General features: G+C 35.9%; 6 protein-coding genes across 7 annotated transcripts in view; 4 read left to right on the forward strand and 2 right to left on the reverse strand.

Moving 5' to 3' along the window:
• LOC113056465 (uncharacterized) overlaps positions 1-8,124 on the reverse strand; it is a 9,923-nt gene extending 1,799 nt beyond the window's left edge. The window contains exons 1-4 of the mRNA XM_026223268.1: positions 8,040-8,124; positions 7,744-7,816; positions 4,729-5,118; positions 4,574-4,645 (exon numbers count right to left, since the gene is read on the reverse strand). Coding sequence (XP_026079053.1) covers positions 4,574-4,645; positions 4,729-5,118; positions 7,744-7,792 — 511 coding nt within the window. The 5' untranslated portion in view covers positions 7,793-7,816; positions 8,040-8,124. The remainder of the gene's footprint in view (positions 1-4,573; positions 4,646-4,728; positions 5,119-7,743; positions 7,817-8,039) is intronic.
• Positions 8,125-12,240: 4,116 nt separating this feature from the next.
• On the reverse strand, positions 12,241-17,741 carry LOC113056466 (uromodulin-like). The gene is made up of 15 exons (XM_026223269.1): positions 17,693-17,741; positions 17,572-17,598; positions 17,134-17,538; positions 16,362-16,754; positions 16,177-16,248; positions 15,617-16,006; positions 15,094-15,495; positions 14,970-15,020; positions 14,380-14,484; positions 14,072-14,256; positions 13,650-13,807; positions 13,032-13,277; positions 12,788-12,950; positions 12,511-12,613; positions 12,241-12,418 (listed from the first exon to the last, which is right to left on the reverse strand). Exons 1-15 carry the CDS (start codon positions 17,739-17,741, stop codon positions 12,315-12,317), a joined length of 2,853 nt encoding a protein of 950 aa, XP_026079054.1. The 3' UTR covers positions 12,241-12,314.
• A 1,838-nt stretch (positions 17,742-19,579) lies between these two features.
• On the forward strand, positions 19,580-29,373 carry LOC113055784 (protein HID1-like). 2 transcript variants are annotated; one of them, XM_026222148.1, is made up of 19 exons: positions 19,580-19,729; positions 20,395-20,544; positions 21,113-21,283; positions 21,811-21,924; positions 22,345-22,451; positions 23,191-23,304; positions 23,404-23,656; positions 24,236-24,292; positions 24,448-24,588; positions 24,752-24,842; positions 24,948-25,099; positions 25,452-25,530; positions 25,613-25,777; positions 26,343-26,585; positions 27,414-27,562; positions 27,649-27,723; positions 27,844-27,935; positions 28,384-28,542; positions 28,744-29,373. In XM_026222148.1, exons 1-19 carry the CDS (start codon positions 19,664-19,666, stop codon positions 28,805-28,807), a joined length of 2,442 nt encoding a protein of 813 aa, XP_026077933.1. In that variant the 5' UTR covers positions 19,580-19,663; the 3' UTR covers positions 28,808-29,373. The 2 variants fall into 2 exon arrangements, with proteins under 2 accessions (XP_026077933.1, XP_026077932.1); XM_026222147.1 differs by having other exon boundaries at positions 27,646-27,723; positions 28,744-29,372.
• A 940-nt stretch (positions 29,374-30,313) lies between these two features.
• Positions 30,314-36,700, forward strand: LOC113055799 (Usher syndrome type-1G protein-like). The gene is made up of 4 exons (XM_026222162.1): positions 30,314-30,566; positions 33,570-34,020; positions 34,523-35,089; positions 36,096-36,700. Exons 1-4 carry the CDS (start codon positions 30,403-30,405, stop codon positions 36,378-36,380), a joined length of 1,467 nt encoding a protein of 488 aa, XP_026077947.1. The 5' UTR covers positions 30,314-30,402; the 3' UTR covers positions 36,381-36,700.
• A 3,095-nt stretch (positions 36,701-39,795) lies between these two features.
• Positions 39,796-48,360, forward strand: LOC113055823 (fatty acid desaturase 6-like). Its single transcript, XM_026222193.1, has 6 exons — positions 39,796-40,189; positions 42,657-42,823; positions 43,990-44,170; positions 44,323-44,507; positions 45,996-46,175; positions 47,434-48,360. The coding sequence occupies exons 1-6, from the start codon at positions 39,970-39,972 to the stop codon at positions 47,581-47,583; spliced, it is 1,083 nt and encodes a 360-aa protein (XP_026077978.1). The 5' UTR covers positions 39,796-39,969; the 3' UTR covers positions 47,584-48,360.
• Positions 48,361-61,586: 13,226 nt separating this feature from the next.
• LOC113055834 (fatty acid desaturase 6-like) lies at positions 61,587-70,191 on the forward strand. The gene is made up of 6 exons (XM_026222203.1): positions 61,587-61,821; positions 64,279-64,445; positions 65,810-65,990; positions 66,143-66,327; positions 67,832-68,011; positions 69,253-70,191. Exons 1-6 carry the CDS (start codon positions 61,602-61,604, stop codon positions 69,400-69,402), a joined length of 1,083 nt encoding a protein of 360 aa, XP_026077988.1. The 5' UTR covers positions 61,587-61,601; the 3' UTR covers positions 69,403-70,191.
• Positions 70,192-71,862: the final 1,671 nt, after the last annotated feature.

The following is a 71,862-nucleotide window of genomic DNA, read 5'->3' on the forward strand; positions in this document are numbered from 1 at the left end:
AAGAGATTGTTAAATCATTTACAACATAACTGTGTGATAGTGAAGCTAAAAGTTCTTGCAATTGTGCTATCATACCTTGATTGCAAGATCTGTTGAAGCTTGAGTCAGCCCCCCCACCCCCCATAGTAGTGTACTGTATGTTAGACCACTTATGTAACCTTTAGAAAGAAAAGGCCTTTAATTTATAAACAATGTTAGAGCATTTATTGTCATTTATTTATTTATTTTTTTACATACTTTTCTCCTGGTTCTTGGTTTAGTTAAGGAGTTACGGAAGTTTTTGAATTGTCTTTTGTTTCTTTTATTCCTAATGGGGCATTTAGTTTCATGGTTAAGGTAGCTTACTTTGCTTCCGGGTTTGCTACCGTTCGGACGTTCTAGCTTACTGCTCTGCGCTTTGCTTCTTATTTCTGTACTTTTCTCTGATTTTTCTAAGATTTTTACTTCAGCAGATCAGCACAGTGCTCAAACAACAGATTTTTGGCACAAACTCTAAAACTAAAACATTGGGACTGGAATAATACTACAAAAAGAAGACTTTGTCTCCCACAGATAACAGCTTACGTTCCTGTGATGGGATAACAACTGCCTACATTCAAACAGAAGAGAGAGAAAATGCCTCCTGTTGGATCTACTTGTTGCATGAACTGCTGCAAACTTCTACAAAGGATTGTGATTCTTGAAACAAAGTTACTTTCTGGACTTCCAAAACAGACGGAACACTCAGCAGACCGTCGTCATGAACCCCCTCGGCATACAGCCGGTGAGTCCCATGAATATTCAGAATCTCAAAAGTTTATACCAAGTGTAGAGGAACAAGCCAAACTGATCGCCACACTAATCGATGGCACAAACAGGGAGCGAGACCCAAAGGAACACGTGATATCAGATTGTCAAGAGTTTCTCATATTGCTGCCATAGCTTCCTCTACCCCAGATTCGACTATGACAAGGCTTGTAAATACTGGTATTCTACCACCCCCTTTACATCTGGAGAACAGATCTGAAGCATTAATAAATGTGGGTGAGGAATCCCCAAATGTGATTAAACATGGACCGGATCAGCCAGCAGCTAACACCGCTATTAACAGGCGCTCAAGGTTGAGCAGACAGCGGCATTCAGCTCAGAGCGCAGCCGAGCCCAGGACTCTGATAGTGGGTGACTCTGTTATCAGAAATATCCATAGCAGGACTACAACAACATGCTGCCTTCCTCAAGCAACGTTCTCTGATGTGAACAAGGAACGTCAGAACATTCTGATGAAGCACAGGACTGCAAATCGAATCATCATCCATGTGGGGAAGAATGATATTCGGAAAGAGCAGTCAGAACTCCTTAAGAAGGACTTCATTGAACTCTTTGAAACACTTCAAAAACTCAAAGTTCAGTCATTCATCAGTGGACCACTCCCAGCAAGGGGAACAAATATGTTTTCATGGTTGCTTGGGCTTAACACATGGCTACAAAAATCTTGTAATACAAAAGGAGTAAATTTCATCGACAACTTCAATCTTTTCTGGGGCCAAAGACAATTGTTTAAACCGGATGGCCTCCACCCAAACAAACTTGGTGCAAGAGTGTTTAAGGACAATATCTACTTCTCACTTCGTCATCCTTCAGCAGAGTGTGTCAATCCATTCAGCACACACACACCGGGTCCGAGTCATCATGTGGTTGACATATCCCACAAGGACACTGATAACACCATGCAGCCAAAACAATCACTGCTGATAGACACTATCCCTGCTGAGCCCTGCCCACAGAGCTCCTCACAGACTGACTTTGATGTATCAAAACAGCTACAAGATTCACCACCCAATGACGACTTTCTGGAAAACAGCCAGGGAAGCCAGGACAACACATCACAGCAACCGGAAACACCAGAGACACAGCCCACCTCACCAGACACATTATCCCTCTCTCCAGCATCTCCACTTCTGTGCTTCTTACAGAAAATAGAGGAATTGGTGTATGCTGGGACTAAACTCTCCCTCTCATTTGCTGCTAGCCCACAGATATCAACAAAAAAAACAGCGGGCCCCCCAACCACCAAAGCCTGTGGGCCTTGTTCCTATGAGAGCTCTCCGACCGCTGCCACAACGCCAGGGCCCAAACCCTCTATCTGCTGAAGGTGAACCAAAAACAACTGATAGCAGCTCTCAGTGATATGTGTCGGGTCCCCGCTATAATAGCAGCAACATTCACAAATGCTTACAGAACAAGCGGGAACCCAGTTTGCCTGTAGCTTTCTCTATTTCAGTTTATCATGTGATAGAAAGTCTAAGGCCTTCTCAAGCTGAAGGGGCAAACTCATCTAATCTGTTGCCTATTATGAATCATACTAACATTGATGTAAAGACACCAAGCACTGCCATCAAGTTAGCACTTTTAAACATTCGCTCACTAAAAAATAAATCATTTCTAATCAACGACTTTATAACCTCAAACAATCTGGATTTTATGTTTCTAAATGAAACATGGCTAGAAGACAGCTGCAGTGCAACAATCCTAAATGAAGCAGCCCCTCCTAACTTCACTTAAATGAGTGTTTGCAGGACTGTTAGGAGAGGTGGGGGTGTAGCTGCTCTATTTAAAGATGTCTATCAATGCAAGCAAGTGCTTGTCTTTCGAATATCTAGGGATTGTGCTGAAAGGTGTCCCATGCATTCTGTTTATTATTATTTACAAGCCTCCAAAATACTCTCCAGCCTTTGTTGAAGAGGTCACAGAAATGTTATCAATAATTTCCTCAGAGTTTGACTGTTTTGCAATTGCAGGGGATTTTAATATTCACATAGATAATGCAGAAAACAAAACTACAAAAGAAATGATAACGGTTCTAAACACTTTTGACCTGATTCAGCATGTGCATGGACCCATACACAAAGGGGGAAGTGGTGGCCTAATGGTTAGAGAGTCAGACTCCAATCAAAGGGTTGTGAGTTCGAGTCCCGGGCCGGCAGGAATTGTAGGTGGGGGCATGTACAGTTCTCTCTCCACCTTCAATACCACGACTTAGGTGCCCTTGAGCAAGGCATTGAACCCCCAACTGCTCCCCGGGCGCCGCAGCATAAATGGCTGCCCACTCAATTGTTACTAAGGACATAGCACTATCTGATCCCTTCTGTATTTTCTTTGATATATTGATCTCTGCTACCACAAAATATCGGTGCTGGTATTGCTAGATCTCAGTGCTTGCGTTTGACACTGTCGATCATAACATACTACTAGAGAGACTGGAAAACTGGGTCGGGCTTTCTGGGATGGTACTCAAATGGTTCAGATCATACTTAGAAGGGAGAGGGTATTATGTGAGTATAGGAGAGCATAAGTCTAAGTGGACATCCATGACATGCGGAGTCCCACAAGGCTCAATTTTTGCACCCTTCTTGTTTAGCCTGTATATGATTCCACTAAGTCAAATAATAAGAAAGAAAAAAAATTGCCTACCACAGCTATGCTTATGATACCCAGATTTACCTAGCCTTATCTCCAAATGACTACAGCCCCATTGACTCCCTCTGCCAATGCATTGATGAAATTAATAGTTGGATGTGCCAAAACTATCTTCAGTTAAATAAGGAAAAAACTGAAGTCATTGCATTTGGAAACAAAGATGAAGTGTTCAAGGTGAATGTATACCCTGACTCTAGGGGTCAAACAACTAAAAATCAAGTCAGGAATCTTGGTGTGATTCTGGAGACAGACCTTAGTTTCAGTAGTCATATCAAAGCAGTAACTAAATCAGCATACTATCATTTAAAAAACATTGCAAGAATTAGATGTTTTGTTTTCAGTCAAGACTTGGAGAAAGTTGTTCATGCCTTTATCACCAGCAGGGTGGACTATTGTAATGGGCTCCTCACTGGCTTTCCCAAAAAGACCATTAGACAGCTGCAGCTCATCCAGAACGCTGCTGCCAGGATTTTGACTAGAACCAGAAAATCTGAGCATATCACACCAGTCCTCAGGTCCTTGGCTTCCAGTTACATTTAGGATTGATTTTAAAGTAATTTTACTCGTAAATAAGTCACTAAATGACCTAGGACCAAAATATATTGCAGATATGTTCACTTTTATTTTTGTTATTATTTTTCTTCGTGATTATTTTACTTTCTTTTATGTAAAGCACTTTGAATTACCATTGTGTACGAAATGTGCTATATAAATAAACTTGCTTTGCCTTGCCTTGCTTATTATTTTGGCCTGGCCCAGCCCTGAAATAATTTCTGTGTTCTTATTCATTTTATTATGTGCTAGCAAAGCTTGTTTCCTCTAACCTCACAATAAAAACAAGAACCTGAGGAAGTTCTTTTGAAAGCACTTGTTTGATTATGTATCACCCCTGAACACTAGACCCGAGGGTCATAACAGTATATGGTTGAATTAAGGGATCAGGAATATGGTTATGCAGAATAAGGCATTTATATGTGCTTTATAAGTACTAGTAAACCGCCAATATGCTAGTAAAATCGAACCTAATTAGAAACTAGTTAATGGAGAATAGTGTTCCCTAATCTCAAGTGTTACCATAAATGCATTTAAATATGTGAAACATAAATATATAGCTTACTCGATGTGATGCTGGATCCAGTGACTGTATGTGGACTCACATTAGAAGCCACCTGTGAAATAGTGCTGACATCTACAAAGAAGGACATTCAAGACAGGACTGAGATAATTTTAAATGGTTTAAAAGACTTTAGAATGTGGTAAAAAGGTAGGTACCTGTGCAGTATCCTGAACACCCGATTTGTGGTTTCTGAAGTTCATAGACATAGTAATTTCCAGGACACGCTTTCACTCTGATGGGGTTTGTCTTGTAATTACAGCAGCCAGCCCAGTAAGACCCTCCACAGACCTCTCTGGTCACCACTCCATCTTCTATCTGAGGATGAGGACCATTGAGCCACAGACTGATGTATGTGTTACAGCTGTATGAATTAACACAGGTCTCTGGCATCTGGATGTTCATTCCATAGTAGAAAAGCCGGTACCAGCCATTCCAGGAGAAAGAGTTATCGCAAATGTAATCTCCACTTTCACTGGTGGCTCTCCAGGGACGATCCAGAGACTCATAGTTGTAGCAGGGATCACTGCTGAAGCTTTGGAAAGCAACTGTCATGGTATTTGTAAAAGTACTGTTAAAATACTGCATTTACTGTACATTAAAGGCAATTTAGAGTATTACATTGTGAAAAAAAAATGATACATTTAACCTAGAAAAGAAGTAGTTATGTACAGTAAATGGGTGTTTAGACTAACACACATAAATCCTAACATTTAAACAACAAAAACAGTTTTGATTCATTTTTAGGTGGAGTACAGGTAAATCTAGAGCTATTCATTAGGAAAGGAGTAATTTAGTGGTTATGTATTATCATTAATAACATGCAAAAAACACATCATGTACAGCAGAAATGTGCTGTTATTTGTTCATCTAGAGTTGTGAAATTTGAGGAACTGTGTTACAACTAACATGAGATCTACAGTAGAGGAGTGCTATGATATTGGGAGAATTACAAAGAACCTACAGAATGTTTAATGGACTGCACTGAATCTAACGGGTTAATCCATGTTTAAATTAAATAATAAATTAAAATTCATGTTAAATTATAAAATAATCAGACAATGATCTCTTGATACATAAAAAAAAAAAAAGTCTCAAAATTTTTACGAGGAAAAGAGTTAAAATTTCACCTGCACAATATGTAGGTCCAGGGGTTGATATGATGGGCTTGACAAATTCATAGACATAATAATCTCCTGGACAGGCTTTGACTTGGATGGAGGTGGATGTGTAGGCTCCACACTGATTGGAATACCCCCACCACCACCCCCACATATAAGTTCCCAAAACTTCACGGGTCACCACTCCATCCTCAACTCTTGGATGAGAGCCGTTGAGATACAGTCCAGTTTCACCACCACATCCCACGTAACTCACACACCACTCAGACATCTGAGCACTTTCTCCATTCAGATACAGCCGATACCAGCCACTCCATTCTACAAGAGTGTCATCATGTCCATAGTACTGATATGCGTCTTGTCGTGTGTCTCTCCAGTATTCATCAAGTATGTTATAATCATAGCAGGGATCAGAGCTGGAAGTTGTAGATTCTGAGAGAATAATGACATAAAAAAGGACAAGCCTGTGATGATAAATACTCTCTATTTATGTGGCAAACAGTTGTGTCTTTATGACCTGATAAGATATTGGGATACTACACTAGGGAGGGGTTATATAAACTGACTGAACTTGTATCTTCAGTTTAAAACATTCTCTCACTAATTTAAAAAGATTTACTAACTAGATCTCATTTCATTTATAGGAGTTATATTCACTTCCATCAGCTCGAATGGCATGCGGCTCATAAATTCTCAAAATATATATTTATTTTGAATAGGCTGTATGGTATATCTGTATTGTAAATATGGTATTATATAGTATTATAGTACCACTTGTTTGCATTTGTACAGGAAACATTTATTTTCTAGAAGTACTGAAGCACTGAGGCTTTTAATAAAATCTGAAAATGTTTATTGACACCATAAAGTGAAAATAATGTATGTATGTAATCTAAGTTGTATGCATGCAGTATGTAACCATGTACAATTTCCTTAAAAATGTGATATAGTTGTCATGTCTATTTTATCTCGTTCTCATTGGTTTTCAGTTCCTGCTGTTCCAGCTCTGTCCAGCAGGTGAAGTCTAGTGTTAGTGTTCTGCTGTCAACCACGGATCATCTCACCTGTTGCTCCACCCACTTCACCTGTTCATCATCTCATTATCTACATGCATATTTACCTGCTTTCTTCAGTATTGATCAGCCACATCTTTCCAACCTTATTAGTTTGTTTATAATTCAATGTGATTTCTTGTCTGATTTTGACTTCAAGGCATTTCTATAAATATGTCTTTAGCAAACCTGACATTTGAGTCTGCATCTGAGTCTTCCTGATATATAGTGCTTTAATACAGTGAAATACACTGGAAGACCATTTCATAAATTAACACATATTAATTGATACTGTATAAATTGTCAGTTACTAAAGAATCTCATAGTTGTGAAATGTAAAGTTGGAATTATGAGAAATAAGGTCACAATTGTGAGAAATAAAATTTTCTTATAAGTCAAACCTGACTAAACATAATATTTTTGTACTGTTTTCTAAAACACATTATATAGTAAATGAATAAATAATAAAATGTTTTTTCCTATAAGTGATTATTTAAAAAATGTTGTCCCAAAAAGCCTGACAGTTATGTACTATTTATGATTATTATTGTAATTATGACAACTGTTTATAATTGGTGGTCTTATTAAACTAAATGCATCATAAAATAGACTGACCACAGCATTTGAAATGCATGTTACAATTGACAAAAATTCTAAACCATTTTTATTTGGTCTATTTAACACAAAATTACAAAAATAATGAAAGCTTTTCTAAGAGTAAGAGGAAAAAAACTGATATAAAACACAATAAAAAATGTTAAAATATGAGATTTCATATCAATAGGTAATCTGGTTTAATTATTCCTTTTATAAAAAGCAAAATATGGAAAAATAAGTGATTAAGTAAAGAATTATTGTACCTGTAGTTTGTCCATTGATTATTTCACCTGTTGAATACACAATAATTAATACATAATTAAACAAGCACATTAATATTAGGGAAAAACTCAGTTCACCTACTAATTATTCTCAAGCAGATGACAGATGATAAAACTCTCACCATTAATCAGCAGCAGTAGTGACACACACACAGAGATCAGAAACCTCATTGTGACGAATGGCAGATCCTGCACCTGCACACACATTTACAACAAATACACGTATATTCTTATATTCTTATATTAATTATATAGTATAAGAATATTATATTCTTTTAGATTTAATATTTTTTTAAAGTAATTTTTACTAAAAGGTAATTAACTATTATAAAGAAATAACTAAATAAACAAACATATTTTTTTAAGTAGCTCCCTAGTCTTTAGAGCCCAATGCGATGACATTTAGAGAAATATGTACCTGAGGTCAAATGCTGCTGCAGAGCAAACTCAGAGAGATTCTCTCTTCAGCAGCCGATGATGATCTCCAGCTCTCACGATCTCATCAGTGCCTTTATTAATACAAGTGGGTGGACCTTTACTGGAACCAAGAGCAATTTCTTAACAATGTCTTAAACCAGTTTTTCATGTGACATGGAGATATTTGTTATTTGAACGGATTGTTTCCTTGTGTCCACCTGCATTCACAAACACATTCTTTCACTCTGTGCTTGAATTAATCTAAATGTAGATGGAATGATGGCAAGTCAGTTTGATTGCATTTTCTTTCTTGTTTTTTCCAAAGCTGCTTTACAAAAAGAGTAATATAAAATCACCAATGAGTGAGCTAAAGGTGACTGAAAAGATGAATGGCACTTAATTTAATAATGTTATAATTCTGATTGTGAATAAAGTTTAACCGTATAAATGATGGTTACTATTATATATATTATATAATATATTTTATTAATTAAAAACCACTGGAAGGATGCAGGCAGTGGCTTTAAGATGGAGATCTTTAGAGGAGCAAAATTTTAACACAAAGAGTTACATAATTTTTAAAGCAACTAAAAACTCAAACATAAACCCAAAAATTAACTAATGTCTTAAAAACAGCTGGGAAACAACATGCTAAGTAGCAGGATAACATTAGACAAATTAATGGTTATTTAATATTTGGATAAAGGGAAAAACTGAGAATAAGCATCAAATATGCATGAAATCTGATTTATAAAGATAACGTAAAATAAACAGAATTAGGCAAAACAGGCAAATGTTGGCACTTCCCCAAAGCATAAAAATAAAAATAAATCAATCGTTTAATTTAAAGTAAAATCAAGTCTGCAGAATAAAGTCTAATCTTGGATAATTGAGGGAAGTGAACACTATATTCAGGTGCAGAATTACACTCTTTAGGAATCTACTACATTAATCAACTGCACATTTTAGCATATCATTCAAAAACCCACGTCTCATAAACCATGTGATGCACAATAATGTGTCTCCTTAGAAAAGAGGTACAGACTAATGAATTAAAAAAATATATTAGTGATGTTAAATTAAATGATCAATGTGCCACTGTTAATTTAACTTTCTAATTTTACCTTTTTTTCAAATGTGCAATGCTTGTAAGCTGCGAGCTTCAATTTTTTTGTAATTAAAAAATAAAAATAAAATTAAATACATTTACAGCATTTATGAACATACTTTTACTGTTATGATTGCTTTCTTGAGACGATACACTAATACATTTTAAACAAATTAAGTAAATCATTGCATAATTTCTTATGAAGCAGCGTAATATAATACATTTAATACAATACTGTTATTTATTAAAAGCAGTAAAATTAATGTTCATTAGTTACTGCATTAGGTATCATTAATTGCAATATAAATGAAAGGAATCTTGCAAGTGTGCAGGATTTAAAAAATGACAGCCGCATTGTACTAAATATGCTGCAGCAATAAGCTTTTTTTTTTGTTTGTTTCCTCATTTCTTCAGTCAAACTGTATAGCTTATTGTTCTTCTTTTACATTGTAGGACATATAGAAAACCATCAGACAATAACGATGCAATCTCTCTTTATCAAGTCACTGAACTTCAGCTGTCAATCACTGAAAGTGGAATTGTTTTTCCAGAAAATTTTGTGACAAGTTGATCAAGATTCCTCAAGAAGTACTTTCAGTACGTGACTGTCACCACTGCAAGAACAGTGTTTTGTTTTTGGTTTGTTTTTTATTCTGCATTATCTGTGATAAATTCTAGTAATTTCAGTTACTGAATATTATTAGTGGCCAAATATTTATTAATATATAAATACTCCCATAAAAAACAGAAGATTATTAGAAGCTGATCATACCTGTTGGTTCTGACTGAAGCACAAATCTCATAGAGACACACGCTACAGAGGATGCATTTCCACTAAACAAACAATACTTTCTTAGTGAACTGAAATGAAGACAATTTTATCCACATGTTCATTATAAGTATGGTGTTGGTAAATGAATGCCAAATGAAATAATTTTTGGCTAAAGTGCATCTGAAAAATTAACTGTTATATCATATTACCATGTTTTTCCAAAAACCTAACAACTTAGTTGTTAGTTAGTATACTGTACCACAGCTGGTCAAAGAATCTCCCGCATGACCAGCAGGTTAATCCTCAGAAACCAACAGTAACACAATCACTACTTGTATGTGTTAAAACTACATACAACAGCAGCTCATACCTCATGCTTAAGTTCATATGTATCATGATGACATGTTTGGCAGGAACATATTTAGAGTTTAAGTTACACAGCCTGGTCATTGATGATTGACAGATCTGCTGATTACTTATGATCAAATTTAACAATCTTATAAATAAAGACTTGAATTGTACTTGTTTGTTGCATATTCCAAATATGTATATTAAAAGAAACAAAAGACAAATGCATTTAGGACCTGAATGTTGCAGAAATGCAGTCAACAATATGTAAATTGAAATATAAACAGATTTTTTTGCTGTATTCTAATAAAACTATCAGGGATGCATTTGAAGGGGCTTTATAAGATGCTGGAATATTAAAGAAGAGTGTCAGAGGACTGTACAGATATGAACTAACCTAGATATTTGTGTCACACTGAATGCACTCTGCCCTAACAACTCCTAAATTTCACTTTCTCTTCACCTTCTTTACAAACTAGAACACTAAATGAAACCTTTAAATCTAGCTAGCGACTGATCCTCACCTAATCTCACCTTTAGAAAAAGAATAATTCAACCAGCGCTGCAACATTCTTCAAAAGCTTTAGAAAGGAGCGTTTAATAGCAAGACTCTTCTCATACAAACTATTATTGAATCACTATGGAAAATAAGCAAAACGGCTGCAAACATAGCAGCACAAAGATAACATCCTGGTCATTAATCTGTATCTTACTTTTACTGAGGAAACTCTTACAAAAGGAAAACTCATTTTGATTTAATCTTCAAATGTATTTATTGTTTCTTCTCATTTATATTTTGAGTTATCCAGACTGCATGATCATGTCCCTATTGTTTATGTCCCATTATAAATGGCAGAATAAAATAGCAAACATAATGTAAGGAAATAAATCCAAATATTCTATCATCACAATATTGTATAATTCAGTTTGGTCCTTTTGACAAGCATTTTTTTTTTTTTTTTTTTTATTACTTAGTTACAGAAAATAAATGGCCCTATAAATGTTTTTGCATGATTTTCAATAATCAAAAATCTGATTGTATTTGTTATTAGCACATCCCCTCAAGTACAATAGAATGATATAAGTTTTAATAATTATTTTATTAAGTCACGTTAACACATTTATGATATAAAAAACTATGTAGAAACCCACAATAGTGTATCATCATCATCAAGATGCATTTTTGAAAATCGGTTTTGACCACAGTCTCGGAGCAATTCCCAAAACACACTCACAGCCAATCAGCAGTAAGGATTGTGTCTAGTAATGATAGGGAGAAGAGAGAGTGCTCAGGATGGATATTAGCAGATTGACTATAGATAGAGAGAGATGAAAGATAAAAAAGAGGAACAAAACATTAAAAAGAAGAATTACAATCAGGCAAGAGATGTGGGCCACGTAAATATTGGAGCAGGTCTCCAGCGGTGGAGAAACTCAAGTGAAAGTGAAAGTGACATGACACACAGCCAAGTTTGGTAACCCAAATTCAGAATTAATGCTTAGCATTTATCCTATCCAAAGTGCACACACACACACACACACACACACACACAAACACACACACACACACACACACTGGAGCAGTGGGCAGCCTTTCTTTGCTGCGGCACCCGGCGAGCAGTTGGGGGATCGGTGCCTTTTAAGGACACTTCAGTCATGGTATTGAAGGTGGAGAGAGCGCTGTACATTCACTGCCCCCACCCACAATTCCTCCTGGTACAATGCTCGAACCTGCAACCATAGGACCTTGTCTTCTTGATAAGTGTATTACGTTGATTTTGCTTTTTAACACAACTTTTCTGTGTTGGCTTTTGCTTGAATATGCTGTGGCCGTAGGCATAGCAGATTCTGCCATTGTCACTGACAGTGTTGTGAACATTCGTGTGGGGCAGAGTTATCAAAATAGGGGCGAGATCCTTTTGGGGTATGAGCATGTTTGTTTTGGTGCTTTCAAATATCAACATCATTTGGCAAAAATCTCTTGCTGCATCTTTATTATGGAACTAGACAATATACTTGTAAAATGTAAAACATTTTCTGGAAATAAACTAAAAAAGGGTCAGGAATCTCATCAGAGGAACAAGTAACAGCATCAGAGAAGCACACAGACGAGAAGCCTCCGATACGTTCACTTGCTCTGGGATCCATTTTTCTGTGAACAGGAAATATAATGCAATGAAATGTTTTTATGAAATAAATTATTAACCTTTATTTACAAATAATTAAGATAAATGAAATGTTCACCTGCGTTCCCTTCAGACAACATCAGAGGACCCAGGGATATGGAAGCACTGTCATGGAAGTCCAGAGACCTGCGCTCTCTCCACTGATGTTCAGAGTTACAGTCCTAAAAGAGAAAAAAGAAGAACAACCACAGAAAACATAAACAGTAGTGCACAAAGTGTCCAGCAGAGGGCGGCCAAAACAAGTAGTTTTAACAACTCTTTAACCTCAGCACCATAAACATTAAAGGTGAAGATTGTCTGATGCTATATAGTGTTTGATCCACTTTTAAACTCACCGTTGAGCAGCGATTGCTTGACAGAAGGCACAGGTGAACAGCGCAGTGCAGGTAAAGTTTAGTGGAGTTTGCAGTGAAGATGAACATCCTGAAGGAGAAACGGCTGGATGTCGAGACGCCGTTCTGCAGCAGCTCCACTGTGTCATCATTTGGATTGGGACACCTGAGAATATTAACAATGACAATCAACAAATCAAATCCAAATCAAAGTTTCACAGGTTATCCTGAAACAGCACAGCTTTACTCTGTGAGGATGAGATCCCAGCGGAGACTGTAATCAGGATCATTCACAGGTGTAGCCCAACACGTGTCCATCACCAGAGCAAACTGACGACTGTCAACCCCCTCGACACGCACTTCCACATTCATCTTCTGGTCCAGCTCTGCATCCACTCTACCAGTGAAGGGCCGAGTAAACTCATCATCCTCATATGGAATCATCCGAACCTGATATCTGCCTTCTCCAGCGGGAAGAGTCTTGTGCACAATGCTGGTGAAATGTTCAAGATTCATTAAAAAACAAAACAGGATTTCCACTCAATCTATATTTAGAAATTTTTAGAATATTATCGATTCGATTGCACAGACACAGAGATTATGCACAGAGAACTGAACTGTCTTTAAAAGAAAATTGACTGTTTACCATTGCCATCATTTTAGAACTGCTTTACAACAGAATTACATTGTTACTGACACACTATTTTCATGTTTAACACTGTGAAGCTGCTTTCATAATATGCATTGTACAAAGTGCTGTATAAACAACAGTGAAGACCATAGCATACAGTACATATTTCCTTAGAAAAAATATTTACACATTTTTCTACTGTGCATTATTTTTTCTTGCTTAAAAGAGTCCCACCTCTCCAGTGGATTGATTTCCACATTCATGGAAAGTGTTTGTGTTTGAGGATAAGCACAGCTGAAAGAAAGCTTGAGGATTTTCTCTCTGCTGATGAGACCTTCTGACCTCGGTGTCCCCAGAATATAGTTACTGTAGATGAAGTGGGTGCCGTTGGCCTGTGGGCAACAGAAATAGTATTTAAACATGTCAATCTGTTTATTTTACTCCTCGACCACTATCTAAAGTGTTTGTTGATTAGAGCTTTGCCTAAAAATTTCTTTACATGCAAAATTTTACAGCAAGAGCAGCATTAGTAAATCAACATTAAGTCACAGGTATGATAAAAAGGATGTTCTTTCAGAGTTTTTTTTTTTTTTTTTTTATCAAACGTTCAAAGAGATAATAGTACATTTAACAGGCATGTTCATAATATATCCTACCAGAAGATTTGTGCCACAGATATGTTCATCATTATCAAAATGGAATTCCACTCTGCCATTCCGGACTGTTCCTCTGCAGCTGGGATCATTGAGGTGTAAGACGTCAGCTGGAAAACCAGCCTCAAAGAGCTGACAGCGAGACACAGACATGGAGCCAGAGCTGCTTTCACAGCTTTCTGAGAAGTCTGAGAGAAAAAAATCATCCAAAACATTGTTGGAATAAACAAAACAATATATAATAATAATAATAATAATAATAATTACTTATAAAACTATATTTAAAAGTTTTGTAGTTGAATGATCTTCACCAAAAGAATCTGATATGGTCTGGTTCTCGTAACACAAACAGCCATAGACGCCGTTTTTCTCTCCACACCATTCATCCTCTGTGCAGTTGAGTTCAGCACAGGGCTCTGAAGGAGAGAACCAAAGAATGAATCAAATAAATTGACAGGGGTATAAACTACAATTATTCTGTTACAAATATGGCCATTGACTGCTGTTGAGGTTGATTTATTCATTAAAAAGTTTAATCCAAGAGTAAAGAATAAAGTTAATCCAAGTGTATAAAAGAGTGGAAAACTCATTTTTCTCAAAATATGAAAAGACATGTCACAAATGTATACACTACCATTCTAAAGTTTGGGATCAGTTATTTTAATATCAAACTATCACAGTTTTCACAAAATATGAAGCAGAACAGCTGTTTTAAACATTGATAATCATCAAAAATATTTCTTGAGTATCAAATAAGAATATTAGAATGAATTCTGAAGATCATGTGACACTGAAGACTGGAGGAATGATGCTGAAAATACAGCGGAGCATCTCAGAAATAAATTGCATTTTACAAATATCAGTGATTTTAGCATATTAGTGAAACCGAACAGTACTTTACCAGTGGTTGATGTCTCATTAAGGCCTCTGACATCTGATATGAGAAAGATTTCTGTTAATGTCACTCATTTCCAAAATATAATCCCACAATAGTGAACAAAGTGTATGTGGTTAGATGTATCTACCTGCACAGTAAGCTCCACAAAACTTTGGCTTGACAAACTCATAAACATAGTAATTTCCAGGACAGGCTTTGACTCTTATAGGGTGAGATGTGTAATCACAGCAGCCACCCCATAAAGAAGTACAGACCTGACGGAGGACCACTCCATCTTCCAGCTGTGGGTGAGGTCCGTTGAGTGACAGTGGGTAATAAGTGCCACACATGCCATTATTAACACATGATTCTGTCATCTGAGTATTTTGACCATTGTAGAACATCCTGTACCAGCCATTCCACTCCACATTATAATCACACATGTCATAGTAATAATTGTTATTATAGTAAGAGTTGTCAGTGGCTCTCCAAGGCTCATCCAGACTGGTGTAAGTGTAGCAGGGATCGATGATTAGGGTAGAGAAAGGTACTATTATTTAAAAATATATAAAAATAAAAAGAGAGAGAGAAAGAGTGCCAAATAAATTATTCCAAGACAGAAATAATATGAAAACCTCAATATAAAAGCATATAAAATACAAAGAACATACCTGCACAATATACAGGAGCTGGGATTGAAAGAGTTGGTCTGGTAAATTTGTAGACATAATAATCTCCAGGACAAGCTTTAACTTGGATTGGTTCAGATCTGTAGTAACTGCACTGATAGCGAGAGCCGTAAACTTCACGAGTAACAACTCCTTCTTCCAGACGAGGATGAGAGCCACCAAGATACAGAGAACTATAACCTCCACATGTCATGTGATAAAAACACCACTCAGGCATCTGAGCACTTGATCCATCAATGAAGAGTCGATACCAGCCGTCCCATTCTACACGAGTGTCATCAAGTCCATTTGTAGAACCATACCAATACCCGTAATTCAGTGTGCTTCTCCAGTGGTTGTCGAGTATGTTGTAGTTATTGCACGCGTCATAATCTGTGTTAGTGAGAAACCAAAACAGACCCGTTATATTTCAATGAGCAACTTTACAAGTGCAAATCTGAACTAATCAAACACATTAACAAACAAACATGTGATTTCACTTTCACTGGCAAAAAAAAATTCAGACGGACGGACGGACGGACAGATAGATAGATAGATCTTACTCGAGGTAATGCTGGATCCAGTAATTATATCTGGACTTACAGAGGAAACTGACCGTGAAATTGTGCTGACATCTAAAAAAGGAGAACATTCTTGACATAAATTCAATTTATGGAATTTAAAAATTTTTGAAAGACAGAGTGAGTAAGAGAAAAAGAGGAAGAGAAAAATAGACAAAGCACATTACCTGTGCAGTATCCTGAACATCCAATTTGTGGTTTCACAAGTTCATAGACATAGTAATTTCCTGGACACGCTTTCACTCTGATGGGGTTTGTCTTGTAATTACAGCAGCCGCTCCAATAATAATAATTACCACAGACCTCTCTGGTCACCACTCCATCCTCTATCTGAGGGTGAGGACCATTAAGTACCAGACTGATGCCTGTGTTACAGCTGTATGAACTAACACAGGTCTCTGGCATCTGGATGTTCATTCCATAGTAGAAAAGCCTGTACCAGCCATTCCAGGAGAAAGATTCATCACAAATGTAATCTCCACTTTCATTGTTGGCTCTCCAGGGACGATCCAGAGACTCATAGTTGTAGCAGGGATCACTGCTGAAGCTGCTGAAAACAACTGTCATGGCCAAAAGAGAAATGTTAAGTTATGCATTCAAACACTTTTTGTGTAAGAGATAAATAACAAGTATAAATATCATTGCAGGTGAATTATATATATATATATTTTTTTTTTTTCTTTAATACGTTCCCCTATCTCACTTTAAATTCAAGTCGGCCATTCCTAGGTTGAGTTTTTCAAAACAGTCTAAACTTAATTTTAACACAACAACTTCTGGTTTAAGTAAAGTTATATTTGGAGCAAGACTATATGTTTAACATGGATCTGACTGAACAGGCATGGTACAAGAATGGTCTGGGTAACATCATCACCAATTTTCTTTCAACAGAAATGGCACAATTCTCTTTAAAATTTAGTTTTGTAATTGTTTTTTTACCTGCACAGTATGTAGGTCCAGAGGCTGATATGTTGGGTTTGACAAATTCATAGACGTAATAATCTCCTGGACAGGCTTTGACTTGGATGGAGGTGGAAGTGTAGTTGTCACACTGGCTAGACCACATATAATTTCCCAAAACTTCACGGGTTACCACTCCATCATCAAGTGTTGGATGAGAACCATTGAGATACAGTCCAGTATAACCACCACATCCCACGTAACTCACACACCACTCAGACATCTGAGCACTTTCTCCTTTCAGATACAGCCGATACCAGCCACTCCATTCAACAAGAGTGTCATCATGTCCATAGTACTGATACGCGTCTTGTCGTGTGTCTCTCCAGTATTCATCAAGAGTGTTATAATCATAGCAGGGATCAGAGCTGGAAGTTGTTGATTCTGCTTGGAGTTGTAGGTTGGATTTTGTTGTACCTGAAGTTTGTCCATTGACTATTTCACCTGTTGATGCAAAATTGAAGCATGGGTTAATATAGCTTCCAGTCAGCTGACATTTAAGAGACAGAAATCTGACAACTTTTATAAATGTACTCACCATTAACCAGCAGAAGCAGTGAAACAAAAAGTGAGATTAGAAACCTCATTATGACCAAATGACCTGTAAAAACAAAACAACCTGACTCTGAATGATCCGTTGTGGTTTTCTGCAATTAAAAACTTTTGTATAATCTCTACTAAACTTGACACTACTGTAAACTACCGTTCTTGCATTCATTGTCCCGCACTGCTTCACACTATACTTCTTGCATAATAAAATTATTTCAGTCCAAGTCAGTTTTTCAATTTATTAGAAACTTAATTGCATCTATTCCATAAATCATACAACAAGAAGAAAAAAAAAAGTGACAAAAATTTTGAGAAATAACTTTACCTGAGGTTAAATGCTGCTGCAGAGCAAACTCAGAGAGATTGTCTCTTCAGCAGCTGAACACAGTGATGATGATCTCCAGCTCTCACGATCTCATCAGTGCCTTTATTAATACATGTGGGTTGACCTTTACTGGAACCAAGCGTAAGCTCTAAACAATAACCTAAACCAGTTTTTAATTTATTTGAAAGTTATGCAAGACTGTAGCTATGGTTTGCTTGCCATTTAATCGGTTTACTACATTGTGCAGTTCTGTTGTGTACTGGTTGCTCTGTTATTACAGTGAAAACAATAATTAATATGTTTACCTAAAATCAGATCAGATTCCTGCGTGATTCTTAGCAACAAGTGTACATATTAAAAAATTAAATAACATACTTGATAACTGATATATTAAAATTAATGTTATTTTTACAGTTGATTTGTGTTGCATATAAATATGTATTTTATCTTGTTCCAATTGTGCAAAAATATTGTGATGCATTTGAAAAAAAACTTTTCTATGAAGACCAGAGTTGCCATTGGTTAATCAACTGGTCATCAAAGAAACAAAGACAGGAAATGCTGGGTGATATTAGATACAAATTGTTTTGGAGAATAATAAACAGTAAGAATGAACACATGTAAAACTTTATCTATGTAAATGTAAACAAGACTGTTCCAAGTAAAGCATGTACATATTTTCTGAATGAATTTTGGATTTGAAAATGATGTGCATTTAAACAAAATTTGCTTGTAATATTTGGCCAAATATTGTCATATGAGGCAGCTTCTTTTGCCATTTTTGATATGTGAATATCTGAATGACATTTTAAAAACCCAAAATTTCACTGTAAAATGAAAGAATTAAATGAGTAATTTGCTACCAAACAATGTTAATCTTCATATAAAACAAATAAAAACATTTGTCTAATTCTTATATAATTATAATGGCAGCAGGTTTCGTGAGCTAAAAATTTAATGAGATAACATGGAATATTTGTACTTCTAAACATTATTATTAAAAAGCAATGACCAACACTGCAACATCTGGTGGTTTTTCACTTAGAATGTTAAACACCTTCAAGAAAAAATACTTCCACTGGGAAAAGAGAAAATATCATTGTGTGTTTACTGTATGTTTATACTGTACATGAATCATAGTATCTTATGCCATATCGCAGACTAATAAAGGAAACGCTTATTCTGAGGACATCGTCCATTGTATTCAATGCAGGCCGCGCCTTTAAAGAAGCAGCTTAAAGTTAATGCTTAAGGCATTCAACATCTAAAGAGTAATCCTTGAGCAAACATTTACTTTACACACCCGGAAAAAGACTTTGCTTGCATCCTGGTCATGAACAAACGATTTCTACTATGGCTAAAAGCCTTGTCTCATGAATATTCATGACGTAACGGGATGTTCTCTCAGTTGCCCAATCTGATTGGCTAACGTTTGAAACGGGCGCCATGGAAGCAGGCGAATCAACGAATCTCAAATATGAATACATTACATGATTGGATGCGTCAGCAAGGTTGACGTCAACGTCGGCGCAGCGTAATTAATATTCATGAGCTTCGCCTTCGTCGCTATAGGATTGGTAATGTGGCGTCGTTTTCACCTGCGCTACAGGTGCGCGGTGGACAGATCCGAGCGAGATGGGTAATTCAGACTCCAAACTGAACTTCAGAAAAGCGGTGATACAACTTACAACCAAAACACAGGTCGGGCTTATTTTATTTGACTTTTACGAGCCTTTGTGTAGGGTTAAACTAGTTCAGAAGCGCTGTTAAAGTGTAGCAGATGGAAAACTGTCGCCTGGTGCATTTTTTTTTTTCAAATAATATCTAATAATATTATACAAGTTTGGACATTTAAACTTTCTTTTAATATTAAATTAAGTTTGTAATCATCATTTTATTAAGATGTATCCCATGCAAGAGAGAATCAAAAACTTTAAACATGACAGCTGTGTGCATTCAAGAGTCATGATGTTTGTTCTAATTACATGCTTTTCTCGTTTCTTATTGACGTTTACATCTGATGCTCATATTGTTAAGTTGAAGCTGACCTGCTTAATGTTTCTCAGTAAAAACGTTGTGTTTATGAGGGATTTACATTAATTAATCGCCATGATTCTGTCAACACCCTTTCCTAAAACAAAGAATGGTAAAAATAATAATAATAATAATAATAATAATAATAATAATAATATTTTGTTAGATAATTAAGCATTTAGGACCGTAAAGAAGTTTCACATTTTTGAGAAATAATGAAAGTAGATACAGGAGAAGATGTCTATAGACTGAAGATGTCACTATCTTATCTCAATGCATTTATCCTTTTTTAATTTCGACTTTTAAAAATGCACCCTTGTGTGATTTTGTAGCCCGTAGAGGCCTCTGAGGATGTGTTCTGGGACCAGTTCTGGACTGACGTCAACCTGACTTCACAGGATATTTTTGCTCTGGTTCCTGCTGCTGAGATCCGTGCAGTGAGAGAGGAGTCTCCGTCCAATCTGGCAACCCTCTGTTACAAGGTACACACAGCCTGTGTCCCATAGTGAAGGTTAATGATGAGAAAAATATGGTCATGTGATCTCAGCACGGGAGGGGGCTTATGATGTACTACAAAATAAATGTTTTGTACTTTAATAATATGACTCTTGGGTAAACATGCATGCATTTAAGTCTGTTTTGACTTTGACTAGCATAGAAAAATATCAGAAAAAAATGCATTGTTATTAGTAAAGGAACCATATTTTGGAAATGTGTCTGAAATACACATCATTAATTTATTTTTAGATTTAAAGGAAAATATTGACAATTTATGATTCTCATGATTCTTATTTGTTCTGTGAATCAGATTTGTCTCTAAAATACTTTTTTTTGTGCATTGTATATTTAGTCTCTTTCACGTATGTTACATTTATGTTTTGGGACTGAATTTTTTTGATAAACATGAATATGCATGCATATTGATGAACCACTGCAGCATGAAAAGTTGAACGTTTATGCAACTAAAATGAATATATTTTGCTTGGAAAACAAGTGTGTGTGTGTGTGTGTGTGTGTGTGTGTGTGTGTGTGTGTGTGTGTGTTTTGCAGGCGGTGGAAAGGCTCGTGTTGAACGCCGACTCAGGCTGTGTGTGTGAGAGAGACAGGCAGACAGTACTGAGCTGCATTCGTCTGTTGACTCGGATTCTGCCGTATATCTTCGAGGATCCAGACTGGCGTGGATTCTTCTGGTCCACTGTACCAAAAGTGGGCAAGACTGTGGTAACTGGACATTTGGAAGTTCATTTTTAAAGTTCTTAGCTCTCCAAATTGTTGATAATGCGAGTAAAGCATGCAATCTTTGCACGCACTCCCAGAACATCACCGCTGAAATCGAGCTGTGCAAGCAGGTTTTAAGAAGATACACAGCAAAGCTTTGCCTAGCACGAACTTAAACATGAGCAGCTTGTGTGAGAGAGCGTTTGTTCTGCTGTGCATTTTTACGGTCTCCTGTTACCAGCCTAAACACTGCTCTGATTGTGTCTCTCTCAAAGAACGACAACGTATTAAATATCCTGTGATTAGAGAGATGAAGGGAGCAGAATGAGTGTATTAATGAAGGGATTGTGTGAGTGAAACTCTTAAGAAAGCCATTAGCTTCTCAAATTCGTCACACAAGATTGAAGTCTTGAAGTTTGCACTGTTTAAAAAAAAAAATGGAATGCATGAGTTTCCTGCTTTTGTGATTTAAAAACATGATTTCTTTGTTGTACGACGGACTGATTTGGTGTGTTTCTGTGTTGATGTAGGATGAAAGCGATGACGAGAGCACACGGCCGCTGGCGGAGTCTCTCCTCACAGCTATATCTGATCTGCTTTTCTGTCCTGACTTCACTGTGGAGAGCCACAGCAGGACCAGTGCGGTAACCCTCTCAATCTGTCCTAATCTGGCAGAGCTTTTGACTGATAACATCAGATTCATATTACTTATTCTGGCCGAGAAACACCTGCTTAAGTCCATGAGAATGACGTAGAAGTGACCAGCAGTAGCTCATGTTTTAATATGTTATCTAGAACATTACATGAAACATAAAATTGGCAAAACCACCATACAGTTCATGTACATTTACATTTACATCTTATGCATTTGGCAGATATGTTTTATCCAAATCAACTTGCACTGCGTTTAGGGTAAATATTTAATCAGTATGTTTGTTCCTTGTGTGATTCTGCGAACACCAATTTGGGAAACCCTAAGAGGGAACGCAATTTCTGTCCATCTAAATGTGGGAAAATAAATGAATACAGTTTATTTTATCGACATAAGTTATGTGTGTGTTCAGGATGGGCCTTCTGATATCCAGTCCATAGACAGCTGTGAGTTCATCTGGGAAGCTGGTGTTGGATTTGCTCAGACTCCGCCTCTCAATCACACCCATGACTCCAACAGGTCAGAGATCCGGCCGCTAAATACTGCCCTGTCCCTCTTATGTGCTAATTATACACTCTGACCTACTTTACAACTGGTAGTAGTTTGCATGTGACCGCATTACATCTGTATTATAAATCTGATCTATCCTGCTGTGTCCATGACAAACATTTAGGACCGCCTACCCACCTGTCAATCAACCTCTGCTCTAAAAGTTGAAGAACTCCTCTTATTTTTTTTATGTATTTTTTTTTTTTGTGGTTGCACTTTACAAAAAAACAGTTTGGGGTCAAACTAAGTATTTTATGCTCATTAAAGTTACATTTAATGCATCAAAAACAGTACAGTAAATACAGTAAAAACAGTAATATTGGTTTTATTGGCTATTTGAGTACATTTCAAAATAATTTATTTCTTAGTAATGTATTTCTGTGATGCCCAGCAGAGTTTTCAGCTTCATTACTCCAGTCTGTAGTGTCACGAGATCCTTCAGAAATCATTTTAATATGCTGATTTTCTGCAAAAGAAACAACTTAATTATTATTCATGTTAAAAACATGTTTTAAAGTGTTAGGAACCTTGAAAGATTTTTTTTTTTCACATTTTCTTTAACTAAAAGAAAGTTCAAAAGAACAGCGTTTGGAAAAAAAAATAGAAATCTTTTGCAACTTTATAAATGTTTTTGCTCTCAGTTTTGACCAATTTATTGCATCCTTGATTTATTTTTCTATGCCTTTCACTCTCTTTTCCTCACTCTCAGGGCAGAGTTGTTGAAGCTTTTATTGACGTGTTTCTCAGAAGAAATGTACCTGTCTCCATCTGACACACACACACTCAACCCCTGGGTCTCGTTCTTTTGCTCTAGAGAAAACCGGTAAGCACACATGCTCTCATTTGTTGTCATACGTTGATGATGCAGCAGTTAAAGTTTGCGCTCTCTCTCTCTCTCTCTCTCTCTCTCTCTCTCTGTCAGACATGCCCTGCCGCTCTTCACCTCTCTTCTTAACGTGGTATGTGCGTATGATCCGGTGGGGTACGGCGTCCCGTACAATCACCTGATGTTCTCTGACCAGAGAGGGATGCTAGCGGAGCTGGCGCTTCAGACTCTGATCGTTTCATTAGATCAAGAGCTGGTCGATAACTCCAACACCAGCCCGAACCTGAGCAACAACACTGACACCTGTTCTGCTGATTACAACAAGAACACAACTGCTGAGGGATGCCAGGTAACAAGACACAAATCTGTGCAGAATAGCATCGCAGCTTAAATAATCTAAGAATGTTTTTTCTAAGATTGTTTCATTTCTGAATGTTCTCTGAACGTTTAAAAAAATTAACGTATTGAAGGTTTGAAAGTTATTTGAATATTTTGCTAATGTATCCATTAAGTTATTTTTTTTGTTATAAAAATGTTTTGCAAATGTTAAGGGAACATTCTGTTTGAAACATGATGTCAGCTATGATGACATCCTAAAATTAATTTTTAGTTAAAAATGCAAAAACTATTTATTTACGAGGTGATAACTCTAACTAAACATGCAGTAATCCTGCAATGTAACATGCATGATACTGTAAGCACGATTAATGCATAGTAAATACAAAATGTGTCCTTTTTTGTTGGATTCAGTGCTGAATAAAACATTAACAAATTACACATAAAAAATAATTGACATTTAATCAAAAATGTCATTCTTGTGTGGAAAAGCAGAATCATTTTTGTACATTTCACCTGTGTTCAGTACTATGATCGCTCAGAATTTCATGCGCTCAAGTTGAGTATCAGATTTTCCCTCATGATGTTTCAGACGACAAGAAGCGAAAACCTGTTTGTAAACTACCTGTCTCGAATTCACAGAGAAGAGGTAAGACACCCAAACACTTCACAACCGCCCCAAAACAAGGGCAACAGCCCTCGACTCTTACCTTACACATCTAATAGACCTTTAGACTCTGTATCCTCACATAATGTTTCTAAAAACACCCGTGTATTTCTAAAATGCATGTTTTTTTCCTGTAGGACTTTCATTTAATTTTGCGAGGAATCAGCCGGCTGCTCAATAACCCCCTGCTGCAGACATACCTGCCCCATTCCTGCAAGAAAATCCAGTTTCATCAGGAGCTGCTGGTGCTCTTCTGGAAACTCTGTGACCTCAACAAAGTGCCACTTTTTTATACAATTTATTTTATTGCATTATTGTATTTTTTAAATTAAATGTATGCATATAAAATGTTTTATTTTACAAACAATTTATTTTTACAATTTTTACGTAATTTGTAGAAAATGAATTGTGTAATCGCATTTCTTCATATCTGTGTTTCAGAAGTTCCTGTTCTATGTGTTGAAGAGCAGTGATGTGCTGGATATTCTGGTACCAATTCTATTCTATCTGAATGACGCTCGCACCAATCAGTGTGAGTATCTGGAGCATTCACTCCTACACGTACAAGATTAATTTATATTTATTATACGTTGAGAGACATTTGTATTTAAATAATATGATATGCATCTGTTTGCAGCACGTGTCGGTCTGGTGCATATCTGCGTGTTCATCTTGTTGCTGTTAAGTGGAGAGAGGAATTTTGGGGTGCGTCTGAATAAACCATACAGTGTGCGAGTGCCGATGGATATTTCGGTGTTCGCTGGGACTCATGCCGACCTGCTGATAGTGGTGAGATGAACACTGATACGTTCATGTGCCTTTGTCGCATCATATTGGAAAGCCACAAACAAAACTGAATTAAAGCTAAATTAAAGTAGTCCATATGACTTGTGCACAAAATTGCATGCATTTTGCATCCTTTTTGTAAAGAACAGACCTCAAATTTAATGTAAGTTTTCGATTTTCCAAATTGCTTAATGTTACCTTAATTAATATTTTTCGTTTATGCATTAGCAAGAAACAACTTGCTTTGCTTTTAATGTGTGCATCTTTTTAGTTAATGCATTCCTGGTGAAGCTAATACGATTTAAGAATTGATTGCATGAGCATTAAAATGCAAACATTTTTTTTTGATTGACAGGTTTTCCATAAGATCATCACCAGTGGACATCAGCGACTGCAGCCCCTGTATGACTGTCTGCTCACTATAATAGTCAATGGTATGCGAGTTTCCTCACGGAAATGTACATGCGTATAAATAAATGTTCACTTCCTGATAAATCACTGCTTTTATTCTTTCAGTGTCTCCCTACCTGAAAAGCCTATCTATGGTAGCAGCCAACAAACTACTACATCTGCTGGAGGTTTTCTCAAGCCCGTGGTTCCTGTTCTTCTCACCTGTTAACCATCACCTGGTTTTCTTTTTGCTAGAAGTTTTTAACAACATCATTCAGTACCAGTTTGATGGTAAGTAGCTTTTGAAGCTTCATCGCTGCTGTAAATACAGTCAGCACAGTCATGGTGGCAGTCCTCCCTTTAAATGTGACCCTGGACCACAAAACCAGCCTTAATTGTCTTTTTCTTTTCTTTTTTGAGATTTATACATCAACTGAAAGCTGAATAAATAGCTTTGTTAGGATCAGACAATATTTGTCTGAGATATAACTATTTGAATATCTGAAATCTGAGGGAGTAAAATCATCAAAATACTGAGAAAAATCACCTTTGAAGTTGTCCAAATTAATTATTAGCAATATATATTACTAATCAAAAAGTTTTGATTATCTTAACAGTAGGGAAAAAAAATCTTCATGGAACATGATCTTTTTGGCATAAAAAAAAAAATCAATCATTTTGACCCATACAATGTTTTTTTTTGGCTATTGCTACAAATATACCCCAAAGACTCAAGACTGCTTTTGTGCTCCAGGGTCACAAATGACAAATAAAATAAGTAAAGACTGCACAAACATATTCAAATATTTATTGTAATTCTTATAAGCATTTGTATTCATCTGTTTCTAAAAATCAGGTAACTTTAACCTGGTGTACGGCATCATCCGCAAACGCAACCTCTTTCACCAGCTGGCTAACCTGCCTACAGACGTCAGCTCGATCCAGAAAGCCCTGCAGAGGAAAAGCAGGAGCAACAGTACCCATAATGCCGTCTTCATGGAGACCAACAACCCCTGCAACACTCCCTGTAGTGAAGCCCCATATAAAACCACACCAGTTCAAACAGGCACTCTGAACGCCAGCTTGAAGGCCATGCCACGTGCGTAACCCCCTTCAGTAGACCGTAGTCATTTAAATCCACATTTCTATGCAAATTTTGAGATATGGCATTAAAAAAGCTGGATGGAAATAATGTATCCAGTGCATAAAATCTTAAAATGTGCACAATAACACATGCACACAATTGAGGCAGATGATTTCTTCATCCAAAACAGAAACATGGGCATAAACTACTGTAGTTTGAAAACACAATTACTGAATAAATTCTGTGATGTGCAAAAAAATAAGAAAGTCATGTGACTAAAGATCATGTGATTTAAATACAGTACCTAAACCAGCCGTCTCAAATATCGTTTCAGTCATTCTGAAATGTCTGTCATCAAAATGATTTGGTATTATTACCTTTCCAAAAATCTCACCTGACTGCATGCCACACAAGATAACATGACGGTGTTTGCTTTGCATTTCATCGGCACATTCTCAGGCACAATTATTATGCAGGAAATATCAGTCGTAGTAGCTTCCCCGGTTTTAATCATTTTAATCTTAGTGATGATAATAATACTTTAAGTTTTAATAATAACAGTTTTCCAGGAAGTCCTAATTTTGGCTCCAAACAAACATTTGTTATATTTGGACATGTTTTATTATGGAATATTTTGCAAGATTTACTTGGATGGAAACTGCTAGTGTTGCTGGTTTTAGTAATGTCACAGCTTATTTGTTGATTTATTATTTTTCATTTTTTCTTAATTTTTGTTATTTGCATGACTTTTAAGATTGTAAGATCACTTTAATCGTGCCATAAAAAAGGCCTTTCTGTGAAATGGCATTAAAATAAATCTGTATTTGTTTGTATATGTTGTAGGCATTGATAAACTAACCGAAACCTCACAGGTTTCTGAGGATGGAACGACACTCTCACTGCAGCAGAGTGACTCAGCCAACGACCAATCAGATCACAGCTCTGAGACCCGAGTCAGAGACACTGAGCCGACCTCAGGTGAAGATGAAAAGGTACAGCATCACCTGATGACCCTCACATTTAATCTACAGTACTTTGTTATGGTTATATAAAAAACAATTTATTTTCTACTTAGAAGAGTGAAACCGGAGATTGTGATGGGAGTCAGAAACGAGTGTTGTCTTCATCAGACTGGACTCCTACTCCAGACTGGGTCAGTCATAGATCCTCAAGTATAGACCAATGAGTGTGTGCACCTTATATAGACTGAAAGAAAGAAAATCACATGTATTTTCCTCTCCGAAACATCCAATCTCTGCATGCTCTCTTTCAGGTCCTCTCCTGGAAGAGTAAACTTCCTCTGCAGACTATAATGAGACTCCTGCAGGTGCTGGTGCCTCAGGTGGAGAAAATCTGCATTGACAAGTGAGATATACATATTTATCATTCAATACTGAGGAGCCTGGCTGTTTTACACATGCAACTCAACAAAAATGGCATTACCTAAACATCTGAGACCACTAGTAAGAATACTTCTGTTGTGATTCATTGCAAATGGTTTAATTAAAAATTATGTAAACAATTTTTTGTGAGAAATAGTATGATAAAAAAACATGTTCCTGTTCTTCAGCATGATTTGAGGTGTGTAAAGAGCATTGTATATTTGAATAATTGCTTCGAAATCTGATATATTCATTTTATATCATTATATTAGTGAATGTCTCACAATCCTAGAAGTCTGTTAAATGCCAGGGTTAAAATATATTTTGATCCCAGGTTTTCAATGTGGTCTTACAGTTTTGAAGCCTAAAGGAAGTGTTAGACTGTACATTTTCCCCTGACTGAGAGCGGATGCTCTTGCTGTTTCTTGTAGAGGTTTGACGGACGAGTCTGAGATCCTGAAGTTTCTGCAGCACGGGACTCTGGTGGGTTTGCTGCCGGTTCCTCATCCCATCCTCATCCGCAAGTACCAGGCCAATGAGGGCACAGCTCTGTGGTTCCGCACATACATGTGGGGCATCATCTACCTGCGGTGAGTCCTGCGCTCTGTCTCCCTCTGCAGGACAATGTGGGAACTACTCAAAATTACACTGCCTGGAAAGCCACACGAATGCTTTGTATTACATCTTTTATTAGGACTTGATCAGTGTAATGTTTTACATGCATTTATATGTTGAAATGTGGCTAACATCTCATAAAACAGAATTACATTGGCTTTTTCTTCTTGTTTTAGTAACGAGGATCCTCCTGTTTGGTACGACACTGATGTCAAGCTGTTTGAGATCCAGAGAATTTAATGACACCGAGAGAATCAACTCAATAAAACGGTCTCCATCTCTCCAGACTGAACACATTCACACAGATTTAATTAAACTTGAAGCTTTCGCACTAAAATGTAATGCAGTAAAATCAAAAGTTTTGTTTTTCTGACTTTTTTGTGTTGTGTTGTGTTGTGTGTGTGTATATAAACGAATGAATGCATCTACACTTCCCAGTCAGTTTGCCCTGTTTTTTTTTTTCTGAAACATAATGCTTCATTTTCTTCTTGAGTCAGTCGATGCATGAGAACGGACACATAACCCTCAGGTCTCTGACCTCCTGAGCAGTGAGAGGAGTGTGTGTTTATAGTATTTTTGTTATTTTTACTGTAATAGTGTTCTGTGTGTGGAGGGGTGTGAATGAACTGTATATAAACTGAAGCAAAAGCTTAATCACATAAAAGCTGGAAATGCTGCATGTATAGAAAAATTATAAAAACTCTTGAATGCCATTTGTACAAAACCAATATATGTCAGAAATTTGTTAAAATCAAAATGCTGTATAATCTCTGAATAGACAATGCTATGTATTATGTCTCTCTGAATAAAAGAGGATATTTAATGAGAAAAATGCAGGATGAGACTTATGCTAAGAAGAGAGATTATAGGAAAATGTGATTTGCAAGGTCATTCCCTCCAAAAAATCAGAGGGAGCGATAATTATCACATTTGGATTAAAGAAGTAGTTCATGTCCAGAATAAGAATTCATGGAAATGTTCTGAACAGTTGATTTCCATAGTAGGAAAATATAAAATTAAATACAATGGAAGTCAATGGTGCCCATCAATTGTTCGTATACTAACATTTTTCAAAATATCCTGTGTTCAAAAGAAGACAGAATTTCATACAAGTTTGGGAAAAAAAATGAGGGGTGAGTACATAATGACCAAATGTTCATAACTACTTCAAAACTAAACCAAACTACTTCTTTAAGGTAAAACAGCATGCACTTTTAATAGACCTTGAACAGTGTTCAACGGCTTCCTCTGATAATGCTGTGGTCAACCACGAGAGCACATCTTGGATCTGTTTGATCAGATCTGCTAGAGTGAGGTTGTACTGAGGTCACAGCAGGGTTTGCCTCTGTTTGGATTGGATTAGTTTAGTGTTTGCATTGTGTATTCATTTTCTCAGCTGCAGGGAGTAGCCTATGTATGATGCCTCAACGGAGAGTAATAGAATTTTACAGGCTGAATTAATATATAAAATAGGTGATATTTATACAAATGCATATATACTTGAAGTCTCCTTTATATACAACTGGCTCTTTTTGTTTTCATTTAAATATAACTGGCATTCGTCCAAATTGTTGCATTATATCCTGCTCCAATATTTATCATTCTTGTGATATACTAGAGAGTGATTTCACCAGGATGTGTCACCGAGTTCTCATCTGTCAGGTGTGCGCTGATCGGAAGTGGGCGTGGTCGTTCCAGGACTCCTCCCATAGCAACCGCTCGAGCGTGCCAGCAGTTCCTCGAGTGGAGACGCCGGAAGCGCACGTGAAATCTTGCCGTCGCAACGCACGCCAAATGAGCGTCCGTGAGCCGGGACAGGGGTTACAGCCGCCGTCATGAACGACAAATACCACCGGGCGGCTCGAGACGGTCACCTGCACCTGCTGAAAGAGGCGACGCGCAGAGATCTGAACGCGCCGGATGAGGATGGCATGACGCCGACGCTCTGGGCCGCGCACCACGGCAACCTGGACGCGCTCAGACTGCTGGTGGCGCGAGGGTGAGTGATGCGTCAATTATTTATGTAGAATATATTTATATATTTTTTGTAAATAATTATTAATGTATTTATTCTCTAAAACAATACTTACAAATAAATTTCCAGACACCAAATTACATAATAATAATATTATTTATTTATTAAGTCAAAGGCTAGAAGGCGGTTGTTATTGAAATTCTTCTTAAAAGAAATGTTCTTTTAAGAAATACATAGTATAGTAACAAGAACCAAGACTCCACCAAAAACACATTTATAGAAATGCATTATATATTTTGCTGGCAATGTACAATCTGAAAATCTTAGCATATGAACATTGCTTTTATTTATTAGTTTTTAATGCATTTAAATTATTATTTGGTTCTACTTGAAACATATAATTTTAAGTTTAAACATTTTTTAAATGGTTAATGTGATCTACAACGCTTCTCAGTTCATGTAATGTTTTGGCATACAGTTTCATTAACATGATGGCAGTTCTGTGTTCTCCTGTATCAGATCACATCTGCATTGAGATAATTTAGCCCTCCACCCAGCCGCTCTCACTGATGGATATCTGGATTGTTTTATTTGCATATTTACTGTCCTGGGCTAGCCTAATTAAAATAAAGGTCACCCAGGAGAACAGTGCAATTTTATCTTGAGTGATGCCTTTCTGTTGCAACTGTTATTACTGCTTAAAAGTATAAGGCCTATATTAAATAATAATATAAAAACTCTGCATATAGAGGAGTTACAGATGAAGGCATGCTGTAATAATCTGCTATGTCATGGATATCTGAAGCATTCAGCTCAATCTAGCTGAACGTTGTCATTTTGTTTATCACTCTCATGTTGTCCAAGATTATTTGCTGTTAATTTTATTTTACATATTAAAAAAACTGCATCACAATTCTATAATTTTGTGCTCTTTTGAAAATATCATCAAATGTGTTTGAATCATGAGGGAATATGAATAATGGCTCAGTTTTCTATTCTTCTTCTAGAACTGGCTTCAGGAGAGAGCACTAGTGTTGTATTGTTTATTAAGTCATTGGGTAATTAGATCTAAATAACCTGCCTCTTATCTCCTGAGCAGGTTAATAATGGAAGCTAAATGTTCTGCTCTGTGAACACCTTCACTGTTCTCTAATTAGTGTTCTGCATCGGTCCCTCCAGATCTCTGACTGAACCAGATCTGTTACTGAAACATGTTCACAAAGAGAGCCGACTGCAATTTGAGTCATAACTCAGCTAGTGTTTAGAGTTCATGATTCACAAAATTTGTGTTTAGGTGGGAGGATCAATTTTTTTGTTTTTTTTTTTTTTCATAGTTTTTATAGCTTTTATTTGGATGTCATAGAATTGACTGATTTTTTTTTTTTTCTTGTTTTTTTTTTTTTTTTTTTTTTTTGCCTTTCCATATATTTTCCAAATCACTCACGGAATGGGTTTGTATTTTTAAGTCATGTTTAACTTAACACATGTTGTTTATTTCCAGCCTATTTCTGAGTAAAACTAAATATTCAGCAAGAAAAATGTATGGCAGGAACTTGATTTTATCCATCAGGGGTTGGTTTTGAATTATGGATTATGAAACATGGGCTTTAGATAATTAATGGAGTTTGGAGAGGAGAGCTACTATGTAACGCCAAGTTAAGTTATTCTGTAGCTATATATATGTATGTTGTGGCTTATATGGCTATATATGTGTGGGTGTGTGTGTGTTTTTAAAGAGCTGAGTAATGCACTATTCTTGGTAGCTGAGAGCATAATTATTTTGCTTTACCACTACTAGGAACAATCTATAATGGGGGTGACAAACAGACTTAGCATCACCCTTTTGAGCATCACGGCTCCACTGTGTCTAGAGCACAGACACTAAGTGTTGTGCTACATTTCTAATGAGCAAAACTTTTTACTGCTGAGAGTCTCTAAAGAGAGTCCAGGGCTGCATTCCCATTAATGGAAAGGAATTTTACACATGGCCAGACAGAGAGAAAGATGGTAATGTTCACAGTGAAAGGTCAACATGATGAATTAGGGCTATTCCTCTTGCGCCTGCCTGTTTCCTTGGCTGTTGGCATTTTGTTAACTTGATTGTCAGCACCATTAAACACCTCGGGATTTCACGTTTTTGCTCTCTGTAGTATTTTAACCATCATTTTGGTAGCTTCTGCTGGTCTCTGATAAGGATGGTTGCCATGTTTACCTGTGTAGATATTAGATTTTGAGACTAAAAGAGGACCTTATTGAGAGCAGGAAGTGTATTAAAAATGCAGAGTATATACACAGCATCTTTTCAATGCATTTGTATTAAGGTCTGTTGCACTTCGGTTTGTTGATGGGCCATAGCAAACATACATAATCTTGACACCATGATGACTGGTTAATATGCTGTACAATAAATTACAGTAAATGGGTTTTTGCACTTTTGCAATTGTCAACATAGAGCCTCAAGAACTAATGAAATGAATTGACTGTAACCGTATGGTTGGTAATGAATACAACAGGTCTCTTTCATTGAAGATGATGAATGCATTAAATGGTGCACAGTTTTTAATGACATCGAGAGGTAAGCCACAATAGCAGTTTGCATAATGTGTGTGTACATGTGTGGTACAGTGGGTAAGTAGAGCTCCAAAGCATCATGTTACGTATTCAGATCAACACCTTGCCAAACAACAGAACATGAATGCATGCTCCGACATGCACATGAGCACATACATGGATTCACACACCCTATATTTTCACTAATTATTGATCAGTGAATTGGCAAGGCCAATTAATCAGCTATTTTGAGCACATCGGCATTGGCCAAAAAAGCGTTTTGCATAAATATGTTGGCAACATCTAATTTTTCAAAATTAATTTGTATTATATATTGGCCATTAGCCACCCTTGCTCCCTTAATATCATTACTGGTATCAGTCACTGACAAACCCTTGTCCATCGACCAATAATTTTGACCATGTAACAATGTAAATTAGATGTAACTGATCCGCTGTTGTTGCTTTTGTTCCACAGAGGAGATCCAGATAAATGTGATATTTGGGGAAACACTCCTCTTCACCTGGCAGCAGCTAATGGCCATCTCAACTGTCTGTCCTTTTTGGTGTCATTTGGTGCCAATGTGTGGTGCTTGGACAATGACTACCACACGCCACTGGACATGGCGGCCTCTAGGAGCCACATGGACTGTGTGCGATATCTGGACACTATCGCCGCCAAACAGATCACCATCAACCCCAAAGTGGTGAGCAAATTAAAGGATCGTGCCTTCCGTAATGCAGAGAAACGCATTAAGAACTGCGAAAAGCTCCAGCGTAGGCATCACGAACGCATGGAGAAGCATTTCTTGAGAGAGAGTGCTGCAATGGACACGTCAGATACGATGAGTTACAGCAGTTTCAGCAGCACCCTGAGCCGAAGGATCCCTCAGTTCAACACCATCGACTCCAACATGACATACTCACAGGTACTGTGCCTGAGCTTCACATGGGTACTAAAGGGCATAGAACTGACAACACTCAACATAAAACCTTTGCTTCATGGACTTAACCATTAAGTCAGTATAGACAAGCAAGTACCTATTCCTGGAAGGTCACTATCCTGCGGAGCTCCAATCTTCATAAACACACTTGAACCAGCTAATCAAGTTCTTCTTGATTGCTAGAAACTTCTTGGCAAGTGTGTTTCAGGACATTGGCCCTCCAGGATTGGACAACCCTGAATAAGAATGTAGTACTTTAGTAAGTTTTTAGGAGTTCAGGGTAGGTGACTGTCTTTATTGACAATTTTGCAAAGCCCCAGGGTGCTGGGATGTTGGAAAGCATTTGCTAAATTAAAACGTGCTTCCTTGTTAGAGTAGCATAAGAGTAGCTAGTTCACTAACAGTAGTCAGTCTTCAAATAGGGTTTCTAGATGTGTGGGAAACCCTATTTGTTTGAAGTATGACAATGATAAACTTCTCTTTACAGGCAACTCTTCAGTCCACAACAAGAGGCCGGACCAAGATTCAGCGGCGACTTGAGAAGAAGAAGCAAGGTGATGGAACGTTCAAGATATCTGAAGATGGGCGAAAGAGTGTTCGCTCGCTCTCTGGTCTTCAGTTGGGCAATGACGTCATGTTCTTGAAGCAGGGAACGTACGTCGACCGACGCCAGCAGTCCAGCCCTCGGCTCAACATCCGTAACATGTTTTCTGGTAAACAGGACATCAGGCCTGATGATGATGATGAGGTAGACACTGTTTCCCGGGCTCTCAGTGATCCAGGACTGTATGATGCTGCATACTCCGAAATAAGTACAGACTCTGGTCGGGACTCTTTGTTCAACCGCCCAGGACTCGGTACCATGGTATTCCGTCGGAATTATGTAACGGATGGGTTGTTCCAAATGGGACGGAATGAGGGCAGTGTGGTGGGGAGTGAACCAGTGGGACGAGCCCCGAATGTCCGCTTACGGGGGAGATTGCCGCTGCGATCACCCAGTCTTGATGAGGTCAGCTTAGGCAGCTCATTGAGTCTTCAAGAGAAGAACTTGCAGGTACAAACAAAAATCAGCAGATACCATATGGATTCCACTTGTTCCTATCAATTTCCTTTCTGAATCATTAGGTGCTAGCTTCATCTGATTAGTTTTAAGATGGCTAAGTTCCCAAGGTCTTCAGTTGATTGATTCAGGTTGGGGCCACATTCTCCAGGATGGCCCTCCAGGAGTGAGTTGGCTACCTCTGGACTAGACTCTTACTATTGGCTTTCTTGAACTTTCAGCAGATCAAGGCTGGGCAACTCCTGTCCTGGAGAATCACTGTCCTGCAGTGTTTACCTCTATCCAAAGAGTCTTCAGGTTTCCTAGAAAAGCATAGGCAGGTGTGTTAGATTAGGGATAGAGTTGAACTCTGCAGAACGATCACCCTCCTGGAGTGTAGTTGCCCACGCCTGCACTAAATGGCCAAACGTGGATACCCAAAGAATCATTTAATTTCAGTACCAAGGGCATTAATAGGGAGTTGGTCCAAGCTTCCAATCTTCTGGGAAGGTTTTCCACTAGATTTTGGAACATGACTGCAGGAAATTGCTCCCAATTAGATGTGGTCTGGCACTGGACCATGCCGTCAGGGTTACAGTCTGTGTTTCCAATTAATTCCCAATGTGTTCAGTGGGGTTACGACAGGGGAATTGTGAAGGCCATTGAAGTTCTTCCACACCAATAAATAATTTATTTATTGACCTTTGTGCACAGGGACATCATACTGGAACAAAAAGGGTTCTATTTTAGTACAAATGGTTGTCCATGAAAATTGCATGACTTCATGCTTGACTTCATGCACTTTTTAGTAATAAATATAGTGTCCAGAGTGTCCAGATACTTTTGGCCATTTAGTGTACAGTAAGTTATAGAAATGTTGATCTGAATTGATGTAAATGTGCCAATCTGAATCAGTGTGAATCTGTTGATCTAACCAGTTTATGAGAAGACACTGCATCTAGCTCTGGAAGAGTGACTTTATGATAATTGTTAATTTTTCTCATGTGGCGGCATCCTGTAGGATTTGCCATGGGAGGAAGGAGACCTGGGTTTGGAGGAGGAGGATGACGAGCTTCAGTCATCGTCGGGTCCTTTAGAAGTATTCCTGGCATCTCAGGGACTGAGTGACTTCCTTTCAATTTTCCATAGAGAGCAGATGGACCTGGAGGCGTTGCTGTTGTGTTCTGAGCAAGACCTCATTAGCATCCATATCCCACTCGGACCTCGCAAAAAACTAATTGATGCATGCAGTAGACACAACAATGCTCTGGACGATGCTGATGGCATGAAGGACACAATGTTGTAGAGTATGTGTATGTCTGTTACTGACTGTTCAAAAACCTAGTGTACTTTCTTGCTGCCTGCATAAGCGGCTGTTTGGGATGTAACTGCATCCTTGTGTTTACATAGGCAGAAACTCAACAATGCCACACAGATAGTAATTCATGCAGAGTCCATGAATGGACAAGTCTTCCAGTATTTCTGTCACCTGGATGTATCTTTTTCTCTGAGCTTGTTACATTCTAAGATTGCTTTCTCTGTAAAGCATACATGCAATGCTGCCAGGGAATTTGGCCAAAATTGTAATTATGAAAAAATATAATTGTATTGTTTACTAAATGTTCATCCCCAGTCTTAAAGTATGTTTACATTATCAAAATAATAATTTAGCGACATTATACAGGCATATGTTCTTGATATTTAAAAAAATATCTATGATTTGGCTTTTTTTTTTTCTTTTTTTTTTTTTTCTCGGTAAAACTTTAGATAAGGAAACATTATTCATTATTAACTAGTTGCTTATTAGCATTCGTACTAGCTATTTATTAGTACTTTTAGAGCACATATTACCCATGACTCTACCTAATACCTAAACATCATTACTGAAACAACTACCTTGCTTGCTATCAATAAGCAGCAAATGGTAATTTAAGGAAATAGTTATTTGTGAATGAATATGCGTTCCTTAATATAAACCCAAAATACAGTAATTTGCTCTTTCTGTGAAGGGGCTTTGCTTTTCTGCTGACAACTGTGCAGGCTGTTCAATAACTGACAAATAGTTACGTGCACATTGTTTTATTAAACTCTCATTCATTTTAAATTCATTTTGGAATTTCACTTTTAAACCAGTCCAGTTAATAGCAGATTGATAAAATCAAGTCCCACCAAACTTGTTTTCCTAAATAAATGTTGTTTCACTTTGAAATGCATGACACTGTGGAAGTAAAACAGGTTGCACAGTGCAATTCACTTTTTTTTTTTAATTCTGTCTATACCTACATTTTGAACAAAGCCTTTGTGGGTGTCTGTGCTTGAGAAAACCGTGAAACTGCAGCTCTTCAGTGGAACACATCCCTTTCCAGCCAGCAAAACAGTGAACAAAGATGTTCTGCTTGCAAAATGAATTCTGCATGCCAATGGTTTTCGGTTATGAATGCCCTTGCAGTTTGGAGGTTAAATTCACACAAACTTTTAATTTGACCTTCTATTTACTATCTTGTGGTTCATCAAATATATTCTGGTTCCTAATGCACTCTTATTTTTTATTTTGGACAAAGGTAATTCGAGTAATTTGTAGTGAAATGTTCATCTTCACAGCAATTTTCAACCCCAAACATTCAGACCAAGAAACAAAGCCTGGTCACATGGCATCTCAGCTTGAATCTGACGGATTTTCTAGTGGATCAAAAAATCTATATAATCAGAGCTTTAGTGTACCACATTATTGAAGATTAACATTGTTTTTTTTTTTATTAATTTTGCATTTAAGAATTATTCAGTCTTTTCTTGTTCATAATTGTAAATATGGAGCTTTGGACATCAATGTCCAGCCAAAAGACATTTCACTCATGTAAAAAGTAGACAATTTACAGTTTTCATCTTTTGAATTCTGATGATTGTATGTTGACTGGCTCCAGCTAAGAGGTGCTAGGAGTGTGTGTGTGTGTGTCTGTGTGTGTGTGTGTCTGTGTGTGTGTGTGTCTGTGTCTGTGTCTGTGTGTGTGTGTGTGCGTGTGTGTGTGTGTGTGTGTGTGTGTGTGTGTGTGTGTGTGTGTGTGTGTGTGTGTGTGTGTGTGTGTCGAAGCCTCTTGCTCAGTGGGTGAGATGTTTGTTCTGGGTGTCTGTTCATTTATGGGTGTAGAGGCTGACCTGCTGAAAGCTGATATAACTCTTGTTACTTTATCTGTCTATCCATCACACTCCATCTCCACACAGTTCAGCTACGCACGGCTAGCCTTTCTTGCATGTACTGAATACATGACATTATATATCTGTCTGAATACAAGTGTAATGCTTTATTTGCTCCTGTGTCATAGCTCATTTATACTCTTTACAGTATTTAAAAAATGTCAATGTAATTTTTTTTTAAGTCATTAAGTCAATTTTAAGATATTTTCAATAAAGAAAGTGTAAAACATTTTCTTATGTAAATTGTAGAGAAATATTTTAAATACAAACATTTCTGTGTAAATCATTCTTAAAACGACTCTTAATTATTTATGAGAAATTTGTTCTTGTATTACTTCTGTTTTGTATTATCCTTCATGAATCACAGTGTTTTGTTTTCCATTCTGTGCTCTTTCCTCTTTTCCTCTTCTTTTAAATAATGTCTTTATATTTTACGATTGTCCTTGACCTTGATGTCAGCTCATATCTCACCCTAAAATCAAAAAAAAAAAAAAAATTACATTTAAAAATTTATATTTTTTCTTTGTATTTGAGGCTTAAATATGACCCAAGACTCACATGTTTTCAGGGTAGCCAAATGCCAGTGTTTTCAGTGACAAATTGTGGGTAGCTGTTTTAAAATGTCAATTTAATAAACTAGTCATTATCACTGACCTGTGTTTGAGTTATTTGAAGTTTATTGTTATGTTAAATAGCCTTTGTGCTGTATAGAATTGCTCAGTCCTTTTTTTTCTCTCTGACACTTCATTCTTTTGCTGCAATGTTTCTATTGTCTTCTGCCAAGTAGATTAAAAGAGGGAGAGAATGGAAGGAGAACAGGGTTTGCTGAATACACGGGTGAGTCAGCAGCTGAGAGAGAAAGTAAATGTATTCTAGCTGTATGAGGAGAAAGAGAGGGGGGGGGGGAGTGTGTGTGTGTGTGTGTGTGTGAGAGAGATTTTAATGTGTTGTTCTTGCAATTCAAGACACCACATGGGCCCTCGCTGCACTGTGGACCAAGGGCATCTTTGTTGGAGCAAGAAAGATGAGATTTTTTGTGTAAATAGTTTTTACATACATTGTTGCATGATTTTGTGATTTGATCGATTGTTTTAGATCATTTCCATTTGTGTCAATCGCCATCTTTCATTTATATAAATAATATACAAAAATTAAACTTTTGTCAAACAGCTTTATCAAATTTGCAACACTTCTTTTTCCTGAAAACCATAACATTTGCTGAATTTCTGTGTAAGTAAAATAAATAGTCAAATATCTGTCAATTGTTAATTAAATCATCCTGAACAAATTTCTGTATAAATCATTCATACATAAATTGTTTGAGTGATTTGACAGGTTTTTGTTTATTTGTTTACACAGAAATAGCAGAATTCCTGTGTAAATTATTATTATTATTTGTCATAAATTTGTTCAATTTAAGCAGTAGTTTTGCGTAAAATTGTTTAATTGGATGCAACCATTACTTTTTCTGGTTTTAAAATTAATTTATAGCTGTGTGTGTGTGTGTGTGTTGTTCTTGTAGGAGATGACGCAGGGCTCTTGCAGCATTGAGGACACTCCTGCCAAAGGCGTCGCCGTGGGAACGAGAAAGACCGAGTGAGCGCGTTTTTAGCGCAGTCAGCACTAAAGTCCCTCACTCTTGTTCCCCGGACCGGACGGAGAGTGCGAGCGTGCGCCATGCGTCTCTGAACTCTAGCGCCAGCATGCAGAACATTTCTGAGGAGTGGAGAGATCCCGCGTCCCGGGATGGTGAAGGACACGGGGACGGAGCGCAGGGGAAGCCGCACGCGGACGCGGAGCGCGAGACGCTGATGATGGAGCTCACGCGCCTGGTGCAGAAGAGTGTGAGAGAGAGCAGCTGGTGGGAGAGGAGAGGAATAGACTGCAGCATCCTCACCGCAGCCTTCATCAGTTTACCGGCAGGTACACTCACTTTGACCACTGTTTCATTATCGACACAAAAAAACTGACTAGACACAGTCTCTTTGGGAGAATCTCGAAACAAATCAAATATACTCAAAATAACTCCTACTTCGAGTCTGTTGTGTAGCTTACATTTTAAATTCAAATTACCCACATTATCTTTTTACAATTTTCATTAGTGTATAATACACACACACACACACACACACACACATACATATATAAGGCTTTAAAATATAATTCCAATTTAATTTCCTTTATTTTTTCATTCATGTCTGGGGTGAAACATTTTTGAAATAGTTTACATGCATAAATTTACAAATAATGAAAAGAAATGTAAAGTATTTAAGTAGAAATACTGAAGTAGTATTTTCTAGCAACAACAACAACAAAAAAAGAAATTAAATAAAAAATCCAATAATCTGTTTTGCATAATATTTTATATTGATATATTTATTTATTAATGATATAGGCAACATAAACGTTTATGTGTGTGCGGAAATTACTATTAACAACTGAATACAAATTTGAAACTTGCTTTAGCTAGAAAATATTAGCATTTTGATTTAAGTTGTGAGTGTTTTCATTCCAACACATACTTGTGTGTACTTCAGTCTGTATGAGTGTGTAAAGGTGTGTAATGTACTAATGGAGAGTTTTGGATAATGTGCATTTAAACAAATTGTTGACTTATTAAGTCACGCAGTCCAGGGGTGTGACTGTGTGTCAGCCGGTTATTGGGTGAAACTTTGCTTTAACACTGACGCAAAAAAAACAACAACTTCAGTTTTGTGCCAAATGTTCTTTGACTTTCAATCCATACAAATCAGCTTCTGTATATAGTAAAGCTTTTTAAGCTTTCAGACACGGCTACAGTTAAAGGGACAGTTCATCCAAAAAAAAGATGTCATATTTAGTCACTTGTTTCAAACCTTTAGGAATTTATTTCTTCTGCTAAAAACAAAAGAATGAAGGCCAGACAGTTGCTGAAACTCCCCCATCAGAAACTGTTTGGTTTACAACAATCTTAATAATATCATTTTTTTTTTTTTTTTTTTTTTTACCATTCAATAGAATAAAGAACATCACACAGGTTTGGAACAAGTGAGTAAATGATGCCAGAATCTTAATTTCTTAGTGAACTATCCCTTTAATATCCAAATTACCAAGGCTCCTATGGGGGTGGTTGTCATGGCGACCGGTTCGATCTGAGAGCTTCCCTCCCATTGGGCGGATCCAGTTTCCTGCAGCACTCACGCCACTGACTCGTCTTTCAGAGAGAAGCCAGTGATGGAGGTCAAAACTGCTAAATAATTCGAAAAAATATATAATTTCGTGCTGTATTGCACTCGCCAAAACAACAGGACATAGCATCATTTAATACTTAGCATCATCTTTTTGAAATTGTGTAGCATTTTCTCCAGTCTTTGGATGAAAGAAATATTTAAGAGCGCAAAAAAAGCTAAACAAATGACACCTAGATATTTTAAAAAGGCATGAACTACAGATACTTTGTTTTAATATGTTTTTATATAATTATGTGATTATAGTACTAGTTGCTTGTTAAGTTTAAGCTTACTTTTATTGTTTCCCATGAGAGAAAGTAGTTTACTGTATCACCAAACTATATCAGACATCACGAATAATACATTATGATACTCAAAAGCATTACATTAAATATAACCATGGGCTGATTAAACAGCTAAACAATCAGATAATCACACTCAAACTTTCCCCGTATGGAAGTATTGTTCTCCAGACATTTCCATCAAAATACCTCATTTAGTTTTAAAAAGACACCAAATGAAACATGAATTCAAAGTGACTTACATGTATTTACTTAGCAGATGCCAAAATTCACTGTATTCACTGTGAAAAATATTCAATGAATGCAAAACTTTTACTTTATTTAAGAAATATCAAATCTACCTTTAGGGGGCGTTTATGCGACACACTTTTCAACTAAAATGTTTTTAAAACTGTATGTGTGTTTTGAAAATGGGTTTCAAAGTGCACGTTTTCTTTTAAAAACGTACACTTTGTTATCATCCGTTATCATCTCCATGTAATCTCTGAAAACGTAAATTTTAAAAATACTTTATATTTTTTTTACAAAGTGACATCACCATCAACTGGCCTTTTTAGTACCATCGTTGTCATATAAACGTCCCTTTAATGTAAAAGTTTACTGGAGCATGCTTTACAAGAAAAAACTACTTCAGTCTTTCTACATCAAAATTTCAGTTTCATTCAATGTGCTACTTGATATTTATCTGTAATTAATTGTGAAATTTAGCAATTTCTGACTAAAAATCATTTCTACCTCAATTTTTTATAGTGTTTTCTCAACTCATTTCTAAACCTGTTAATACATAAAGCAAGCATTTTGTGTCATAGCTTTGATTATGGATCATAAATGTCATGTAGATGTCCCTGCGCTGTTACACTGATGTTCTTGTGTTTGCAGGGTTCCTGTTGTTGGGTTCGTCTCAGCCGCTGTATTTCCTGTTGGGTCTGCTGATAATGGGCATTGCTCACGCTGTCATCACCGTTAAAGGGACACATCTGTCCAGTCACGGCGCGCTCAGCGAGTCTCCGGCCTGGACCGACTTCTGGGCCGTCTTCTTCATCGAAGTGAGATTTGCTGGCGATGTGAAATCATTAAACATTGCAAATCTATTGTTACAAAGTAGTAAAATAATATACTTATTACATGAAAAAGCACCAAAAGAACCATGGTTTTGCCATTTCTGAGTCTTGATACTGCCACAGTACTTTCCATTTTTACATTAATTTAATTTTAGTCTCCATTTTTACTTTAATTCCATGTGTTTTGGGTCATCAGGAGTTTTTGTACTGATGTTTAAAGCAGAGTGTGTTTCACAGCATTCTCTCTGTAATATGAAAATGCAATGGAAAGAATTTAGCTGATAAAGTCTTCATTAATTAACTTCATGGATAAAGAGGATTGAGGTTCATTTACAGTTTCCATCCTCTCAAGAATGCAAGAGTCATATTGTTGATCATATTCTATGGTAACAGTCTGAACACACAAACACAGTGGGCCCCCAAAGAGTTATTCAACTTTATAATTGTATAAGCAGTTTTTATTGCAAATTATGTTAGCACAACAGTTTCAGTCAAATTAATTGGATTTTCTTTGTATATCTTAAATTATCTTTAATGCTTTAACGACAACAGTGCTGGAGCTATGAATGAAAAAAGCATCTTGCAAAAAGCAAGAACATCTGACCTATATTTAATTTCCCATTAAATCATTTACATTATTAAATATTTTAATTTGTTTACTTTTCACTGTTTTGCTATTTACTATTTAAAATGTTCAATATTTATTATTTTTTAATTATTTTAATGCCACTTTAATTATATTCAATTGCAAAAGATATTTATTGATAAAGATGTCACTATATATATAGATATATATATATATATATAGTAAATCATGTAATGTAAATATTAAAATCTAAATATTTAATAATATAAATATTAAAAATAATTTAATTAGTATTTTAATTCAATGATTGAATATTTAAATTAAAAAAAGATCTAAAGATCAGCTTGAGCTTCAGTGGAAGCAGGAACATTTGACCGTCTGTACAAAGAGTCTGGTACTTACAGTTGAATGAGTTCACAGTTCTCTATTTTACATCATCTTTTCTTTGTTTTAAATGCTTCAAAATCCACAAACTCTCAAATGAGGGTAGATGTTGATGAAATGCGGTGTCTTTTGTACCCCTGCATGCATCGTATGACTGCTGCTCCTCTCTGGTGTTTCTCAGGTGTGCGGCTCGTTCTCAGCGCGGGCCGGTGTTCATGCTCACGTCAAGATGCATCACGCTCACACTAATGTCATCGGTCTGGGAGACTCCAGCACCTGGAAAATCCCCTTCCTTCCTCGATCCATCTACCTGTTCATCGCGCCGCTGGCCGTCCCCATCATCACACCCATCGTTGCCATCGGTGAGGCCCTTTTTTTGCTTTGGACACCACATCAACCGAGTTCATTTAGCTCTGAGCTGATGTACATTTACATAAATTTACATTTGACTGTTGAGTGTATTCGCTGATACTAGCTTCATCATCAGTGAAACATATTCTCTCATGTGTTTCAGGTCAGCTGAAGGGTCAGTCTCCGTTCCAGATTGTGCGCACCGTCCTGTGTGTGTGTCTGGGGTTTTTCTCTCAGTATTACCTGCTCAGGTGTGTGTCAGGACTCTCATGCAGCTCTGCTCTGGTGGTCATGCTTCTGTGCAGAGCCATGTTCTCCCTGCCGTACATACACGTTAACATATTTCAGGTGAGATATACATCATAGAAAAATGCTAGATGCATTTTAATATATGACTATGATATATGTTTTTTGGTTGTGCACCTGATTTTGATATTTTTTTGGAATTGCATGCTTTCTACAATTGCTTTAGACAATTGTGTCACACAACACTAGCACAACTGTTTTTGTATGTTCAGTTGTTTTTGCATGCTCAGAAAATTTAATTAAATTATTTACACCAATTATATAAAAAATTTAGTAGTCTATGGCTGTTTTGACTTTCTCAGTAAATATAAATTATATATTTTATACCACTTATAAGCAGAAATCTGTAGTTGTTTTTGCATGCTCAGAAAATTAAATCGAGAATATCACTTGATATACATATGAAAATATTGGTCTTTTACATGCTGTAGTTGTTTTTACATGCTCTAAAAATATAAAAGTAATTATTTACACTACTTATCGTCAGAAAATATAAAACAGTTGTTTGCATGATCAGAAAATATACATTTACACTACTTATCTTTAGAAAATTAATTAGTAATTTGTGCATGTTCAGAAAGTGAAAACTAAATTGTTTATATGACATCTTCAGAAAATCTAAGAATAAATAATTCCAATTGGCTTTGCATTACTTTTTTTTTTTTTTTTTTTTTTTTTTTTTTTTTTTTGAATTATCAGAAAATATAAAGTATTGTAAATATAGTAGTTTTTTGACTGTTATAGTGTTTTTTGCATGCTCGGAAAATATAAACTAAAGGATCTATTCCACTTTTCACTAAACATAAAAACAGTTGGTTTTGCATGCTATGGTTGCTCATATTTACACTGCTTGTCTACAGAAAATATAAAAACTGTTAAGTTAAGGTACAGTGGTGATAGTTAAAAGACTGTTAGTATTGCATTGATCCTGACTTTTAACAGAGCACCACACAGTCCACTAACAAACTCTCTGGCCGTACAGTAACACTTCAGAACTACATTATTCTGTCGTCTCTCTAAGGCTCATAAGAGTAATCATTCTGAGTGTGAACGTTCGAAGCTATTCAGTCTGCATCAATCCATCCCTGTCTGTGTGTGTCTCTCCATCGTTTCCCGCGAGACCTGCTCAATGCGGCTTTGTTCTCCTCTGCTGCTCGCGGAGGTTCACAGGGTTCGTTTGTAGAAAAACATAAAACGGCGGAGAACAATTCACGCATGATTTTCCCAGGCAGAGCTAAGGGAGAATGTACTCTTGTATTGTGCTGATCCTCTGAGGTATTTTGGTTTGGTTTAAAGGGCAGCCGTCGGCTCTGAGACCCACAGCGATGTGTGAGACCTTTGTTTAGGAGTGAATGCTGTGTAGCTCTGTTCATAGTTGCAGTGTGTTACAGTATGTGTGTGTGATAAATGCTTGGATGTGCTATTGTCTTGTGTGTTTACATCAGTTTTGTCTAGTTTGGGCTCCTGTGGTGTCAGTAGGATCTTTTTGAGCCCTGAACATGTTTGGTTTCTGTGTTTCCCCTTATGCAGCACATCGGCCTGGCAATGTTTTCTGCCTCTCAGCGTCCCAAACGCATCTTCCAGATGACACACGGAGTCCTGAACCTTCCCCGAAACCCACTGCTGGACTGGACCTTCGGCCATTCCCTCATCAGCTGCCACGTGGAGCATCACCTCTTCCCATTCCTGTCTGACAACATGTGCCTGAAGGTTCATACTGACAGCCACAGCTTCTATTCACATGGAACAAAGTGTTTCTCAAACTGCAGTATATGTATAAAAAAAGAAAAAAAAATATTACATTTATAAATTAACTTATTTTAATTGTTTTTGATTAATTTATTATTTAATATTTAATATTTATATTTTTATAAATGTTTATGCTGCATTTTAATTTAATAATGCAATGTGCAGGCAGGACAAGTGGAAACACAAGGGATATATATTTACAGCTTAAAGAGATAAGACACACCTGACAAAAATCAAGAGGAACCAATAAACAAACAGACTACAAACAAGGCACAGGAAACACTTCAACATAAAAGTCCAGGCAAGACATAGGGAACATGTAATAAGTTATTTAAATTAATCATTTATAAGATATAATTATAATAGTATATAAAATGTATATTTATTTATATAATATAAATAATATATTACATATACAATATTACATTTTTAAATAATGTAAATAATTGAATATTTAAAATAATTGTAAATAATTTATTAAATTAACTTAAAATGCAACCTTAACATATTAAGTATAAATAGAACTCACAAAAGAAATAATTAAATTAATAACTTCAACATTAGTCAAACAAGATTAATTAAAATTAATGGATAAGGACATGTCTTTATATATATATATATATATATATATATATATATATATATATATATATATATATATATATATATATATATATATATATATATATATATATATATATATGTATATATATATATATGCAAGTAAAAAATCTGTTTAATTTACACGTTATTGATAACTTAATATTTAGATTAAAATGCAGAATAAAAAAGGGAAAAAAGTATAATCATTTAAAACAATAAATCATTGCATTTGTTTCAATAAAATTAACATGCAGCATTAACAAATCAAGTAGCATTATGATTATCAAAAATGAATATATTAATGAACTAATATTAATCTAGATTAATTAAAATAATCTAATATGTGTAATAATATGTGTAATAAATATGTATAAGTAAAAATTACTTTAATGTAAAAAGATTATTTAAAATATTAAAATAATTTAAATTGAAATGCAGGATAAATATAGTATTAATATTAACAATACAATTCACAAAAATGAATAAATTAATGAATCAACATTATTCAAACAAAAATAATTTTAAATAATAAGCAAATTGATAAAGATATGCCAAATTAATATATCTACTAGTAAATGAATGTTAATAATGGATATGCATGTGTTAATCGTCTCAGGTGAAGCCTATAGTGTCTCGGTATCTGAAGGAGAAGAAGTTGCCGTATCTGGAGGACGGTTATGTCTCCCGTCTGCGTCTGTTCTTCCACAAATATCAGGAGCTGATGGTGTTTGCGCCACCCATCACTGAACTGGTGGGAATACAGTGACGGAGAAAGAGGATGATGATGATGATGATGGGATGAAGAGCAGAAGATGAGAAGATTGACACTGACATGATGGCTGGTGCATGAAGGCATTGGAATTAAAGTAAACTTGAAACTTGGCTCACAATTCATTTTACTTGCATAATATGATGCATTACTGAAAGAAGCAGGGTATTTGACAAGAATAAAAATGTAGGATGAGTACTTTAAGCCCTGGATGACATTTTGACGAAGGATAAAGAAGTTAAATATTTGTTAGTTCAGAATGATATGTGCTGTTGAAGGACCAGGAATGTGCATTAAGAAACAGGATCGAATCTGAATTAATCTCGTCTTTATAACAAGCAATGCTGTGCATAGAAAGCATCTTTTCATTTAAAACAAAATGCATTCAAATATTCTTAAAAGGAGGATTTCCTTCACATTGATTTTTAAGCAGTGCTTCCTATTCACTTCGCTAAATGACATTATTGAATGTAAAGATCATTGCCTAATGCACTAACTTCGGATCAGTGTTAATACAGCACTGCAGCGCTCATCATTCACGACCTCTGACCCCAGATCAGCTCCCAGCTTCAATAGACTAAAAAGATGCATACAACTTTACCTAATCTACACAGGACACGCTTTGACTTTGTTCCAAAGTTTAGTGAGCTGCCTTTGCTGTCTCTTAAAGGGACAGTTCACCTAAAAATTACAATTCTGTAATTTACTCACACTCAAGTTGATCCGAACCGGTATGAATTCCTTTCACCTGCTGAAAACACACACACACACACACACACACACACACAAAAGATATTTAAAGAAGGTTTGTAATCAAATAGTTGACGGTAGCCATTGACTTCCATAGTAATATTTATGGAAGTCAGTGGGTACCAATCACTGTTTGTTGTTGTGCTCAGTTGAAGAAAGAGAATGAGTAAGTGATAGAATTGTCATTTTTGGTTGAACTTGGATTAGACTCATTTTGTTAAGCCACAACTCATCTTACAAATAGTGGTACACACAGAAGACAATCGATTCCAATAGAGTTTGCAATGCATTATGGGAATGCCTTTAAGATTTTGACCAAATGAAAGTATCTTGAAGGTAGCATCTTTATTAAGATGTCTTAAATGCTAGATACGCAGCTCGCTGGGGTTCGGAACATAGTTTTTGTGTAGATTGAAACAAATAGGACTTTTTATTATTATTACGGCAGACATTTTTGAATTTGCTAACAACAATCCTATTATTTGAGTACAATATTAATACAGCACACAGTAGAGATAGGTACATGTAACTGTAATGAACATGAGAAATTCATTTATTTGACTCGAATATAATAATATTCACCGTATACAGTTGTACTTATGCACTGATTTGTTTATGATTCAGTGATTTTTACCAGAATCAGTCGCCTTTGACTTGCTTCCACTGTATGTTGCAAGAGAATGTTGCTCTCCTCTTTTATTTGAAATGAAGATAATACTTTAATTATACTGACCAAATAAATTTAAATACATATTCAACTGTTTTGATGTAGTGCTACTGTACATTTATTCGGCAAGATTTTTATACAATACAAGGCTATTTATGACTTCAAACGACTTGGAATTTAGTACACAATTCATATAGATGCTTTTCTTTATACACATAAACATTACATTAAATGAAACACATGAATATAAACACGCATATAATTCAATATTAACAAAATCCACTATTTCCATTTAAATTTTTCTAGATTCTTTTTTTTCTCCACTCCTTTTAATAATTACATTCAAGTTTCTTAATTATAAAGCATGTCTAATGAATTAAAATCATGAAATTTATACATTTTCACATCAATTTAATAAAAGTTTAACAAAAAGTACATATGAAATGTTTTATTTTTTATAACCGTAATTTTTATTGTTACCAAATTTAGTTTTAGCACGCTTAAAACAACTTAATATATATATATTTTTTATTTTATTTTTATTTATTTTTTTCAAATCAAGGCATGAATTTATTTTTTATCAAATCAAGGCATGAAACATTCATTTAATTTATCTTTTAATTACTGACAATGAAGCAAACCTTTGTGGCAAACAAAGAGGATTTACTAATAAATTAAAATATGGAAGAAATTTTGTTTGATTAATCCTTAAAAAAATTAATTTTCATTTTCATTTTAGTAGTAGTAGTAGGCTATGAAGATTCTACTGAAAAATAGAGTTTCAAAACTGGACTTTTATTTTGACGGGTTGCTTTGAATAACTTTACAGTTCTGTGCATGTGATATGATGCTTTTGCTCAAATTAAACGGTCAAATGCTCATGAAATTACTCTCAGAGCAGTTCTGGAGATGTTCTTCATGTGTTTAAATCCTCATTTAGTGAGACGGTATCGCAAGCATAATTCAGCGTTAAAGATCTTGGTAGCTGTGAGGAGTGGAGCAGGGCCGAGAGTCGTGGGACAGAGTGAGGCCAGTGGAGTGATTGGGAAATGAGCGACACCTGCTCCACTCACTGGTCTCGCGTCCCACGGAAGAGGAATGACAACAGTGAAGGACGAGAGAGGACCAGGCCTGGACTTTATTTTGTGTTTGGTTTTTATTTGTGCACGACAGTCGTCCACGAGGGGCTGTCACGCTGTTTGTGATTATTTTGTCATTTCATTTTGAATGTCCACTGGTTCCCGCCTCTTTTTCCGTGTCTGTGAAGTTTGTATATTGTTACACTGGTGCGAAACCCGGGAGGAAGGAGGGACGCGCTGACGAAGATCCCTTGCCGCTGGGGTGAATCACCATCGAGCATGGCATAGCAGTCTGGCGCCGTACACGCTCAAGGCGGTGGGCTGGAGTGAGTTGCTGGAGACAGACGAGCTCACTGCCGGCCGCCCGCGATGTGGAGGGGTGGCTACCATCCTTGAGGGAGCGGAGGAGTCGGCTCCATTCGCCAGTGGGCCAGAGCATGCTGCCATCTGCCAAAAAGTGGGGAGGAACAGGGAACGGGGGACTCCTGCCGGCTGCCTAAAACTGGAGAAATGTCGTGCCATCATCCGAGGGCCTTTCCAGTGCCACTGCCAGGCACCACGGGGGAGTTCACACAGCTGGTGTAGGGCCGAGCTGCAGTGTGTCTGGGAACCGGAACACATTTTTATTTTATTTTATTTTTCTCCTCTCTCCCCTCTCTCGTCTCTGTCGCTCCTCATCCTTCCATCTCCTTTTCTCTTGCCTCATCTGTCCTACCCCCAGGTTCCCGCAGGTCACCCTGAGAGGTCCCCCTGGAGGGAGGGTAGTTGGAGTGCAGTCTCGTGGTTACCCCCGGCCTGCGAGGGGAGATTAGGGTATGTGACGAGTGGGGCGGGGCCGAGAAACGTGGGAAGAGAGTGAGGCCGGTGGAGTGATTGTGAAATGAGTGACACCTGCTCCACTCACCGGTCTTGATTCCCACGGAGAAGATCGGAAGGATACAAAAGAGGAACGACGACAGTGAAGGACATGAGAGGACCAGGCTTGGAGTTGTTTGTGGTTATTTTGTAATTAAAGTTACATTTTGAATTTTGAATTTGACTAAAGTGCTCAACTGTCATTGGCGAGCCAGTGGATAAGCCCTAGGACCCCAATCCTTACAAGGTGGTGCCAAAGGTGATGGCTCTTCCTGTGAAGTGATCTGTTGGTGGTGTGAGGATGTTGAACATTGAAAGTGACGTGACATACAGCCAAGTATGGTGACCCATAGTCAGAATTCATGATCTGCCTTTAACCCATCCAAAGTGAGGTGAACACACACCCGGAGCAGTGGGGAGCTGCATTTGTCCTGGGGCTCCTGGGGAATATAAACCTAACAGAGCACTCAGATCATTAAGATCGAGTCAGTTAGAAATACCAATGATTCACACAAGACAAGGGGAATCTGCTTTTAGTTATTATGCTGTCCACAGTTGGAATCAGCTTCCAGAAGAGATCAGATGTACTTAAACATAAGACACTTTTAAATCTAGACTCAAAACTCATCTGTTAGCTGTGCATTTATTAAATGAGCACTGTGCAATGCACAAAGTGATTGCACTGCATGTTAAGTATTCACTGTATTTTATGTAAAATCGTTTTCTATCTTTAACTGTTTTAAATTCATTTTAAATTAATGTTTTTTTTAAATATTGGAATTGCTTTGTTTATTTTACTTTGTGATTTTTTTTTTCATGATTATTTTACTTTCTTTTATGTAAAGCACTTTAAATGAACATTGTGTATGTGCTATATAAATAAACTTGCCTTGCCTTGCCTTACACACTGAATTAATTTAGAGATTATTAAAATAATTAGCATGAATCTTTCCAGTCACCTTTGGTTCACTCCCTGGAGGGTTGGTTTGACTGTTGTTGTGAAGTTGCTTTGGAAAAAGTTGCTCATCATCATTCCATCTGCATTCATCTATCTATCAGAGTGAAGGAGTTTCTAAAGGATGCACACAAGGAAGTGATCCGTTCAAATAACTATCTTCATGTTGCATGTGTTGAGAAACTTTTAGAGAAAATACATCAGGTTTCAGTACAGGTCCACCCACAGTTCTGGGGCGCTGATGAGATTGTGAGAGCTGGAGATCATCATCACTGTGTTCATCTGCTGAAGAGAGAATCTCTCTCAGGTAAAGTCATTTATTTATTTATTTGCAAATTTCCACAAAATAAAATGTAAAATAATTAATTTGAGAAAAATTTGTATAAAGTATACACAGACACACTACCAGTCAAAATTTCTGAACAGTGAGATTTTTTTTTTAATGTTTTTAAGAATTCTCTTCTGCTCACTGAGCCTGAATTTATTTGATCCAAAAAACAGCAAACACAGTAATATTGTGAAATATTTTTACTAGTAAATTAACTGCTTTCTATTTGAATATATTTTTAAAATAGAATTTATTCCTGTGATTTCGAATTTTTTATTATTATGTTGAAAACAGCAGAATATTTCAGGCTTTTTTGATTATCAGAAAGTTCATAAGAACAGCATTTATCTAAACTTTAAATCCGTCTTTATCATCACTTTTGATCAATTTAAAGCATCCTTGCTAAATAAAAGTATTAATTTCTATAATTTCTCTTTGAAAAAATTATATATGTGTGTGTATGTACTCAACTGTTTTAAATATTACTAATGATAATAATAATAATAATAAGAGTAATATTTTTAGAGCGGATTATTATAATTATTTCTGAAGATCATGACACTGAAGACTTGAGTATTGATGCTGAAAATACAGCTTTGATCACAGAAATAAATTACGTTTTAAAATATATTCTAATAGAAAGCTCTTGTTTTAAATTGTAAAAAAAGTTTCACAATATTACTGCTTTTGATGTATTTTGGATCAAATGCAGGCTCCTGAGCAGAAGAGAATTCTTAAAAAAAAAAAAAAAAAAAAAAACTGAAACATACAGTATTGTTCAAAATAATAGCAGTACAATGTGACTAACCAGAATAATCAAGGTTTTTCGTATATTTTTTTATTGCTACGTGGCAAACAAGTTACCAGTAGGTTCAGTAGATTCTCAGAAAACAAATGAGACCCAGCATTCATGATATGCACGCTCTTAAGGCTGTGCAATTGGGCAATTAGTTGAATTAGTTGAAAGGGGTGTGTTCAAAAAAATAGCAGTGTGGCATTTAATCACTGAGATCATCAATTTTGTGAAGAAACAGGTGTGAATCAGGTGGCCCCTATTTAAGGATGAAGCCAACACTTGTTGAACATGCATTTGAAAGCTGAGGAAAATGGGTCGTTCAAGACATTGTTCAGAAGAACAGCGTACTTTGATTAAAAAGTTGATTAGAGAGGGGAAAACCTATAAAGAGGTGCAAAAAATGATAGGCTGTTCAGCTAAAATGATCTCCAATGCCTTAAAATGGAGAGCAAAACCAGAGAGACGTGGAAGAAAACGGAAGACAACCATCAAAATGGATAGAAGAATAACCAGAATGGCAAAGGCTCAGCCAATGATCACCTCCAGGATGATCAAAGACAGTCTGGAGTTACCTGTAAGTACTGTGACAGTTAGAAGACGTCTGTGTGAAGCTAATCTATTTTCAAGAATCCCCCGCAAAGTCCCTCTGTTAAAAAAAAGGCATGTGCAGAAGAGGTTACAATTTGCCAAAGAACACATCAACTGGCCTAAAGAGAAATGGAGGAACATTTTGTGGACTGATGAGAGTAAAATTGTTCTTTTTGGGTCCAAGGGCCACAGGCAGTTTGTGAGACGACCCCCAAACTCTGAATTCAAGCCACAGTACACAGTGAAGACAGTGAAGCATGGAGGTGCAAGCATCATGATATGGGCATGTTTCTCCTACTATGGTGTTGGGCCTATTTATCGCATACCAGGGATCATGGATCAGTTTGCATATGTTAAAATACTTGAAGAGGTCATGTTGCCCTATGCTGAAGAGGACATGCCCTTGAAATGGTTGTTTCAACAAGACAATGACCCAAAACACACTAGTAAACGGGCAAAGTCTTGGTTCCAAACCAACAAAATAAATGTTATGGAGTGGCCAGCCCAATCTCCAGACCTTAATCCAATTGAGAACTTGTGGGGTGATATCAAAAATGCTGTTTCTGAAGCAAAACCAAGAAATGTGAATGAATTGTGGTATGTTGTTAAAGAATCATGGAGTGGAATAACAGCTGAGAGGTGCCACAAGTTGGTTGACTCCATGCCACACAGATGTCAAGCAGTTTTAAAAAAACTGTGGTCATACAACTAAATATTAGTTTAGTGATTCACAGGATTGCTAAATCCCAGAAAAAAAAAATGTTTGTACAAAATAGTTTTGAGTTTGTACAGTCAAAGGTAGACACTGCTATTTTTTTGAACACACCCCTTTCAACTAATTGCCCAATTGCACAGCCTTAAGAGCGTGCATATCATGAATGCTGGGTCTTGTTTGTTTTCTGACAATCTACTGAACCTACTGGTAACTTGTTTGCCACGTAGAAATAAAAAATATACTAAAAACCTTGATTATTCTGGTTAGTCACATTGTACTGCTATTATTTTGAACAATACTGTATTACCATTAAAAAAACTTTTGACCGGTATAGTGTGTGTGTGTGTGTATATATATATATATATATATATATATATATATATATATATATATATATATATATATATATATATATATATATATATATATAATATATTATTTTTTTTTGTATGTATATGTCTGTGCAGGAGTTTCCGTCGGTCACAATGAGGTTTCTGATCTTTCTGTGGGTGTCTCTTCTGCTGCTGATTAATGGTGAGTGTTTTATTCGTCATGTACTTTAATCATATTGTAAATAGGTGAACATTCTTAATATTAATTCATTATGTTTATACTGTGTATTTAACAGGCAAAATTATCAATGGACAAACTACAGGTACAATATTGTGTGTGCATATGTATAGATATATGTATATATGTGTGTGTGTGTGTGTTTTTTTTTTTTTTTAACTTATATTTTTTTTAAATATTTTATAATATTTCTATCTTTAGTTTTACATAAAAATAAAATGCAAAAATCAATAATTTAATAATATTGATAATAATAATTGTATTCCTTGTATTGTATTGAAACCGAGTTTTATCAGATAAACAAAGCTAAATGTCTTTGGAATTTTGGAAATGTATGAAATGCACAAACACTCAACACTTCGGTCCATATCATGATGCATATTCAGCAGACCAACAGTGATTAACAGTTATAATAATAATAATAATCCTCATCATCATATCTATGTAATTAATTGTCTACATTGGCAGGAAAAGAATAGTCTGTATTTGAAAACTTACTTACTGGAAAAAACAATTGTTTTGACAAAAAGAGTGTTTTAAATAAATATTATTCAAATAAATATTTCTTCAGCTTGCTGTATAATTGACTGGTTTAAAGTTGAAAAATGTCATCTGTCCAGATACCACACATTTGTTTTTCAGTTCTCTTACATTCCAACTCATCTTTGACAAATTAAATGTGTGATGTGCAGATCATAGCGCTGATAAAGCTGTATCAGAAGAAAAGATAGAAGAAGAAGAAAGTAACCAGAAATTGAAAATATAGAATGAAATGTGCTGTTAATATGTCACAAAATATGTCATTTGATCAGAGTCTGTAATCTTTAGTGCTGGTAAATGTCATAAAGATATTATGAAATATCTTTAAAAAAAATTTTCTTCCTCATTTCATGCATACCAATAACTGATATAAATATTAATACGATGATATATCTCAAGAATGGTTTATCGAAAAACCTGTTTGATTTGCTTGTGATTGTTGTTAGTAATCTCTAATAACAAGGTGCTGGGAAGTTTGTTGTAATTTAAAAAATACAGCAAAAAGCACCCAATTGTAGTTTATCCACTAATATTTTAATATTCATTAGTCTGTATGATGTGTGTGCTGTAGATCTGACCACTTCCAACCCTCTACGCTCCCACTTTTCCAGAGCTTTGATGAGTCTTTCTTTATTTTATATTTTTATCTGAGGTATGTGTAACAGCAAAATCTAATGTGCCCACTTTAAGCTACTGAGTTGTTTGATTCAGAAGTTACTAGGTCGACATGCTTTCTGACTTTGATGTATTTTGTTTACTTCCTGCACAATGCACAATTTATTGGCTCCAAAAACCACTAATGCATAATGTCCAATTTAGTATCCAAACTAAAAGAGAGTCTTACAAACGTCCATCATCTGTCATGCTGTTGTGGTTAAAAACCTTTGGGCTTTCCGGATCAAACACCTACCTACAGCAGTGGGAAGGAAACCGGTTTACACTGAAATCTCTGGAATGTTCACATTAACACTCAATTGTCAACATGAGAATAACACATCACCTTTTTACACACATTTAGGCTCCTACGGTATGATAGACCTGTACTAAAACAGCGGGATTTCATGACATGTGTTCATGTGTTTATGAAATCATTTTTTTTAATAATAAAATATATAGGCGATAATATTACTTAGCTAAAAATGAACTGTGTATTCCATTGCAAAAAAAAAAAAAAACAATCCCCATTCAGGGACTTGCATAGCAGGCAAACTATAAAAAGCCTTTATTGTAAGACAGGGCCACAAGTTGAAAAACACCAATGTGTATCAGCCCAAGCAGGCGTTCAGCAGGGTGTTAGACAACGGAGAATGAGAACCAGTTAAACAGATACACCTGTGACTACATTTTCACAATCTAACTACTAGATGTCTCTTAGAAGTTTATAAACTTGCTCTGAATAAATACATCTGTGACTATACATTTTTAGATTCTGATCACTAGATCTATCTTGGGTATTTATAAAATATAATTTGTTGAATAAAGTCGTTATTTTTGTTTTCTTCGGAAATGAGCCTTTAAAAAAAAAAAAAAATAGTGGAGTGTTCCTTTAAGCAGTGAAATAATCAAATTTTTTTTTTTTTGCTTTAAAACTTGATCATATTTTAGCCTAATGTGTTTATTTGTGACATTTGTGAAATGCACAAATTCCAAACCGTTCTGTGTTCAGTCCATTTCAGGATGCATGCAGATTCAGAAAGTATGTTTTGTTTTGACATTAAAATAGTTTTTGGACAACAGGACAAAAAAATATCTTCACCTCAAAAGTTAGGTGTTAATTAAGGCTGCATATTTGACCGATTCAGAGTCTCACTATTGCTAAAATATAATCAACTCAGATTGAAAATCATGCCACACATTTGTTTTTCAGTCTGTGTGGGGCTCATAAAATCAGCCGCAATACACAGAGATAATCTACCGTCCAGTCAGTTGGCCATTATGAAAACATAACATCCAGATGTTCAGAACAGAACAAGAAAAACTCATTAGGCGATTTTTATATCTCTGAACTTATTTCTTATGATTCCAACTTTACATCTCACATCTATGACTTTCTGTAATAACTGATCATTTATACACACATATATATATATATATATATATGCTAGTGTTTTCAATTTAGATGAGAACTGAGTCCTCTTCTATTGTCCTTTTCAAACACTTGCGGCCTTGGACACTTGAGAGCACGTGCATGCGAAAGGAAGTATTGTGGCAAAATTAAATCAACTCTCATCAGCATAAGAGACAGGCTCACTTTTGGGTTATAATTAAAAAGAAAGCTTTTATTCCTTTGCAAAGAAGGTCAGACAGTCATAGAGTAACACTGAGTTCCTGCAATCAAGGTTACAAAGTCTTAGCAGCTGTATTTTTCCATGGATAACATAAAACACACTCTCTGTGGTTTGTTTCTCACACATTTAGGACTTTGATGACCCTCTCAGGTCATTCTCAGACATCTGTTTGCCCCTCGGGTTTGTGGGTTTGCATTTTTATGATTCGGTCTACTGTCCATGTCCAGAAAGGTAAGAAAAACATCATCAAAGTAGTCCATGTGACATCAGAGGGTCAGTTAGAATGTTTTGAAGCATCGAAAATATATTTTGGTCAAAAAATAGCAAAAACTACGATTTTATTCAGCATTGTCTTCTCTTCCATGTCTGTTGTGAGAGAGTTCAAAACAAAGCAGTTGGTGATATCCTGTTCGCGAACGAAGAATTGTAACCGGATCTTTTTGAACCAGTTCACCAAATCGAACTGAATCATTTTAAACGGTTCGCATCTCTAATACGCATTAATCCACAAATGACTTAAGCTGTTAACTTTTTTAATGTGGCTGACACTTACTCCAACATAGAAAGCTGGTTGAACACAGTTCACTCTAGTGTCTTTGCATTGAATGGAAGAAGGGATACCGGTCTGTAGTTTTCAAGAAGCGCTGGATTTAGAGATGGTTTCTTAAGCAGTGGTCTTACCCGAGCCTGCTTGAATGAAGAGAGGAGTTGATAATGTGAGTAAGCAAAGGTATGACTGAAGGAGAGATCGCTTGAAGGAGGTCAGTGGGGATCGGATCAAGTGGACAAGTAGTAGGATGATTGGACAGGAGAAGTTTGGAAACGTCCATCTCTGAGAGTGGAGAGAGATGGAGGAGGTGGTGGAGGCGGATTAAGAAGAGCAGAGGATGTTTTGGTAGTAGGATGTTTTAGCAGTGAAGACATTTGCAGAGAAGGAAGAGAGGAGAGACTGATAAACACTGAGGTTGGTAGAGTTTCTTGATTTATGCTATTTCCTCTCTGCAGCCCTGAGTTTAGAGCGATGTTCACTGAGAACCTGAGACAGCCAGGGGGCAGATGGGGTGGTGCGTGCTGGTCTAGATGACAGTGGGCAAAAGTTGTCCAAGTAATCGCATAAAGTGGAGCAAAGAGTGTCCGTAGCACTGTTCGAGTCCAGAGCTGAAGACTGAGATAGTGAAGGAAATGAGGATGAAACCACAGAAGATGGAGGGAGAGAGTGAGCGTAGGTTCCGTCGAAAGGTGACCTGCGTTGGAGTGTGTGCCGCTTCAGGAGTGAGTGCTAGGTTAGCAGTAATGAGGAAGTGGTCTGAGGTGTGCAGTGGAGCAACTGAAGAGGTGTCCACAGAGCAACAGCGCGTGTAGATGAGGTCCAGTTGGTTGCCTGATTTGTGTGTCGCTGTAGTACACTCGCTTGAGATCAAATGAGGTGAGCAGAGTTTTGAAGTCAGCAGCCTGGGGTTTATCTAGGTGGATGCTGAAGTCACCAAGCAGTACCAGAGGAGTACCATCTTCGGGAAAGTTCGATAGCAGCACATCCAACTCCTCCAAGAAGTTTCCCTATTTACCTGGGGGATGATTCAATTTTAACAGGGTGGGTTATAGTAATGGCATGCGATTCAAATGAACCATTACCTGTAGGTGATGGCTGAAGATCAAATTTCCATTCCATTCCATATAAATAGCTTATCACAAAAAAAAATGCCATTAAGCCAGTTTATTTGGATTTACACTTTTGACATGCACACACTGCATGAATATCCAGGGTTTCGCACTGTTACCGCATACTGTTTTTAAAAGCACATGTGATATTTATCTAATTTGGGTCCTAATTGCGCAACAACCAGCATATGAACTGTTGTACAGAAATTTAAAAAATGAAATTGTAAATGTGCCCCTTCCCCACCCAAGTCGTCTGTTAAAGAGTCTTAAACAGGGACTGGTGGGATGTTGTGCTGCTCCACTTCATAGACACTGAGTGAAAAAGGTAGTTTTATAATGATGAGACATTATGCTATTTCTACGTCACTGCGCATAAGTAGTACTTTCCAGTTCGGTTTTCAATCCTATCAAGTGTTTACATGTCCTCTGGCTCGGATTACACCCCTTACAATCCGATCGAAATTTTATCTGATTACTGTCATGACTCTGGACCCGGTGTGTCTCCTTCTCACCACCAGAGGGCGCCTATCCCAAATGTTTCCATGTTCCCGACATATCTGGATGCTAAAATAATATTTAATATATAGTGTTTACTTTCATTGACATAAAACATCATCTTTCACATCGGCTTTATCAGCACAGTGAGGTTCGGTCACGCTGAATGCAACATTTGTACAAACGGAGCAGAGTAGCTTTTTATTTGTTTCTTTAACGTTATTTATTTATTTTGATAATGAACAGGCTTTAATATAGCAAAATAATATTGTGTCAGCGCAATGGTCATAACAAAGCTGATTGGTTATATGCTAGGAGCAAGACATTAGCCTATTCAAAGCTTTCAGCTTTTGCAAAATAATTAAAACTATAAAGCTTTTGCTAAATAGGCCTATAAGAAACTTCTCTCTGCTATTTCGTTTTCCTTTCCGAAAACTGTGGAACGTGTCACAATGAATCGTAATTTAGCACATTGTTTCTTTCGTTTTGTTAATCTGTCGATATGATTTAAGTGAAATATATTTAGTGTATATGCCTATTCCTTTTTATGTAAGCATATAGTTTTTCTGTATTCTCTATTCACAGAACTGCTGCAGGTGCGTGTGATCTGTTGAATTCATCTCTCACTATGCTCCTATAAACTCTAAGGGCTATGCATTGCGACTTGCCTATGATAAGTTCATTACATTTGCTTCAATAAAACTGAACGTAACTTTTTCAGAAACTATCAAAAATATGCCATTACAAAAGAAGAAAAACACAATGAAAATGAAAAAAAAATGAACTCAGTCGCACAAAACAGAATCTTCAAATATGCTTCATTTTTTGTTAATTTTTTTTTTTTTTCAAAGATTCGTTTTTGCTAATCGTGGATTCTGAATGCATTGCCACAGATTTCGCTTATGCTTTGCAGTTTTTCGTTTGGTGTTTTGACACAAACCTCTTGGTAACCGTGATCAATATTATTCGCATATTAAGTAATACAAGGCACAACGTATTGCATACAATTCACAGCGAGAGCTTTTTCTTTTTTTATTAATTCAGAGAACAAAAACATACAAAAGTATAAACATACATCACATAATATCAACCCAAAAAAAAAAAAAAAATCAATAAAGAATACAATAGAACTAAAGGAAAGAAAAAGAAACTAAAGGCCAAAATCTAAACAAAATTACAAAAGGAGATCAAAGGCAGAGCAAATTCTAACAGTCCTTAAAGCTTTCTTATTAGTAGATACTGAGATTACATTAAAATAGTTTTCCATTTCTTTTAGGAAAACAGAGAAGACAGGTTTACAGTTGGAGAATTTGCATTTTTGAATGTGAAATTTGCTTAGGAATTTTTTTTTTAATTAATAACAAAACTGATATTTTAGTTTGTGGGGTCAGAGTCATAATACCCAGATATAATGCTTTTCATATGTACTGAGAAGCCTGGCAAAATCTTACACTTGACAAACACACCAATGTCATCCCAAAGTTTCTGAGTGTAGTGACATGACCAAAATAAGTGTACCATAGTTTCTTCAGAACTCAAGAGTGTTCTTCTTTACATGGTAGAACCTGTGCATGAGCTTAAAATGTCTTTTTCTGGCATGTCATGTGGAAGCATTAGTTCTCTGTATCTTGGTGGATATCATCCTCGTATAGAATATAGAATACTCTTGTTCCCCGGACCGGACGGAGAGTGCGAGCGTGCGCCATGCGTCTCTGAACTCTAGCGCCAGCATGCAGAACATTTCTGAGGAGTGGAGAGACCCCGCGTCCCGGGATGGTGAAGGACACGGGGACGGAGCGCAGGGGAAGCCGCACGCGGACGCGGAGCGCGAGACGCTGATGATGGAGCTCACGCGCCTGGTGCAGAAGAGTGTGAGAGAGAGCAGCTGGTGGGAGAGGAGAGGAATAGACTGCAGCATCCTCACCGCAGCCTTCATCAGTTTACCGGCAGGTACACTCACTTTGACCACTGTTTCATTATCGACACAAAAAAACTGACTAGACACAGTCTCTTTGGGAGAATCTCGAAACAAATCAAATATACTCAAAATAACTCCTACTTCGAGTCTGTTGTGTAGCTTACATTTTACATTCAAATTACCCACATTATCTTTTTACAATTTTCATTAGTGTATAATACACACACACACACACACACACACACACACACATACATATATAAGGCTTTGAAATATAATTCCAATTTAATTTCCTTTTTTTTTCATTCATGTCTGGGGTGAAACATTTTTGAAATAGTTTACATGCATAAATTTACAAATAATGAAAAGAAATATAAAGTATTTAAGTAGAAAGACTGAAGTAGTATTTTCTAGCAACAACAACAACAAAAAAAGAAATTAAATAAAAAATCCAATAATCTGTTTTGCATAATATTTTATATTGATATATTTATTTATTAATGATGTAGGCAACATAAACGTTTATGTGTGTGCGGAAATTACTATTAACAACTGAATACAAATTTGAAACTTGCTTTAGCTAGAAAATATTAGCATTTTGATTTAAGTTGTGAGTGTTTTCATTCCACACATACTTGTGTGTACTACAGTCTGTATGAGTGTGTAAAGGTGTGTAATGTACTAATGGAGAGTTTTGGATAATGTGCATTTAAAACAAATTGTTGACTTATTAAGTCACGCAGTCCAGGGGTGTGACTGTGTGTCAGCCGGATATTGGGTGAAACTTTGCTTTAACACTGACGCAAAAAAAACAACAACTTCAGTTTTGTGCCAAATGTTCTTTGACTTTCAATCCATACAAATCAGCTTCTGTATATAGTAAAGCTTTTTAAGCTTTCAGACACGGCTACAGTTAAAGGGACAGTTCATCCCAAAAAAAGATGTCATATTTAGTCACTTGTTTCAAACCTTTAGGAATTTATTTCTTCTGCTAAAAACAAAAGAATGAAGGCCAGACAGTTGCTGAAACTCCCCCCATCAGAAACTGTTTGGTTTACAACAATCTTAATAATATCATTTTTTTTTTTTTTTTTTTTTTTACCATTCAATAGAATAAAGAACACCACACAGGTTTGGAACAAGTGAGTAAATGATGACAGAATCTTAATTTCTTAGTGAACTATCCCTTTAATATCCAAATTACCAAGGCTCCTATGGGGGTGGTTGTCATGGCGACCGGTTCGATCTGAGAGCTTCCCTCCCATTGGGCGGATCCAGTTTCCTGCAGCACTCACGCCACTGACTCGTCTTTCAGAGAAAAGCCAGTGATGGAGGTCAAAACTGCTAAATTATTAGAAAAAAAGATAATTTCGTGCTGTATTGCACTCGCCAAAACAACAGGACATAGCATCATTTAATACTTAGCATCATCTTTTTGAAATTGTGTAGCATTTTCTCCAGTCAATATTTAAGAGCGCAAAAAAAGCAAAACAAATGACACCTAGATATTTTAAAAAGGCATGAACTACAGATACTTTGTTTTAATATGTTTTTATATAATTATGTGATTATAGTACTAGTCGCTTAAGTTTAATCTTACTTTTTATTGTTTCCCATGAGAGAAAGTAGTTTACTGTATCACCAAACTATATCAGACATCACGAATAATACATTATAATACTCAAAAGCATTACATTAAATATAACCATGGGCTGATTAAACAGCTAAACAATCAGATAATCACACTCAAACTTTCCCCGTACGGAAGCATTGTTCTCCAGACATTTCCATCAAAATACCTCATTTAGTTTTAAAAAGACACCAAATGAAACATGAATTCAAAGTTACTTACATGTATTTACTTAGCAGATGCCAAAATTCACTGTATTCACTGTGAAAAATATTCAATGAATGCAAAACTTTTACTTTATTTAAGAAATATCAAATCTTCCTTTAGGGGGCGTTTATGCGACACACTTTTCAACTAAAATGTTTTTAAAACTGTTTGTGTGTTTTGAAAATGGGTTTCAAAGTGCACGTTTTCTTTTAAAAACGTACACTTTGTTATCATCCGTTATCATCTCCATGTAATCTCTGAAAACGTAAATTTTAAAAATACTTTATATTTTTTTTACAAAGTGACATCACCATCAACTGGCCTTTTTAGTACCATCGTTGTCATATAAACGTCCCTTTAATGTAAAAGTTTACTGGAGCATGCTTTACAAGAAAAAACTACTTCAGTCTTTCTACATCAAAATTTCAGTTTCATTCAATGTGCTACTTGATATTTATCTGTAATTAATTGTGAAATTTAGCAATTTCTGACTAAAAATCATTTCTACCTCAATTTTTTATAGTGTTTTCTCAACTCATTTCTAAACCTGTTAATACATAAAGCAAGCATTTTGTGTCATAGCTTTGATTATGGATCATAAATGTCATGTAGATGTCCCTGCGCTGTTACACTGATGTTCTTGTGTTTGCAGGGTTCCTGTTGTTGGGTTCGTCTCAGCCGCTGTATTTCCTGTTGGGTCTGCTGATAATGGGCATTGCTCACGCTGTCATCACCGTTAAAGGGACACATCTGTCCAGTCACGGCGCGCTCAGCGAGTCTCCGGCCTGGACCGACTTCTGGGCCGTCTTCTTCATCGAAGTGAGATTTGCTGGCGATGTGAAATCATTAAACATTGCGAATCTATTGTTACAAAGTAGTAAACTAATATACTTATTACATGAAAAAGCACCAAAAGAACCATGGTTTTGCCATTTCTGAGTCTTGATACTGCCACAGTACTTTCCATTTTTACATTAATTTAATTTTAGTTTCCATTTTTACTTTAATTCCATGTGTTTTGGGTCATCAGGAGTTTTTGTACTGATGTTTAAAGCACAGAGGGTTTCACAACATTCTCTGTGTAATATGAAAATGCAATGGAAAGAATTTAGCTGATAAAGTCTTCATTAATTAACTTCATGGATAAAGAGGATTGAGGTTCATTTACAGTTTCCATCCTCTCAAGAATGCAAGAGTCATATTGTTGATCATATTCTATGATAACAGTCTGAACACACAAACACAGTGGGCCCCCAAAGAGTTATTCAACTTTATAATTGTATAAGCATTTTTTATTGCAAATTATGTTAGCACAATAGTTTGAGTCCAATGAATCAGATTTTATTAGTATTTCTTAATTTCTCTGTAATACTTTAAGACAGCAGCACTGAAAATATGAATGAAAAAAGCATCTTGCAAAAAGCAAGAACATCTGATTTTCCATTAAATAGTTTGCATTATTAATTATATTAATTTGTTAATTTTTTTACTGTTTTTGCTATCTACTATTTAAAATTTTCAATATTTATTATTTTTAAATTATTTTAATATTCATTAAAATATTGAATAATTAAATTAATTGATTAGCTTGATTAAATTAGTTAATAAAATATTGAATAATTGAAACAAATTAATGTATTATTTTAATTACAAAGGATACATTTGTAATACATTGCAAAGGATAAAATTTATTGATAAAGATATGTCACTATATATATATATATATATATATATATATATATATATATATATATATATATATATATAACCCTAACCATATATGTATATAGTAAATCATTTAATGTAAATATTAGAATATAAATATTTAATAATATAAATATTTAATTTAATTTAATTCGTATTTTAATTCAATGATTGAATATTTAAATAAAAAAATGTATTCAGTCATCACATTAAATTAAAATCCATCATGATTTGAGGTGTTCTAAAGATCAGCTTGAGCTTCAGTGAAAGCTTGAACATTTGACCGTCTGTACAAAGAGTCTGGTACTTACAGTTGAATGAGTTCACAGTTCTCTATTTTACATTTTTACATCTTTTCTATGTTTTAAATGCTTCAAAATCCACAAACTCTTAAATGAGAGGAGATGTTGATGAAATGTGGTGTCTTTTGTACCCCTGCATGCATCGTATGACTGCTGCTCCTCTCTGGTGTTTCTCAGGTGTGCGGCTCATTCTCAGCGCGGGCCGGTGTTCATGCTCACGTCAAGATGCATCACGCTCACACTAATGTCATCGGTCTGGGAGACTCCAGCACCTGGAAAATCCCCTTCCTTCCTCGATCCATCTACCTGTTCATCGCGCCGCTGGCCGTCCCCATCATCACACCCATCGTTGCCATCGGTGAGGCCCTTTTTTTGCTTTGGACACCACATCAACCGAGTTAATTTAGCTCTGAGCTGATGTACATTTACATAAATTTACATTTGACTGTTGAGTGTATTCGCTGATACTAGCTTCATCATCAGTGAAACATATTCTCTCATGTGTTTCAGGTCAGCTGAAGGGTCAGTCTCCGTTCCAGATTGTGCGCACCGTCCTGTGTGTGTGTCTGGGGTTTTTCTCTCAGTATTACCTGCTCAGGTGTGTGTCAGGACTCTCGTGCAGCTCTGCTCTGGTGGTCATGCTTCTGTGCAGAGCCATGTTCTCCCTGCCGTACATACACGTTAACATATTTCAGGTGAGATATACATCATAGAAAATTCTAGATGCATTTTAATATATGACTATGATATATGTTTTTTGGTTGTGCACCTGATTTTGATATTTTTTTGGAATTGCATGCTTTCAACAATTGCTTTAGACAATTGTGTCACACAACACTAGCACAACTGTTTTTGAATGTTCAGTTGTTTTTGCATGCTCAGAAAATTTAATTAAATTATTTACACCAATTATATAAAAAATTTAGTAGTCTATGGCTGTTTTGACATTCTCAGTAAATATAAATTATATATTTTATACCACTTATAAGCAGAAATCTGTAGTTGTTTTTGCATGCTCAGAAAATTAAATCGAGAATATCACTTGATATACATATGAAAATATTGTTATTTTACATGCTGTAGTTGTTTTTACATGCTCTGAAAATATAAAAGTAATTATTTACACTACTTATCGTCAGAAAATATAAAACGATTGTTTGCATGATGAATTTGTTTTTGCATGATCAGAAAATATACATTATATAATTTACACTACTTATCTTTAGAAAATATAAAAATATAGTAATTTGTGCAAGTTCAGAAAGTGAAAACTAAATTGTTTATGTGACATCTTCAGAAAATCTAAGAATAAATCATTCCAATTGGCTTTGCATTATTTTTTTTATTTTTTTGCATTATCAGAAAATATAAAGTATTTTAAATATAGTAGTTTTTTGACTGTTATAGTGTTTTTTGCATGCTCGGAAAATATAAACTAAAGGATCTATTCCACTTTTCACTAAACATAAAAACAGTTGGTATTGCATGCTATGGTTGCTGATATTTACACTGCTTGTCTACAGAAAATATAAAAACTGTTAAGTTAAGGTATAGTGGTGATAGTTAAAAGACAGTTAGTATTGCATTGATCCTGACTTTTAACAGAGCACCACACAGTCCACTAACAAACTCTCTGGCTGTACAGTAACACTTCAGAACTACATTATTCTGTCGTCTCTCTAAGGCTCATAAGAGTAATCATTCAGAGTGTGAACGTTCGAAGCTATTCAGCTGAAGTCTGCATCAATCCATCCCTGTCTGTGTGTGTCTCTCCATCGTTTCCCGCGAGACCTGCTCAATGCGGCTTTGTTCTCCTCTGCTGCTCGCGGAGGTTCACAGGGTTCGTTTGTAGAAAAACATAAAACGGCGGAGAACAATTCACGCATGATTTTCCCAGGCAGAGCTAAGGGAGAATGTACTCTTGTATTGTGCTGATCCTCTGAGGTATTTTGGTTTGGTTTAAAGGGCAGCCGTCGGCTCTGAGACCCACAGCGATGTGTGAGACCTTTGTTTAGGAGTGAATGCTGTGTAGCTCTGTTCATAGTTGCAGTGTGTTACAGTATGTGTGTGTGATAAATGCTTGGATGTGCTATTGTCTTGTGTGTTTACATCAGTTTTGTCTAGTTTGGGCTCCTGTGGTGTCAGTAGGATCTTTTTGAGCCCTGAACATGTTTGGTTTCTGTGTTTCCCCTTATGCAGCACATCGGCCTGGCAATGTTTTCTGCCTCTCAGCGTCCCAAACGCATCTTCCAGATGACACACGGAGTCCTGAACCTTCCCCGAAACCCACTGCTGGACTGGACCTTCGGCCATTCCCTCATCAGCTGCCACGTGGAGCATCACCTCTTCCCATTCCTGTCTGACAACATGTGCCTGAAGGTTCATACTGACAGCCACAGCTTCTATTCACATGGAACAAAGTGTTTCTCAAACTGCAGTATATGTATAAAAAAGAAAAAAAAATATTACATTTATAAATTAACTTATTTTAATTGTTTTTGATTAATTTATTATTTAATATTTAATATTTATATTTTTATAAATGTTTATGCTGCATTTTAATTTAATAATGCAATGTGCAGGCAGGACAAGTGGAAACACAAGGGATATATATTTACAGCTTAAAGAGATAAGACACACCTGACAAAAATCAAGAGGAACCAATAAACAAACAGACTACAAACAAGGCACAGGAAACACTTCAACATAAAAGTCCAGGCAAGACATAGGGAACATGTAATAAGTTATTTAAATTAATCATTTATAAGATATAATTATAATAGTATATAAAATGTATATTTATTTATATAATATAAATAATATATTACATATACAATATTACATTTTTAAATAATGTAAATAATTGAATATTTAAAATAATTGTAAATAATTTATTAAATTAACTTAAAATGCAACCTTAACATATTAAGTATAAATAGAACTCACAAAAGAAATAATTAAATTAATAACTTCAACATTAGTCAAACAAGATTAATTAAAATTAATGGATAAGGACATGTCTTTATATATATATATATATATATATATATATATATATATATATATATATATATATATATATATATATATATGTATATATATGTATATATATATATATGCAAGTAAAAAATCTGTTTAATTTACACGTTATTGATAACTTAATATTTAGATTAAAATGCAGAATAAAAAAGTAAAAAAAAGGTATAATCATTTAAAACAATAAATCATTGCATTTGTTTCAATAAAATTAACATGCAGCATTAACAAATCAAGTAGCATTATGATTATCAAAAATGAATATATTAATGAACTAATATTAATCTAGATTAATTAAAATAATCTAATATGTGTAATAATATGTGTAATAAATATGTATAAGTAAAAATTACTTTAATGTAAAAAGATTATTTAAAATATTAAAATAATTTAAATTGAAATGCAGGATAAATATAGTATTAATATTAACAATACAATTCACAAAAATGAATAAATTAATGAATCAACATTATTCAAACAAAAATAATTTTAAATAATAAGCAAATTGATAAAGATATGCCAAATTAATATATCTACTAGTAAATGAATGTTAATAATGGATATGCATGTGTTAATCGTCTCAGGTGAAGCCTATAGTGTCTCGGTATCTGAAGGAGAAGAAGTTGCCGTATCTGGAGGACGGTTATGTCTCCCGTCTGCATCTGTTCTTCCACAAATATCAGGAGCTGATGGTGTTTGCACCACCCATCACTGAACTGGTGGGAATACAGTGACGGAGAAAGAGGATGATGATGATGATGATGGGATGAAGAGCAGAAGATGAGAAGATTGACACTGACATGATGGCTGGTGCATGAAGGCATTGGAATTAAAGTAAACTTGAAACTTGGCTCACAATTCATTTTACTTGCATAATATGATGCATTACTGAAAGAAGCAGGGTATTTGACAAGAATAAAAATGTAGGATGAGTACTTTAAGCCCTGGATGACATTTTGACGAAGGATAAAGAAGTTAAATATTTGTTAGTTCAGAATGATATGTGCTGTTGAAGGACCAGGAATGTGCATTAAGAAACAGGATCGAATCTGAATTAATCTTGTCTTTATAACAAGCAATGCTGTGCATAGAGAGCATCTTTTCATTTAAAACAAAATGCATTAAAATATTCTTAAAAGGAGGATTTCCTTCACATTGATTTTTAAGCAGTGCTTCCTATTCACTTCGCTAAATGACATTATTGAATGTAAAGATCATTGCCTAATGCACTAACTTCGGATCAGTGTTAATACAGCACTGCAGCGCTCATCATTCACGACCTCTGACCCCAGATCAGCTCCCAGCTTCAATATAACTGTATGAAGACTAAAAAGATGCATACAACTTTACCTAATCTACACAGGACACGCTTTGACTTTGTTCCAAAGTTTAGTGAGCTGCCTTTGCTGTCTCTTAAAGGGACAGTTCACCTAAAAATTACAATTCTGTAATTTACTCACACTAAAGTTGATCCGAACCGGTATGAATTTCTTTCACCTGCTGAACACACACACACACACACACAAAAGATATTTAAAGAAGGTTTGTAATCAAATAGTTGACGGTAGCCATTGACTTCCATTGTAATATTTATGGAAGTCAGTGGGTACCAATCACTGTTTGTTGTTGTGCTCAGTTGAAGAAAGAGAATGAGTAAGTGATAGAATTGTCATTTTTGGTTGAATTTGGATGAGACTCATTTTGTTAAGCCACAACTCATCTTACAAATATAGTGGTACACACAGAAGACAATCGATTCCAATAGAGTTTGCAATGCATTATGGGAATGCCTTTAAGATTTTGACCAAATGAAAGTATCTTGAAGGTAGCATCTTTATTAAGATGTCTTAAATGCTAGATACGCAGCTCGCTGGGGTTCGGAACATAGTTTTTGTGTAGATTGAAACAAATAGGACTTTTTATTATTATTACGGCAGACATTTTTGAATTTGCTAACAACAATCCTATTATTTGAGTACAATATTAATACAGCACACAGTAGAGATAGGTACATGTAACTGTAATGAACATGAGAAATTCATTTATTTGACTTGAATATAATAATAATATTCACCGTATACAGTTGTACTTATGCACTGATTTGTTTATGATTCAGTGATTTTAACCAGAATCAGTCGCCTTTGACTTGCTTCCACTGTATGTTCATGAATGTAACTGTGTCTGTGAGCGTGCAAGAGAATGTTGCTCTCCTCTTTCATTTGAAATGAAGATGATACTTTAATTATACTGACCAAATAAATTGAAATAGATATTCAACTGTTTTGATGTAGTGCTACTGTACATTTATTCGGCAAGATTTTCATATAATACAAGGCTATTTATGACTTCAAATGACTTGGAATGTGGCATACAATTCATAAAGATGCTTTTCTTTATACACATAAACATTACTTTAAATGAAACACATTAATATAAACACGCATTTAATTCAGCATTAACAAATTCCACTATTTCTATTTAAATTTTTCTGGATTTTTTTTTTTGTCTCCACTCCTTTTAATAATTTTATTCAAGTTTCTTAATCATAAAGCAAGTCTAATTAATTAAAATCATGAAACTTATACATTTTCACATCAATTTAATAAAGGTTTAACAAAAAGTACATGTAAGGGCCCTATGAAATGTTTTATTTTTTATGACCGTCATTTTTATTGTAACCAAATTTTGTTTTAGCACATATAATTATTTGAACGCTTAAAACAACTTAATATATATATTATTTATTTATTTTTATTTTATTTTTCAAATCAAGGCATGCATTGATTTTTTTTATCAAATCAAGGCATGAAACTGTCATTTAATTTATCTTTTAATTACTGAAAATTAAGCAAACCTTTTTTTGGCAAACAAAGAGGATTTACTATTAAAATTAATTTTTTATTTAGGGTATGTGACGAGGGGGGTGGGCCGAGAAACGTGGGAAGAGAGTGAGGCCGGTGGAGTGATTGTGAAATGAGTGACACCTGCTCCACTCACCGGTCTTGATTCCCACGGAGAAGATCAGAAGGATACAAAAGAGGAACAACGACAGTGAAGGGCATGAGAGGACCAGGCTTGGACTTTATTTTGCGTGGGGCTTATTAAAATAATTAGCATGAATCTTTCCAGTCACCTTTGGCTCACTCCCTGGAGGGTTGGTTTGACTGTTGTTGTGAAGTTGCTTTGGAAAAAGT

The sequence above is a fragment of the Carassius auratus genome, chromosome 37, assembly GCF_003368295.1.
Source record: "Carassius auratus strain Wakin chromosome 37, ASM336829v1, whole genome shotgun sequence".
NCBI classification, from domain to species: Eukaryota; Metazoa; Chordata; class Actinopteri; order Cypriniformes; family Cyprinidae; genus Carassius; species Carassius auratus.

Bases quoted from the DNA above. Each gene is read 5' to 3' on its own strand.
- LOC113056466 (XM_026223269.1), bottom strand. From the start codon at position 17,741: ATGAGGTTTCTAATCTCACTTTTTGTTTCACTGCTTCTGCTGGTTAAT. The intron at 16,249-16,361 runs GTAATGTGCTTT...CTCCTTTTTTAG, and splicing joins ATGTTCAGGATACTGCACAG to ATGTCAGCACAATTTCACGG. The intron at 13,808-14,071 runs GTAGGATATATT...TGTTGCCCACAG, and splicing joins TCTGTGGCACAAATCTTCTG to GCCAACGGCACCCACTTCAT.
- LOC113055823 (XM_026222193.1), top strand. From the start codon at position 39,970: ATGCAGAACATTTCTGAGGAGTGGAGAGATCCCGCGTCCCGGGATGGT. The intron at 42,824-43,989 runs GTGAGATTTGCT...GGTGTTTCTCAG, and splicing joins GGGCCGTCTTCTTCATCGAA to GTGTGCGGCTCGTTCTCAGC. The intron at 46,176-47,433 runs GTTCATACTGAC...TAATCGTCTCAG, and splicing joins CTGACAACATGTGCCTGAAG to GTGAAGCCTATAGTGTCTCG.
- LOC113055834 (XM_026222203.1), top strand. From the start codon at position 61,602: ATGCAGAACATTTCTGAGGAGTGGAGAGACCCCGCGTCCCGGGATGGT. The intron at 61,822-64,278 runs GTACACTCACTT...TTGTGTTTGCAG, and splicing joins CTTCATCAGTTTACCGGCAG to GGTTCCTGTTGTTGGGTTCG. The intron at 64,446-65,809 runs GTGAGATTTGCT...GGTGTTTCTCAG, and splicing joins GGGCCGTCTTCTTCATCGAA to GTGTGCGGCTCATTCTCAGC.
- LOC113055784 (XM_026222147.1), top strand. From the start codon at position 19,664: ATGGGTAATTCAGACTCCAAACTGAACTTCAGAAAAGCGGTGATACAA. The intron at 21,284-21,810 runs GTAACTGGACAT...GTGTTGATGTAG, and splicing joins CAAAAGTGGGCAAGACTGTG to GATGAAAGCGATGACGAGAG. The intron at 25,531-25,612 runs GTATGCGAGTTT...TTATTCTTTCAG, and splicing joins GCTCACTATAATAGTCAATG to TGTCTCCCTACCTGAAAAGC.
- LOC113055799 (XM_026222162.1), top strand. From the start codon at position 30,403: ATGAACGACAAATACCACCGGGCGGCTCGAGACGGTCACCTGCACCTG. The intron at 34,021-34,522 runs GTACTGTGCCTG...TTCTCTTTACAG, and splicing joins CCAACATGACATACTCACAG to GCAACTCTTCAGTCCACAAC. The intron at 35,090-36,095 runs GTACAAACAAAA...GGCATCCTGTAG, and splicing joins TTCAAGAGAAGAACTTGCAG to GATTTGCCATGGGAGGAAGG.